This window comes from Pantherophis guttatus, chromosome 4 (assembly GCF_059756535.1).
Source record: "Pantherophis guttatus breed Tessera chromosome 4, ASM5975653v1, whole genome shotgun sequence".
Classification (NCBI taxonomy): Eukaryota; Metazoa; Chordata; class Lepidosauria; order Squamata; family Colubridae; genus Pantherophis; species Pantherophis guttatus.
This window is the reverse complement of record NC_142066.1, coordinates 17,075,828-17,147,916: the sequence shown is the minus strand read 5'-3', so window position 1 is coordinate 17,147,916 and position 72,089 is coordinate 17,075,828. Positions and strand designations below refer to the sequence as shown.

The following is a 72,089-nucleotide window of genomic DNA, read 5'->3' as shown; positions in this document are numbered from 1 at the left end:
TATAGTCTTCTTGCTGCTCTCCTGCTCTCTTTCCTTTGCACTTTGCTCTTCATTGGGCAACCTGACCAAGTCAAATGTCTCTTGCGACAAACTGCTTTTGGCATCATCTTCTCTGTAGCCCTTTCTTGTATATTGGGGAAAACAATCATAGTGGTCCTTGCTTTCATGGCCACCAAGCCCAGTTCCAAAATGAGAAAATGGGTGGGAAAAGGGCTGGCTATCTCTATTGTCCTATCTTGCTCATTGACACAATTCTGCATTTGTGTGGTGTGGCTCACAATTTCTCCTCCATTCCCAGATTCTGACAGGCACTCCATGGCTGAAGAAATTATCCAGCAATGTAATGAAGGTTCAACCACTATGTTTTATATAGTCCTTGGCTTTTTGGGGTTCTTGACTGCTGTCAGTTTCACCGTGGCTTTCCTAGCTAGGAATTTGCCTGACAGCTTTAATGAAGCCAAATTTATCACTTTCAGCATGTTGGTCTTCTGCAGTGTTTGGGTGTCATTTGTTCCCACCTATTTGAGTACCAAGGGAAAATACATGGTGGCTGTGGAGATCTTCTCCATTTTGGCTTCAGCAGCTGGATTACTGGGCTGCATATTTTCCCCCAAATGCTATATCATTGTTCTGAGACCTAATCTGAATAAGAAGGAGCAACTAATGAAAAAATGAAAATGATTTTAACACCGTACCCTTTGAAAGAAATCTAATTAGTTGCTTTCAGCATATAGGTCCCACCCACCCCCAATTTGAAGTATGGCCTTTTTCCTTCTGTCGCTACATCAATAGGACATAGAAAGCAATTCTTCTGAGAAGTTCACTTCAACAATCTAAAAAATCACTTTTTAATTGTTAGATAATTGTTGATTGTTAGATAATGATTCTCAGCCCTAATCAGAGTAGTAGGCAATAGCTTTTTTAACAGATGAACAAAGTTGGAAGGGATGTTGTAGGTCATCTAGTCCAACTCCCTGCCCACGCAGGAGACCCAACAACATTTCTGACCGATGGCAGTCTCTTCTTGAAAGCTTCCAGTGATGAAGCTCTCACAACTTCTGAAGGCAAGCTGTTCCATTGGTTAATTGCTCTCACTGTCAGAAAGTGTTTCCTTATTTCCAGGTTCAATCTCTCCTTGTTCAGTTTCTATACATTGTTTCAGGTACTTCTGGTGCCTTGGAAAATAAGTTGATCCCCTCCTGTCTGTGGCAACCACTCAAATATTGGAACACTGCTATCATGTCTCCCCTGGTCCTTCTCTTCACTAGACTAGTCATGCCCATTACCTGAAATCATTCATCGTACGTTTTAACTTCCAGTCCCCTAATCATCTTGGTTGCTCTTCTCTGCACTCTTTCTAGAGTCTCAAAAACTTTTTTATAGTGTGGTGACAAAAACTGGATGCAGTATTCTAAGTGTGGTCCTACTAAGACTTTATAGAGTGGTTTTACTACGTCGCTTGATCTTGATTATGATCCCTCTGTTAATGCAATTTAGAATTTTTGGCTCCCACCACACACTGTTGCTTCATATTTAATTGGTTGCCCACTAAGACCCCAAGATCCCTCTCACATTACTGCCAGTTACACCCAGTCTATATGTCTACTTTTGGTTTTTCTTGCCTTTTCTCTACATTGAATTTCATTTCAATCAAGAAGATATAATTTGCTTGAATGTAAAAATCAATGGATTTAAATCCTGCATTCCAAGAGCTTCACAACATCCCTATCAAAAGAAAGAAAATGCCTATTTTATATCACTTATAAAACTAAAAAGCATCCCTGGTATGTGTGTGAAGGAAAAGGTTTGTCATCTTTTTGGGTGTTTTGAGATGCTGTTAATACAAAATTAGGGATATTATGTGCCTTATTTGCCACTTAAAGCATCTTAATATTTCCCCTAATTCTTTTTTAAGGTAGAGGAAAATCCAAATTAAAATCCTTTTCCACAATTTTGAAAGTTTGAGAGTCACTTTGGTATAGCAGGTAAGGTGTTGGGTCAAAAACAGGGGGACAATGTGTTCTTGTCCTCCTTTAGTCATGAAAGCCTAAAAGAAATTTTGTTATGGAACAGAGGAGATATGTTTGAAGAAGATGGCATTGGAGAACTGCTTCTCAGCTTCCCTGAATAATTAATCGTATTCATAATGACTACTGTCCAGTGGTGAGTTGCCCCCGGTTCTCACCAGTTTTATAGTACCGGTAGTAAAACTGGCAGGAGGCTCTGCCCACTGACCCCGATGTCAACAAAACGCTTCTCCTGTGCATGCGCAGAAGAGCGAAGCACGCACGCGCGCAGCCCCACTGCAACCCAATAGTAAAGATAAGTAGAACCCACCCTCCTACTGCCCCACCTTTGTCTTCTTATTTAATTATGTCACTATTATTCCTGTGCCTTGGATGAGATCTAATCCTGCCCTACTTAGATTAATGCATAAGGGGAGCATTGATTATTTTGGGTTAAGCTTGAAGGTGAAGGCAATTATTGTAGACATCCAGTTCATTGTTTCATTCAGCTGGATGTATCTTTTTAAAAACACATTTGAGATTTGGTGTGATCTGCAATGATATATTGTTCTGGAATCTATTAGGTTCATCTCAGCTGAGTGTATTCCTGGATGGGTTCACAATATTGGGGCAAGAGGGGGAAGGAGGATCCTGTGGAATCCTACCATTATGGATATCATTATTTAGTTTATGATGAGAACATGGCATTAGAGCAGTAAACATATACAGTCAAGCCAAGTAACTAGATACAAAACATATATGGGGTATCACAGTGGCTTCATAATTGGATGTCCAATTCAGCTATCGAGGCAATCAACTCTGCCGTTGCTTTGTGCAGGTCTTCTAGGAATTAGAAAATGCACATTGTGGGTAATCTTACACAATATGTTTAATAGGTTGCATTAAAGTTTGCAATACCTTACATCTTCTAGTATCACTCCTATTCTGGTGAATAGATATCTATAGTTTTTACTGAATGAGATGAGTTCTGCATTGTAAGTTCATTGTCTGCTCCTGGCAAAATCCTGATGTAATTGAGATTCCAGGGACAGGATGGTATGGTGGTATATATGTTAATAATAGACAACCTATTAAGACAATTACAAGCATTACATATTTAAAGGACATGCCAAAGAAATAGAACTAAAGATCAGAATGTGCAAAGGGAATCTTAGCAAAGTGTAGGTAAATAGAGGAAAAAGACTTTTACAGTAGATATTCCTCAGGAAAGGGAAGGCAGGGCATAAGAAAGAGATTCAGAATACCTTTTCCTCAATTATGCCAGAAATAAGTTAATATTTAGAATAGCTTTGCCAGATTTTCAAGGTTTTTTACCATTTACTTCACTAAAAATAAATGCCATTCTAAAAACCAAGGTATTCCAATTTTTCAACCTGCTAAGTTTGAAAGCATGGCTAGAATGCAATAGTACAGCTATATATGTCATCATCTTCTCTGCTTCTCCAGAGAAGCCGAAGAACTTATCTCAACAGAATATCAGAATCCATCTCTTATCAGCCAGACAAGGTACAAAAGAAATCAGCCAATCAACGTCTTGAACACATACAGCCCCAATCTCAGGATATTTTGTCCCATTTGGAGAGCCAAACTGACACATGGTACTCTCTCCTGAAAAAGAATGGGGTCATCAATTTAAATGAGCCTTCCCCCATGTTGCCACTAGCTGCACCTTCTCAGAAAATTTACACCAACCTCAGATTCAGGGGTGAAATGCTACCAGTTCAGACCGGTTCAGGTGAACCAGTAGTGGAGATTGGGGCTGGTTCGCTGAACTGGTAGCAATGGCTGAGGGAGCCTGAGTGGCACAGCAGACTAATGCTACTGTTAAAGGTAGTATTTATTTATTTATTTATTTATTTATTTATTTATTTATTTATTATTTATTTATTATATTTCTATACCGCCTTTCTCCCGTAGGACTCAAGGCGGTGTACAGTCAAGAAAAATATAGACACACAAACATCATAAAATTGCTAATTAATATTGTTACTTAGTTTGGTCAATTAAATAAAACCCAGAATTAGATAACATTTAAAAAATCATTCGCATGTTTGTATGTTTAGCCCTGCCTGTTGGAACATCAGGGTCTTGAGGGCACGGCGGAAAGCACGGAGATCAGGGATATTCCGTATCTCCGGGGGCAGTTCATTCCAAAGGGTTGGAGCCCCCACAGAGAAGGCCCTCCCCCTCGGAGTTGCCAGTCGACATAATTTGACTGACGGTACCCTGAGTAGTCCCTCCCTGTGAGAACGAACTGGTCGGTGGGAGGCTATTGGTGGCAAAAGACGGTCTCGTAGGTATCCAGGTCCTAAGCCATGGAGCACTTTAAAGGTGATAACTAACACCTTGAATTGCACCCGGAAGACCACCGGGAGCCAGTGCAGCTCGCGTAGGAGAGGTGTTACATGGGCGTAACGAGCTGCGCCCATAATCACCCGCACGGCTACGTTCTGGACCAGTTGGAGCCTCCGGGTGCTTTTCAAGGGGAGCCCCATGTAGAGAGCATTACAGTAGTCCATACGGGAGGTAACTAGGGCATGAGTGACCGTGCGCAAGGCGTCTCAATCCAGAAAGGGACGCAACTGGCAGATCAGGCGAACCTGATAAAAGGCACCCCTGGCCACGGCCGTCAAATGATCTTCTAAAGATAACCGTGAATCCAGGAGGACACCAAAGTTGCGGGCCCTCTCTGTGGGGAGCAAGATCTCATCCCCTATTGTTAGTGATGGTACCAGCTGACTATACTGGGTCTCCAGAAGCTACAGCCACTTGGTCTTGGAGGGGTTGAGTCTGAGCTTGTTTCTCCCCATCCAGATCCGCACGGCCTCCAGGCAATGGGACATCACAGCAAGGGCATCATTGGGGTGGTCTGGGGTGGAGATGTATAGCTGTGTGTCATCGGCATACTGATAAACACTCACCCCAAAACCACGGATGATCTCACCTAGCGGTTTTACATAAATGTTGAACAGAAGGGGTGAGAGGACTGACCCTTGCGGCACCCCACAAATAAGGTGCCTCAAGGTCGACCTCTGCCCCCCTGCCAACACAAACTGCGAACGGTCAGAGAGGAAGGAGGAGAACCACCGAAGCACGGTGCCCCCTATTCCTAACCCCTCCAGCCGGTGCAGTAAGATACCATGGTCGATGGTATCAAAAGCCGCTGAGAGATCTAATTGGACCAGGATAGAGGAGCAACCTCTGTCCCGAGCCCTCCAGAGATCATCCACCAATGCGACCAATGCCGTTTCTGTGCTGTATCGTGACCTGAAGCCCGACTGGAACGGATCCAGATAGACAACTTCATCCAGGTATCGGGGTAGTTGTCGCGCCACCACACTCTCAACAACCTTCGCAACAAAATGAAAATTGGAGACTGGACGATAATTTGATAATATAGCCGGGTCCAGGGAAGGCTTCTTGAGGAGGGGCTTCACAACCGCATCTTTCAAGGCGGCGGGAAAGACACCCTCACTCAGAGAAGCATTTATAATCCCCTGGAGCCAGCCTCGTGTAACCTCCCGGGAGGCCAGTACCAACCAGGAGGGACATGGGTCCAATAAACATGTGGCAGCGTTAAGCTTGCCCAGAATCCTGTCCATGTCCTCAGGAGCCACAGAGTCAAACTCTTCCCAGATAACGCTCTCAAGACCTGCCCCCGTCTCCTCCCCTGGATCTACCCAATCGGAGTCCAGACCTTCCCGAATCTGAGCGACTTTATCATGCAGGAATTGTACAAAATCCTCAGCTCGACCCTTTAAGGGATCTTCCCGTACCCCCACCTGAAGTAGGGAGCGGGTCACCCTAAACAGCGCAGCTGGGCGGTTCTCTGCAGATGCAATAAGAGCGGAGAAGTAGCTAGACTTCGCCGCTCTTATTGCCACTAGGTAGGTCTTAATATAAGATCTCATCTGTGTTCGGTCAGATTCAGATCGGCTTGTCCTCCAATCACTCTCCAGGCGTCTTTTCCGATGCTTCATTCATATTTAGCTTCCAGCTACCTGCAATTACTGCGAGTTCAATTCTCACCAGGCGCAAGTTTGACTCAGCCTTCCATCCTTTCTAAGGTAGGTAAAATGAGGACCCAGTTTGTGGGGGCAATAAGCTGACTTTGTATAAAATATACAAAAATATGAAGGCTATTGCTTAATGCCTTGTAAGCTGCCCTGAGTCTCCAGAGAAGGGCGGCATATAAATAATAATAATTTAAAAATGTCTGGCTGGCCATGCCCCTGAACCAGTTCATGGCCCGCAGTCCTGCCATGCTTCCCTGCCTCCCACGTGGCCTTCCTTGCATCCCTGTGCTAGTTTGCGAAGGCAGGCAAACGGAAAGCTACGTGGAAGGCAGGCAAGCATGGCAAGGCTGCGAGGAAGGAGCTAGCAGCTTACTCCCTTCCCTGAAGCCCTGCCATGCTTGCCTGCCTTCCAGGCTGCCTTCCCAATGGTCCCGCACACTGCTTGCCTTCCGAGGTCAGTGTCTGGCTAACCCCAATCCCACACCCTTGGATAAAAAACACAGCGGCTGCTACCTTTGCCCCATGGGGGAGGGGAGAATGCAGGCATCATTCCAAGCAGCCCTCCTCATCCTCCTCTTCTCCTCCACCAGCTTCAAGGCTGGGCAGGGCTCAAGTGGCAAGAGGGAAGGCAAGATGACCACAACTTTCTCCTCCTCCTCCTTGCAGGGTTCATTGAGTTTGTTTTGCAAGCTTGCCCGAGATTTGCAACTTTGCACAGCCTTTGTGGCTTTTGTGCAGCAAGCCCCCGTTTTCCTTCTTCTCCTCCGCAGTTCTAATGTGGGTTTTTAATTCACAAGGAAGGAAGAGAAACCCTACACATCCAGCCTGAGGACTGATTAGTTTTTCTTGTCACTCGCGGTAGGAATCCAGCCTTTGCATGGGAGAGAGTTGCTTCCCGCTGACCGGGCAGCCCTTGGGGGAGACACAACCATTGCGCTGGGGCTGAGAGGGGTAGTGGATGAGGCACTGAGAGAGGCGACTCACTTTCTTCCTTTTCTGGAAGCTACTGCTGGAGCCGAAACTGCTGCTCTGCTGGGGTGTGCATGGGGAGCTCCGGGAGAGCGGGCAGATGTAAGGCTGATGCTGGCGGTAGGGAAGGGAGACCCACTGTGCTCAGCCGAAGAGCCACCACTGTGCTCAGCCGAAGAGAACATGGCGAGGCTCGCTCACCTTTTGGGCTTGGCACACTCGGCTTCTGTGGGGCCTTTGGGTGACTGCCACCTGCCCTCCCAGAGTACTTTCTTCCTTCTCCCACAGCAGCTGCTCAGACCAGGTGTGCATATGTTTGTGTGTGTGTGTGTGTGAGAGAGAGAGAGAGAGAGACAGAGAGAGAGACAGAGACAGAGACAGAGACAGAGAGAGACAGAGAGAGACAGAGACAGAGAGAGAGAAGAAAGGAAAATAAGAAAGCAAGAGTGACATGAGTGATGTCATGTTGGCCACGCCCTCCAAGCCATGCCCACAGAACCAGTGGCTAAAATTTTTAGATTTCACCACTGCTCAGATTCATTCTTCAGTATGGGTGAATCAATGTGCTTCTGGAACCTCAGCTTTTGAACCTCAATCCTTGGTTTATTGTAGGGTTCACTAACTCAGTTTTCCACTACTCTCTGTCTGGGAAGATTTTTCTTTCGCATAACTGCTGCTGGAGTGTGGGTACATTGGGTCTCTGTCTGCCATTTCTTTTAAAAGTTCAAAAGACACTTTTTAATATTTATTTGTTGAAGTTCAATCTTTATCTACTTCCACCATGATCTGCACTTGACATTTATCATTACAGCTAAAATAATTTTAAATTGCAGCAACAGACATGAACAATTCTTAAACATATATCCTAAGAACCATTTCTTATATTAATCAGACAGTATTACAAGAGGAAATAGCATCCCAACCTCAAAAGTCTATGGGAACAGCCAAGAATTCATGGCTTTCCTGAATTCCAAAAGGGTAGGGGCCATAAAATCTAGGTGACGAGCTCATGAGTGACTGTGCGTAGGGAGTCCTGATCTAGAAAGGGACGCAACTGGCGTATCAGGCGAACCTGATGAAAAATCCTCCCGGTCAAGTGCTCTTCTAAAGACAGCCATGAATCCAGGAGGACACCCAAGTTGGAAGCCCTTTCCATGGAGGCCAAAGATTCGCCCCCAATAGTCAGCGATGGCACCAGCTGACTATATCGGGACATCGGAAACCACAGCCACTCGGTTTTGGATGGGTTGAGCCTGAGCCTGTTTCTCCCCATCCAGATCCGTACGGCCTCCAGGCACCGGAACATCACTTCAAGGGCATCGTTGGGGTGGTCCGGGGTGGAGATGTACAGCGGGTAGAGATAATATTGAAGTCAGATAGAGACATAAGAAACTGATGGCATAATTTTTTGTCTGGTGTCATATATTTATCCCGAGGGAGTTTTAACTCAGTTACTGATGACTGATCCACTATCTCCTCTGGAAGCTGGTTATGGTTCCACTACTCTTTCTGTGAAATAATAAAATTAGTTTAGAACTTCCCTCCTGTCACTGTGAGATTATGCCCTCATGTACTTATGTTTTAATTAATAATGAGAATACTTCCTTCTAGAACTTTATTCACACCCTTTAATTCATTTAAAGGTTTCAGTCATGTACCCCCTTTCTTTCTGCCTTCTAGGCTGAATATATTCACTTCCTCTAATATTTCCTGATACGTTTTCTCTCTGCTCTTGTACAATTTTTGTTGCCCATCTCTGGACTCACTCAATCTTATCGATACATTTTTTATGTGAGGTCTCCAGAACTCACTTGTTAGTGATCAAATTGCAAGTGTTCAGAACAAAGAATAAGCACTAATGAATATCTTTATGAATACATATGTATAAATTAAAACACCTGTCCAATTCTAAAACAGAAATGTATTGACAGATCCTAACTCTCACTGAAGGTTCTTCACTCATAATTACCAGCACACTTTGGCTCTGGCATTTGCTGAAAAGGAGATCAATGAACATTCTGAGATTTTACCCAATGTTAGCCTTGGTTTCCATATCGCTACTCACTATTCTGTGGCAATTATAATTTATCATTTAGCAATGGAATTCCTATCTACAAAAGATAAATTTATCTTTTGCAAATGCAATGACCAGACCAACACAGTAGCTGTCATTTGAAGACCCCATATTAACACCTGTCTCAACATGGCAATCACTCTATACAACTACAAAGTACCCCAGGTGAGACAAAAAATGGATCAATATGAGTGGCTCACCATCTATTTATTATATTCAAAAGGTGAGTCACTGAAATGAAAATTTGAGCAAAACCATGAATAAGAACATCTTGAAAGGGCTGTCCCTTTTTGCTTGATGAGCAGATTTGCAGATGTCATGTAAAACTAATTTTTAAGCACCACATTTTTATATCCCACTCAAACCCAGAGATTGGATTAAATAAACATGCATGCATTGGTTTATTGTTATTGTTGTTGTTTATTATTATTTACTTTATTCATTAAACATGAAACTCAGTCAACTGAACATTCAAAAATGCATCACAAATACCATTGACAGGTTCTAATCCGTATCTAATGATACGGCTTGCTGCCAGCGGCCTAGGTATCAACCAAGTACCTTCTTAAGACGTACGATGTTCCAAGTAGCACACTTTTTTGCACTTCCGCTGATGTTATTGGAGGAAGCTGCAATTTGTTGATGAAGAGACTTTCTATGTTTTCAGAGAAAGGAATCTGCTTTGACTTCATAGAATGTCTTCCCCAGATAATATATGGTAATGCAGCTGCTGAGTGGATAGAAAATGCAGGTAAAATATTCAAAGTGATCATGGAAAGTACGGTCATTACAGTTGTCTTAAGTGCTGAAATTTCAGGCTGGGTGTCTTTGAGACTAATGATCTATTTTTTCAATTATGATAATATTCCAAAGGAGAGAACAGCCAAAGTTTGGATCATGAAAGCCCAGATGGAATTCACATCCATTCAAATGCAAAGACGTTGCCCATTGATTTTCTCCATGGTGCATTTTCTTTTACAATTCACTCAAAGCAGCTGACTGGATTCCAACAATTTATGAAGAAGAGAAACCCAAACTTAGAAAAAGATGATGGGTTTATTAGGGATTTCTGGAAAGATGCATTTGAATGCTCCTTCTCCAGTGATATTACAGGTGGGAATGCTGAAAGGATCTGCACTGGAGAAGAGAAGCTGGAGACTCTTCCTAATTCTGTCTTTGAGACCAATATGAATGCACATATGAATGACCTAGAATTGTCTGTCACAGAGAATTCTACCTTGCCTACACTGTCTCTTTTTATGACCCTGTAATCCCTTAATTCAGAGTAGAGTTGGGGCAAGTGAATAGAGCTGAGTGTTTACTGGCCGGATGCCCTTCCTGACTCCACACAGAGTTCATAGCAGATATTTTCTCTTTGTGCCCTCATGGAGAAACAGTTTTCACTGTTTAGGATTGAACTCTTAACCTTCTAAATGGGATGCAAGGGTCTTCACCACTCAGTCACCACGTCACTCTCTATCTTGCCTATTATATGGCAGAACACTGAATTCCCCATTTCTGAAATGCTCAATCAAAGCAAAGTGATTTCTCAGCTCGGCCCCTTTCTTGATTTTCTGTTAGAATTCTCATCTGACAATTTTTCAGCTGAGAGTTAAAAATGCATTTGATAAAAATATATTTTGTTTACCAGTTTGAAATAGTTTGACTGAGGCAAAATGGAAGTGCTTACTTTTCTTTAAGCCTAAACCAAATTGAAAGAAACAAATTGAAATGTTCCCATCCCCTTCAAAGAGTCCTGATAACTTTCCTGTTTCTTTCCTCTGTTTTGTCATCTTCCTCTAGCTCAACCTTTTTTTTAAAAAAAAGTCTCCTTTAACAACAGTGCTGGAGAACACATTTCTTTTGGCCCCATTGGGGAAATAGAAACGGGACTTGATATTTTAAATTGGGTCACATTTCCAAATAAGTCCTTTCTGAAAAAACAAATTGGAAAGATTGATCCCCTGGCTTCCTCAGAAAAGTTCCTCACCATTTCTGACAAGGAAGCCATTTGGCCTCTCATCTTTAACCAGGTATGTCTCATTTTTCCCTTCTCCTGAAATTATTAGCCACAGATTGATGCACTAAATCAGGGTTGTCAAACTGGCAGCCACAGGCCAGGTGCGCCACATGCAGGCCATGTTGACCCCAGCTCCATGACGGGGAAAAATGTCATGATAGGTTATATGATAGCAATAGGACAACACAAGTTTGATGCCGGTGGAGTAAATAATTAAACAATCACAATCACAGCAACTTTTGGAGTAAGCAAGCATTGAGCAGTCCATATGCTATTCATTGAAGTTACAATGACACTGAAAAAAAAATATGTATGACCACTGTTCACACTTACAACCATAGGAGCATCTTCATGGTCATGTGAGTGAGTATTTTTTCTTTTGAATGTGATCTGAAGACAAACTTCTAAAATCAAAGAGATGTGTATGTGTGTGTGGAGGGGTGTCATTGGTGCTTCTTGAGTTTGTTTGTTTTCTTGCAGACATATCATTACCCAAATTAGATGACATCATCATTGTGGTACCAAGTTCAGAGAGCATTAAGCACCCCTCATTTCAGTCCAGAGCTACAAATGTTCTTCTTTACTGGATCAAAGAGGTAGTTTAGGATTTGACTATACAAAATATTTCTCTAATTTCAATGATAAGCTATCTTAGTATACAGGATGTCTTTCTAAGTGCATTTGCAAAATACTTTGGAGGTGTATGTACTTTAAGATAAACAAAATTTATTAAAATAGAATGATTTCTTTTAAAAAAAGTAATTTCATGATTTCAATACTTTAGAATTAACTTTTTAATAACCTCCTCTGAAATAGGGGATGGTTGATCAAATTCTTTGATTAGAGAAAATTTAATATTGACATATATAGCTATCTGGAAACCCCTGACAACACTTTTTGCATGAAAAAAGAAAAAAAAATGCATTTATGATATGTAGTTTCATTGATTTAAAAAATTATTTAAAAATAATCCTAGAATAAGAGATGACTTTGCAATAAATCTTGTCCTGATGAAAAAAATAAATAAATTGGGAGCTGCTTCTTTCTCTTTTTTAACCATTTTTAAAAACTTTTGTTGTTTCTTTCTTTCAGATTTTCATCATATTTTTTATTCTGTATTGCTTCATTAGTTTCTACATTCCATTTAAAGCTTTTAATAAAATGTTTTCAAAAAAAAAGAGGAAGACAAAAATAGAAAATTTTTGCAGAAGACTTTAATTGTCTATCTAGCTACATAGTTATTTTGCTAATCCAAGTAGAGTAATATCATGGCATATCATCCAGAATTTAAATCACTTTTGTCTGACAATTGAAATAGCCTGCAGAAACTCTGTTTTTGGAATATATTTCAAAAAATTTTTAAATTTTATTTAATTTTGGTTTTTTTTAATTTTTAATTTGTTTCCCACTCATCTTGCCTCCATGCACCTCTGGGTAGCTTAAACCATAAATATACATATAAATATGCACAATCACATTAAATATATTGACTCCATATCAAAATGTATTCTAATGAATGATTTTTAAAAAAATGCTATTTATCTTACTATCTTTCATCTATCTATCCATCCATCCATCCATCCATCCATCCATCCATCCGTCTACTTAAAATGCAGCACCATTCCCACTAAGATTGCACATTACCTATAAAATTCATTAAAGAGGAAGCGTGTGCACGCATTTTTTCTAAAAATAAAATATGAACTAATCAGTGAAAGAAAGGATATGATGGAAAAATTCTTTCTTATCTGTTTCTACATTTGTAACACATTCATTTATCTATAATTCTATACAGATAAATTTCATGTTTATTATTTTTTAAGGGATAGTAACTCCAATAGTGAGGAGAAGAAAACAGGAAAATGCAACATCAATGCTTGGACTAAATATGAATAGTTTGTATATGTATAATTGATGAACACAATAATCTGCCAAAAATAAATTCTTTGTGTGAATTCTGCTTTTATTTACGAACAGGCATTACCTCTTTCCATCTGTAACAAGGAATGTCCTCTTGGCCATAGCAAGATAAAAGTGGAAGGGAAATTATCATGCTGCTATGACTGTAAATTATGTCCAGAAGGGAAGATAGCTGACCAATTGGGTAAGCAAAGGAATATATTAAATGCATCAATGATATAATAAATATAAACAGGGGCTGAATTTTAATAAATATTAGATTCAGAATACAGCTGGAAGGGACCTTGGATGTCTTCCAGTCCAATTCCCTGATCAAGCAGGAGACCTTATACCACTTTGTTGATTGCCATGCTGAAGCCTATACTATATATACTATAGTCTCTACTATAGGTATCTCCACAGCATTTCACTGGTCTACTAATTTAGTCACTTTGTCAAAGAATGAAATAAGATTGGTTTGGCATGATCTGTTTTTAACAAACCCGTGCTGGCTTTTAGTCATAACTTTATTTGTTTCTAGATGTTTGCAGATATATTTTTTTTAATTATCTTTTCCAGTATCTTCCCAGGTATTGATGTTAGGCTGATTGGACTATAGTTTCCTGGGACAGTCCCCCCACCTTTTTTTAAGATGGGAACCCCATCAGCTCTTTTCCAGTTCTAAGTTAATTCCCCAGTGTTCCAGGATTTTTGAAAGACATGGCACAATGTTTCTGAGATAACATCTGCCAGATCCTTCAGAACTCTGGGGTATAAACTATCAGGTCCCAGTGATTTGTCAAGATCAGATAATTCTTCTCTAACCATTTTCTTACTTATTTTAATTTTTATTTCTAGTCTATCTTTTACAGTTAGGTTTCCGGTAGGTTGAGCTATAGTTTATTTTTGCTTAAAAACTGATGCAAAGAATGAGTTAAGCATTGCCTGTTACTTCCTTGCCAGGTCCTCTCTTTAGTGGACCTACTGTTTCCTTGACTTTTTTCTTGTTATTTAGAAACTTTTTAAAAAATTATCTTTGACTTTTCTTGCAATCTTTGTTCATTCTGAGCCTTAGCTTTCCTGACTTCATCTTTACAGATTCCGGCTATACTCTATGCTGCTATTCTACCTTAGTTATGTTCCCCTCTTTCCATTTTTTTATTATTGTTCTTGTCCTTTTTGTCTTTCAGTTTATCTGAGAGCTGTTATTTTTCTTCTTCACTGGGATTGTGCTAGACTGGGAGATATAGTGATCTGTAGAAACGTAGTGATCTCTTATATATAAAATGCATTTCAGTCCTTTATGGATCTGGGTATCTTTCTTATATCTATTACTGTGTATCTGGGTTTTCCATTCTTTCCATCACTCTCTACTTCACTACTTCTTCTTCTTCTTCTTCTTCTTCTTCTTCTTCTTCTTCTTCTTCTTCTTCTTCTTCTTCTTCTTCTTCTTCTTCTTCTTCTTCTTCTTCTTCTTCTTCTTCTTCTTCTTCTTCTTCTTTTATTCCTCTCTCAAATTTAGTTTAAAACCCTTCTAATAAGATGAGTCAGTCATTTTTTGGAATATATTCTTTTCAGTTCTTGTGAGGCTCAGTCCATCCCTTTCCGGTAGCCCTTTATATAGGTAATGGAAACCATGGTCTAGGAAACTGAAGTTCTCTTGATGATACCAGTTTTTAAGCCAGTGGTTCATTTCTAAAATCCTTTGTTCCCTCATTGTATGTTGGAAGTATAGATGAAAACTGCACTTGAGCTCCTAATTCTTCAACTTTCTTATTATTTTTATTTTATTTTTTTATTCAATTTATATCCCGCCCTTCTCCAAGTGGACTCAGGGCAGTGCACAGCCAGTCTAAAACATATATCAATACAAAATTTAAAATTATTAAAAGAATTAAATAACTGTGGCCCAAAAATTTAAAACATTGAAACTAAAACCCCTTTGACAATTTAAAAAGCTAAAAACTAAAAAGGGGAGGGGGTTTCATGCCAGCCCTGCTTGATGGAAAAGAAAAGTTTTTAGGGCACGGCAAAAAACCCGGAGATCCGATATCCTTCGTATCTCAGGGGACAAATCTTCCAGAGGGCAGGAGCTGCCACAGAGAAGGCCCTCCCCTGGGGGTCGACATTGCCTGGCTGATGGCAACCTGAGGAGTCCCTCTCTGTGGGAGCGCACTGGTCGGTGGGAGGCTATTGGTGGCAGAAGGCGGTCCCACAAATACCCAGGTCCCATGCCATGGAGCGCTTTAAAGGTGGTCGCCAACACCTTGAAGCGCACCCAGAAGACCACTGGAAGCCAATGCAGCTCACGCAGGAGAGGTGTCACATGGGAGCGGCCTCTCGCTCCCATAAACCCCCGTGCGGCCACATTCTGCACCAGTTGGAGCCTCCAGGTGCTCCTCAAGGGGAACCCCATGTAGAGAGCATTGCAGTAGTCCAGGCGGGAAGTGACGAGTGCCTGAGTGACTGTGCGTAGGGAGTCCCGATCCAGAAAGGGACACAACTGGTGATTCAGTCAGACCTGATAAAAAGCCCCCTGGCCACGGCCGCCATATGCTCTTCTAAAGACAGCCGTGCATCCAGGAGGACACCCAAGTTGCGAGCCCTATCCGTGTGGGCCAATAATTCGCCCCCAATAGCCAGCGATGGCACCAGCTGGCTATATCGAGATGCCGGAAGCCACAGCCACTCGGTCTTGGAAGGGTTGAGTCGAAGCCTGTTACTCCCCATCCAGGTCTGCATGGCCTGCAGGCACCGGGACATCACTTCAAGGGCATCGTTGGGATGGCCTGGAGTGGAGATGTACAGCTGAGTATCATCAGCGTACTGATGGAACTTCACCCCAAAGCCACAGATGATCTCACCCAGCGGCTTCACATAAATGTTGAACAGAAGGGGCGAGAGGACCGACCCCTGCGGCACCCCGCAAGCAAGGTGCCTTGGGGTCTACGTCTGCCCCCCTGCCAACACCAACTGCGACCGGTCGGAGAGATAGGAGGAGAACCACTGCAAAACGGTGCCCCCCACTCCCAACCCCTCCAACTGGCGCAGCATGATACCATGGTCGATGGTATCAAAACCTGCTGAGAGATCTAACAGGACCAGGATAGAGGAGCAACCCCAATCTCCACTCCTGTGCTTGCAACAGAATACCTTATACCACCAGGCTTGAAATTTTAGGCTTAGACAATTTAGAACTACGCTGCCTTCGGTCTGACCTAAGTGTAGTACATCAAATTATCTATTGCAATGTCCTACCTGTCAATGACTACTTCAGCTTCAGCCACAACAATACACAAGCACACAATTGATACAAACTTAGGGTAAATCGCACCAAACTTGATTGCAGGAAATATGACTTCAGCAACAGAGTGGTCAATGCCTGGAATGCACTACCTGACTCTAGTTTTTTCCCCAAACCCCCAAAACTTTAACCTTAGAGGTCTGTTAGGGGTGTGCATAAGCACACCAATGTACCTACTTTTCTAATGTCCCCTTTAATTCATATCCATTTCATGTATTAATAATCATCTTTTATACTTATAGTTGTTATCTAAGACATGCTTGACAAAATAAATAAATAAAAATGAATAAATAAAAAATAAAAACTCCAAACCCCCATATGACAACATTTAACGTAAAAGATCTGGGGCATGCCCATCAATCTGAGAACTGAGAAAGATAAATACCATTGAATGTGGTCTCACATATAAATTGGCCCACTGACATTCAGAGATATAATGCTGATTACCAGCAATTTGAATTGCACGTGGCAAGCAACTAGGGGCTACTATAGCTCATGCAGGAGTAGTAGAACAAATGAGTTATAGAGCACACATACTGTAAGCCCATGTGACATTACATTGCAGACCAGTTATTGCTTTGAAATAGTCCTTATGGGCAGCACCATATAAAAGTCAATGTAATAATTGAGAAAGCTGTAAAATCAGGGCATACTGAAAATGAAATGACACTTCAAAATAATAATGTTTCTATGAATTGTTTCTTTTTCAGACTTAGATGATTGTTTCCCATGTCCATAGGATCAATATCCAAACAAGGAACAGGATAGTTGCCTTTAAAAATGTATAATTTATTTAACTTATCAAGAATCTTTGGGGATTTCTTTGGCGGTGATTGCAGTCTCCTTTTCTGTCATCTCAGCTCTTCTGCTCTGGCTCTTCATTAAACATCAGGATACACCTATCGTTAAAGCCAATAACAGGAACCTCACCTATAGCCTTCTCACTGCTCTCCTCCTCTCTTTCCTTTGCACTTTGCTCTTCATTGGGCAACCTACCCAAGTGAAATGTCTCTTGCAACAAACTGCTTTTGGCATCCTCTTCTCTGTAGCCCTTTCTTGTGTATTGGGAAAAACAATCATAGTGGTCCTTGCTTTCATGGCCACCAAGCCTGGCTCCAAAATAAAGAAATGGGTGGGGAAAAGGCTGGCCACCAATATTGTCCTATCCTGCTTCATGACTCAATTCATCATTGTATAGTGTGGCTGGCAATTTTTCTCCCCTTCCCAGATTCTGCAATGTAATGAAAGTTCAACAGCAATGTTTTATACAGTCCTTTGCTTTTTTGGGTTCTTGACTGCTGTCAGTTTCACTGTGACCTTCCTAGCTAGAAATTTACCTGACAGCTTTAACGAAGCCAAATTTATCACCTTCAGCAGGTTGGTCTTCTGCAGTGTTTGCATGTCATTTGTTCCCACCTATTTGAATACCAAGGGAAAATACATGGTGGCTGTGGAGATCTTTTCCATTTTGGCTTCAGCAGCTGGATTACTGGGCTGTAACTTTTTCCCGAAATGCTATATCATTATTTTTTGACCTGATCTAAACATGAAGAAGCAATTAATGAAAAATGAAAACAATTTCAACATCAGACCCTTTGCATAAAGCTGAATTGGTCACTTTTAGCACATAGGTTTTTCCCCCAGTTTCTGATTTTGTATTCTTCCCTCCATCATCACATCAATATGACATGCAAACCTATTGCACTTGAAGTTCATTCTATAACCTAGATAACTGCCCTGCATCTTTTCTTTGAATAGTCTTCTTAGATTATTATTCTGAGTCTTAATCAGAATAGTAAGGGATAGCTATCAAGAAGAAGATATTCAAAGTATTTTAGTGATATCATGTGCATTAATGTTAAAATGAAATGAATTAAATCCTGCATCTCATGAGTTTCACAGCATCCCTGTTAAAAGGAAAAAAAATGCCTATTTTATATCACTCATAACATCAAACACATTCCTGGTACATGCGTAGACAAAAGTTTATCATCTTTGTAGATGTTTTGCGATGCTGTTAATAAAAAACTAAAGGATAACATGTGTGCCTTATTTGCCACTTCGTCCAATATTCTCCCTCATCATACAGGAAAAGTCAAATTAAAATCCCTTTCACAATTCTGAAAGTTTGAGAGCCAATATTGTGCAGCAGGAAAGGTGTACAGCCAGAAACAATGGAGCCATCTTTTTTCTCTCCTTTAGTCATGAAAGCCTGGAAGATATGTTGTTCTGGAAACTGGGGAGACATGTTTGAAATTGGTGATATTGGAGATCTTCTTCTCAGCTTCCTTGAGAATAATGTAGTCTTATTCATGATGACCACTGTCTCAGCATTGGTGGCTTCTTTAATTAAGAATTATTCTTAATTATTATTCTTGAGCTTTAGATGACATCTAATACTTTCCTTGTTACTAGTTTGGTTATCCTGGTTAGGCCCAATATAAGAGACTGTAGACTTTCTTGTAATAATAATATTTATTTTCTTCCTCAGGAACACATTTAGACAGCCATCAATCTGAGGGGAGCGAGAGCTTATATACAGAGGAGGCGGGGCTAATGGTAAGTAGTGACCAATGATAAGTGACACAATGACATCACACAATGACATATACACAAGCAAACATATTTACATATTTACAGATATCAGGTTAGGTATTTTCAACTGTAACAAATCCCCCTCTAAAATACCTAACTAATGGTGGGTTATTAAGATTATACATGTATGTTGAGTTTGGAAGTCAAATACACATGTTGTTTGGTTGGTAATGGCTTAGTGAGGATATCAGCAATTTGTTCACTAGTATCGCAATGAACAGCTTTAATGAATCCTATACTTGACAGTTGTCTCACATGTTTATATTTGATATCGATATGTCGAGATCGTTGACCTATTGCTTCGGAAGCTGATATATCTATTGCTGCCCTGTTGTCCTCATTGATAATAATTGGATAAACAGGTTCATCCCACACATTAGATAACAAATCATCGAACCAAGTTGGATTATTGACCGCTTTGGATAAGCAAACGTATTCGGCTTCCGCTGTAGAAGTGGCAATTAAGTTCTGTTTGCCAGTGTACCAGTGCACCGCACAACCATTTATAAGAAAAACATATCCAGAAGTGCTTTTTCTGCTTTTTGAATCAGTAGCCCAATCAGCATCGGCATAGCAGGTCAAAGTTGGTTTTTCAGAAATGAATGGTTCTAAGAATAGGCACACATCAATGCTAGATTTCAGATACTTTAAAATCCTCTTAATTCCCTCCCAATGGTATAAATTAGGATTGCTTACATGTCTTGACAACAAATTTACGGCAAGGGTGATATCAGGCCTGGTCCAATTAGATATGTATAATAAGGACCCAATAATTGATCGATATAAAGTGTTATCCTTGAATGGTTCGTACTCATTGTACACATTCCTATAAAAATCAGTTGACATAGGAGTATCACAAATTTTTGAGTTAATCATGTTACATTTTTGTATGAGTTCCATAATCTTGTCTTTCTGAGATAATTTGAACCCCTTGTCTGTTTTGTCAATTTGGACTGCTAAATACTTATTTACCTTTCCTAATATTTTTAAGTTGAAATTTTTGCCTAGTTGTTCAGCGAAATTATCACATTTAATCTTGTCATGTCCAAAATATAATATATCATCAACATAAATCAAAACATATTCAATAGAATCATTATTTCTTTTCGTAAAAAAGCAAAAATCAGATGAAGTAGCTACAAAGCCTATATCTTTAAGTATCTTTGATAAACACTCATACCACCACTTACCAGACTGTTTTAGTCCATAAAGGCTCTTATTCAATAGCCAAATTTCTCCCTTTTTTGTATCTTTTCCTGGGGGTGCTTTCACATAAATTTCTTTATCTAGATCAGCGTGCAGATAGGCTGTCTGCACGTCAAATTGATATACTTCCAGATTTAAAATGGAAGTAACACTAGTGCTGTTTTCACACTTTCTGATCTAACGGTTGGGGAGTATGTGTCTTCATAGTCATCCGGAAATCTTTGGGCAAAGCCTTGAGCCACTAATCTGGCTTTGTATAGGAATTTACCATCCTCTAGCTCTTTGATTTTATAGATCCACCTAGTGCCAATGGGGGATTTCTCAGTGGGTAGGTCTGTTGGTGTATATACATTTAGTTCTCTCAAACTGTCCATCTCTTTTTTCATTGCTTCCTCCCACTTACTTTTTTCTTCTAGGGGTAACTTAAGTATGTCATCATATGTGTTGGGAGTCAGGTGTTTGGCTTGAATAGACAGTACGTAATCATCTAATCTTTTAGGGATTACGCCTCTATTGGATCTAATGGGCCTATTCTGGGGATGTTCATCGCTATGCATATATTTAGCTTCTTTTTCGGTTAATTGATCTACCTTCAAAGTGGGGTATCCTTTTTTCCATTCATCATTAACTATTTTTGGGCATTTGACTCTGTTTGTGGATGTGGATTTGGGGTTCGTATCTGATGTATGATGTTCTGCGTGCATGTGCGTAATATTTTTTGATTCTGGGTAAATTTCATTGAGATGTAATTTTGACCAGTTCATGTGTTCATGAAACACGGCAGATCTGGATACAATGAAGTGGTTATTTTTATCAATGAAGCGATATCCCTTGGTTCCTGATTCGTACCCCATAAATATCAGTCTCTTGGATACTTTCTCTCCTTTGTGTCTTAATTGTGAGAGGACATATACATCAGCAGATACACCAAATACGTGTAAATGCCCAATTTTTGGTTTCCTTCCATACATGAGTTCGTATGGGGTCTTGTTGATTGTACTGGACCATAAGCGATTTATAGTGTAATTGGAATAAGTGAGGGCTTCAGCCCAGAATGATTGGTTTAAGCCAGCATCATCTAACACACATTTAACCATGGTTTGTAGCAAACCATTTTTTCTTTCAGAAACTCCGTTTTGAAATGGGGAAAACGGACAAGATTTAAAGTGCAATATTCCTTGTGATCTTAGCCAATTTGAAAATTCGTTGGATAGGAATTCCGACCCCCTGTCAGTCATTATTTGTTTAATTTTAGTATTGTGTTGTGTTTCTACCATTTTAAAGAACTCCTTAAATTTTTTGAAAACCTCACTTTTGTGATTAAGGGTGTATACAAAACCGAATCTACTGTAGTCATCAACTATGGTTAGAAAATATCTTTTTTTATATTTAATTGAAGGTTTTAATGGGCCTACTACATCCATATGAATTAGTTGAAAAATTGATTGTGTGGTGCGAGTGGCTTTTTTGGGTTTTGGTTTGTTTTTAATTTTGGATGAATTGCACACAGAGCATTCTAAGTAATTTTTACAGTTCTTTATTTTTAAATCTTCGGAACATTCTAACATTTTTCGTATGACGGGAAAGCTCGCGTGTCCTAGCTTTCTGTGGAGTAAGTGACTACAATTATCATGAATAGGTCTTCCATTGTTTAAATTTTCAGACATATTAGTATCAGTGGTCGATGCGTTATCATTATTACTTTCATCATGGCTATCTGAATTTGGCTTTTCGTTTCTTAATTGATAGTTTGCATAGACTAGTTCGTTATCTTGTGGCAGTAGGTATGTTAGTCCATCATTTGTAAATAGTTTACCTAAGTTTCTGTTGTTTTTAGTCATAAATACCTTTCCACCTCTGAAAGTGGTTTCCATTCCATTCTCTATACTTAATTTTAGGGTTGCCAATATGTTATTTGTAATTTCGGGCACAAATAGTACCCCCTCTATTTTTCCTATACCCTTTATATGCGTGTCTCCCATTCCCCTCACTAGGACTTTATTTTGGTTTGCTACTTTAATGTAATATTTCTTTTCAGTGAAGTTGCTTAATTGTCAGCCTCAGCTTTCCTGCTTTAGCTGCCATAAGAAACGGGGAGGGATTAGGTATGGAGCAAAGGGGGGGAAGAGAGCAGGAGAGGGTTTGTCTTTGTAGGAGGGGACTTCGTGGGAATCGAAACTGGAGTTCAGAAGGGGATGGCTGACCAACTGTCTCGACATTCCTGATGGATGACGCTGCCAGACGTGTTGCCACCTGACCTTTGGAAGACCTTTAGATTGGCTGAGAAAATATAAACACGAGGGGGGGAAGAAGCTTAGTAGATGCATTTCGCGCGTTTTGGTCACTTCCAGCTTTTCACTGGGGTGTTAATCTTTTCATATTCAGTAAAAGTACCAAATTCTTCAAAATGCTTGAGTTTGGGGTTTTCTTTCCTGGATACTGAAGGAAGCATACCTGACATTAAGCTGGAAGTCATCTCAGTCATCCCGGACAAAACCCGAGGGGACTGAAAATCCAAAGTATGTCAGATCGAGGGAGTGATGAAGAAGGGAAGATGGGGGCAGCGAGTTCAACCGCCCTCCAGTCGGAAAGAGAAACTGCAGAATGGCTGGAAAAACTCCGTTTGGAACCGGAGGAGGCCAGATGGTCAAAAGGTGTGGGGAGACTGCCGGACTGGGGGGAGAACCCCCGGGGAGTGACGACTTCCAGACCCCGAAAAAGGGAGGCAGTGTGGATGCAACAGCAGAAGGAACGTCTCATGATAGATCAAGCCTTGCAGCTTATCCGTGATGTGGAAGAAAGCAGAAAAAACCGTGAGTCTTTTGAAACTCCTGTGGAGAAGGGGGAAGCAGACCCCAGGGGGGAGGCCGAAGAGACAGCCTGCGGGGGAGAGGAAGAGTTTGAGGAGGGAACATCCCAGGCTTCGGCAGCTCGAGGAAGAGATGCAGCCGGCCAGAGAACCCCAGCCCTGCAGGGCCCCCCCCCCGCAGACGTAAAAAGCCAAAAATCCCCCCCCTTCCTGGGAAGTTTGATGGAAATCCTAAAACCTTGGGATTTTTCCTGACCCAAGTGTGGAACCACATGCAGGATTGGGGGGAGGACTACGAAACGGATGCGGCTAAAGTCAGAAGCGTTGCGAATGCCCTAGAGGGAGTGGCGGCTGAGTAGATGGTAGTTCTCCACAATAACAACTCCCTCCTGCTGAGAAATTACAACCAGTTCATGAGGGCCCTTAGAAGACGTTTTGAAGACCATTTAGCTGAACGAAAGGCGAGACTCAGAATGAAGAGCATTCAGCAGGGTCGGAGGCCGGTGGCAGAGTATATCCAAGAGTTTCGTGAACTGGCACCTTATATGACAGGCTGGTCAGAAATGGCGCTTTTGGAGAGAATTTTTAAGATTGATAGGCTCCGCACAGGGGTTGAGTTCCAGTCACCACCCTCAGACAAATGGTGCTTGTGAAAGAACCAATGGGGTGCTCGAACAATACCTTAGGTGTTACGTGAATTACCAACAGGACAATTGGGTAGACTTGTTGCCATTTGCAGAAGTGGCGTATAACAATTCTGTGCATAGTAGCACCGGATTCACCCCTTTTAAGGTTGCATCGGGCCAGGATTTTGTACCCATTCCCGAGTTACCTCAAGATGATCCCCAAAATCCCTCCTTGATAGATTGGATGGAACAATTAAGGAGCACCTGGACAGTGACTCGGAAGGCATTAGATGAGGCACACCGAGCTCATAAGGCACAAGCCGATAAGAAAAGGTCCCCAGCTCACATTTACAAAGTGGGGGATAAAGTCTATTTGTCTACCAAATACTTACAAACCACCCAGAGGTCTAAAAAGCTGGGGCCTAAGTATGTAGGACCATTCCGTGTGATTAGACTGATAAATCCAGTGACAGTTGAATTAGAATTACCAAAAACCTTGAGACGGATACATCCTGTATTTCATGTTAGTTTATTGAAACCTGAACACTCATCTCCCCTAAGGGTTGATCATAGCAACCCTCCAATTCCCATCCTCATAGAAGGGAAGCAACATTTTGAGGTTAAGGAAATCTTGGACTCTAGAAAACACCATGGTAAAGTCCAATATCTAATTGCCTGGAAACATTTTCCACTATCTCAGGCTGAATGGGTAAATAAATGGGATGTCCGAGCTCCCAAGAAAGTGCAACAGTTCTATGCCAAATACCCTGATAAACCTTGATCATTGTATATATTCTGTTTCTCTTTCTCTTTCTTCCTTTTATTTAGGACTAACGTCTCTTCTGCAAGAGGGGCCGAATGTCAGCCTCAGCTTTCCTGCTTTAGCTGCCATAAGAAACGGGGAGGGATTAGGTATGGAGCAAAGGGGGGGAAGAGAGCAGGAGAGGGTTTGTCTTTGTAGGAGGGGACTTCGTGGGAATCGAAACTGGAGTTCAGAAGGGGATGGCTGACCAACTGTCTCGACATTCCTGATGGATGACGCTGCCAGACGTGTTGCCACCTGACCTTTGGAAGACCTTTAGATTGGCTGAGAAAATATAAACACGAGGGGGGGAAGAAGCTTAGTAGATGCATTTCGCGGTTTTGGTCACTTCCAGCTTTTCACTGGGGTGTTAATCTTTTCATATTCAGTAAAAGTACCAAATTCTTCAAAATGCTTGAGTTTGGGGTTTTCTTTCCTGGATACTGAAGGAAGCATACCTGACATTAATATTTCTCTATTATGAGTTGTATGACATGTGGCTCCAGAATCTATGAGCCAAGTGTTGAGTGAATCAGACATCAAAGTGTTATTGTTTCTTATTCCATATAGTGATCCTTTCTTATTTTCTTTAGGGTTATTTCTGTTCATTTGTCTTTCTCTAGGGTGTGGTGATTCTCTTCGCTTATACCTGTAATCTGGGGAAGTTCTGTCTAAGAAATGTATTCTCCTATCCTTGTGTTGATATGAGTCACTGTATCCTGCATTCTTGGGGCAATCTCTACTCTGATGTCTTTCAGATCCACATATGAGACATTCATGTGGGTACCTATCTCTGACCCTAAAATCAGTTCTTCTTTGATTTCTACCTTCCCTTAGTTGTGTATATCGCTCTCTTTTAAGTCTATCTTCAGTAATAAGCTTATTGGTAAGATTTTCTAAGGTAATTTGCTCTATACTTAGGTTATCTATTAAGGTAATGTAATTATCCCAGCTGTGATCTAATGAATTAATTATAATGCTTTTCATGGTGTTGTCAGAAATGGTTTCCCCCCTTTGGATAAGGTCTGCTCTTACTGCGTTTAGATTCAAGATATGTTCACTCATGGAGGTATCATGTTTTAGTTTGGCAGAATAGAATTCCCTAGAAATTTTTGTGGTGGTGGCTACACTTTTACTATAGAACAAATTGAATAATTTTTGGTATGTTTCAAATACAGTTAAATTATGCTCTATACTGGGAAGTATACTTGGGGAAATAGAGGCAATTAATATATAATATGCTTTGTGATGGAGGCAGTCTATTTCATAGGTCCAAGGCTTATCTGGTGGGTTATCAATAAAAAATAAAACATTCTCTTTCAAATATGTAATCTGTAAACACTAGTTCCATTCCATTAAGTTGCTTCCATCTAATCTTAACTTTATAAAGTCTGAAGGTATTGTCCCTGAGTGTTGTGAAGTGTTATTCATGTTTAGTAGCTGTCCATGATTTAAGACCTTAGCATACTCACAATAAGGCCTGGGTATGGTAGATGTATGTCTGTATTTACTTATCTCTATGTTGCGCTGACTTGTATTTATGTTTCCTTCTTCTTTCTTTGCAGGCTCGTTCTGGGCATGCTCAGTCCTCATTTTTCTCCAGCAGTTGGCGAGGGAGGTTCCTGTGTCTGCAGCTCCTGGGGTGAAGTCCCAGACGGCCTTCTGTTGCTCTGCTTTGTTTCCGGAGGGCCTCTGGTGACTGAAGAATGCCTGGGGTGCTGCTCTGCTTGTCGGGGAGTCTTCTCTGAGGTCGTCAGTAAGTGGCGCTTGAGGCGGGCCGCCATTGCCAATGGAGCCGGGTTGTTCAGGGAGCTGCTCTTCGGTAGGTAAGTATGATTGCCAGCTTGTTTTTCTTCGGGTGGCTAGGCCTTTCTTTAGACAGTCTATTTCTTTTTGACCTTTGGTAGATGGTAGTTTAGAATTTTCTATTTCATTTTCTCGTTGTTTGTTTGGTATTGTTAGTTTAGTCCCGAGTGCTGCAGTTAGCACCTGTATAGCATTGTCTATTTCTACTTCAGTAGGTTGAGCTTTGTTTTGTTTAAATAATTGTTTTTTATTTGTTTTTGGACTCGGGTAATCATCTTCTTGGTAGGTTTTGTTTTTTATTTCGTAGTTTGAGGTTTGGAATTCTTTTAGTAATTGGTCAGGCATTTTAGAGGTATTAGGTGGGTAAGATGGCTGCCATGAAAAAGGCGGGAAGCTGTCGCCATCTTTGGTGTCATTTTTGAAGTCAGGGGTTGAATTTCTTACCTTGCAGTTTTCTTGTTTGTTATTTTCGTTATCTGCTGCTGTTCCGTGGTCGTTTATCATGCTGCGGATTTTCACAAGCAGATTTGATTCAGCTGTAGTTGTTTCTATTAATTCTAGTATTTTTCTTTTTACCTCATCTTCTTTGTTTGGTGTTGAGAAAGTTTGTTCTGCTCCAGCTAGTGGTTGTTCGTTTTGTGTTAGCAGTTCATTTTCTTGTAATTGCGTTTGTTTCTTAATATTTTCAAGTGGTGTATATTTGTCAGGAGTTAGTTGAGCTGCCATTCTTTTCGTTATGTATCTGGTGGCAGGTCTTCTTTTGTCGTTATATGAGTCTTGCATCTTTATGTTCGGTTGGGCCTACCAAACCATCCTCTTGCTACCAATTTGTTACTAGTTTGGTTATCCTGGTTAGGCCCAATATAAGAGACTGTAGACTTTCTTGTAATAATAATAATATTTATTTTCTTCCTCAGGAACACATTTAGACAGCCATCAATCTGAGGGGAGCGAGAGCTTATATACAGAGGAGGCGGGGCTAATGGTAAGTAGTGACCAATGATAAGTGACACAATGACATCACACAATGACATATACACAAGCAAACATATTTACATATTTACAGATATCAGGTTAGCTATTTTCAACTGTAACATTCCTACTGAGATTAGTGCATTGATAATTTTGGCTTTAGTTTGATGGTGAAGGCAATAATTGTAGACATCCTATTAATTGTTGCTTTCATCTGGGTGTATCCATGCACTGTTGTTGTCACTCAGTCATGTCTGACCGTTGGCTACTCTACAGATTAGCACTGCTCAATAAACAAATGAACAAGAATAAAGTTTTTGATTCATTTTTCAACTGGGTTCCCTTTATCTATTTTTAGGGCTTGTGTGGAAAACATACTATACTTTAATCATTGATTTAGGCAGATGAGTGATGTAGAGCTAGGGAATACACAGGGCCTCATCTATCTGCCACTGGAATGGTCATAGCTGGTATGCCATGTAGGGTTCCACATGTACCCTTAGTTTTGTGGCGAAGGTTGTTGAGAGTGTGGTGGCACGACAGCTACCCCGGTACCTGGAGGAAGCTGTCTATCTGGACCCATTGTCGGGCTTCAGGCGGGGGTACAGCACAGAAACGGCATTAGTCGCGTTGGTTGATGATCTCTGGAGGGCTCGGGACAGGGGTTGCTCCTCTGTCCTGGTCCTATTAGATCTCTCAGCAGCTTTTGATACCATCGACCATGGTATCATGCTGCAGCGGTTGAAGGGGTTAGGAATTGGAGACACCATGTTATGATGGTTCTCCTCCTACCTCTCCGACCGCTCACAGTTTCTGTTGGCAGGGGGGCAGAGGTCGACCTCGAGGTGCCTCGCTTGGGGGGTGCTGCAAGGGTCGGTCCTCTCACCATTTCTGTTCAACATTTATGTGAAGCCGTTGGGTGAGATCATCCATGGTTTTGGGGTGAGTCCATCAGTACGCTGATGACACCCAGCTGTACATCTCCACCCCAAACCACCCCAATGATGCCCTTGATGTGATGTCCCGCTGCCTGGAGGCCGTGCGGGTCTGGATGGGGAGAAATAGGCTCAAGCTCAACCCTTCCAAGACTGAGTGGCTGTGGCTTCCGGCATCCCGGTATAGTCAGCTGGTGCCATCGCTGACTAATGGGGGTGAATCTTTGCCCCCCACAGAGAGGGCTCACAATCTGGGTGTCCTCCTGGACTCACGGCTGTCTTTAGAAGAGCATATGACGGCCGTAGCCAGGGGGGCTTTTTATCAGGTTCGCCTGATCTGCCAGTTGCGTTCCTTTCTGGATTGGGACACCTTGCACATGGTCACTCACGCCCTCGTCACTTCCTGTCTGGACTACTGTAATGCTCTCTACATGGGGCTCCCCTTGAAGAGCACTCAGAGGCTCCAACTAGTCCAGAATGTGGCCGCGTGGGTGGTTATGGGCACACCTCATTACACCCATGTAACACCTCTCCTGAGTGAGCTGCATTGGCTCCCAGAGTTCTTCCGGGTGCAATTCAAGGTGTTGGTCACCACCTTTAAAGTGCTCCATGGCATAGGACCAGGATATTTATGGGACTGCCTTCTCCCACAGAGAGGGATTCCTCAGGGTACTGTCGGCCAAGTTATGTCGGCTGGCGATACCTAGGAGGAGAGCCTTCTCTGTCAGAGCTCCTGCCCTTTGGAATGAATTGCCCCCAGATATTCATAACATCTCTGACATCCGGGTCTTTCGCTGTGCCCTCAAGACCCTACTATTCCAACAGGCGGGGCTGTCTAACTGAATGATTTTAAATTGGGTTTTAATATTGGGTTTTAAAATTTGGCCAAAACTATTTAATAATTTTAATTAATTTTAACTATGATATTGTATATTTATGTTTTTAATCTTGGCTGTACACCGCCCCGAGTCCTTCGGGAGAAGGGCGGTATATAAATAAAATTATTATTATTATTATTATTATTATTATTATTATTATTATTATTATTATTATTATTAAATGTTCTGCTGATTGCTGCAAGATCTTGAGATCCATTCTCAACATGTCCATCTGTTAGATGGGAAGCATAACTCCACAATAAGAGGGTAGACTCACGTAGACTCACATTCCAAAGCTCCATTTCCAACTGAATCTATCTTCTAAATTGCAGGATTATGTCCTTCTAGGACTTGAATAAATATTACAGTATTCAAGGGAGATTCTGCGTATGTATGTGAGTATGTATGTATGTGTATTTCATTCTTCTTCACTTCCCATCTCCCTCAGAGAGCCATTCTGGGTGGTATACAATTAAATTAAGCATTAAAAACAGAATAACTTAAGTTATTTTAAAGCAAAGTATTAAATATTTTTTTTAAAAGTAATATGTATGAAGCAAAATTGGTGGGACAAAAGACCTCAATGGGTATGTTTCTAATCTTTTTCTTCCCCTTCTAGTGGTGTATTAATTTTATGAATTCTTACTCCCCTCTTTTTTTGTTTCATGCCTTAATTCTAAAGGTTCATGCAGCAAGGACTATTGCAATACGATAAACATGTTTCCTTCTGATATTTTTGAAAGTACTGCTGCAAAGAATAATACTGATTACTGATTAAAGATAGTTATTGTTCCTTCTTCTTCAAATCATAAGGGAATTCCAGCTGCCACTGTAAAAATGATCACCCCAGATTAAGACATTGCATTTTATTTATATCTGCTTAGAAATACAGACGTGCACGTAGGTAGGATTAGTATTTCATCTGTGACACTTCATTTTTTTAACTTTAAATAAAATTCATTGTCTTAAGTTTAGATAATATTAATGAATGGTCAGCTACTCAGTTGAATGGTAATTTAAGAGTTACTGTTTGAGGTCTACAATGACTACATATTATAGTCAATTGGTTATATTCAGAACATTAGTTTTCCTTTTTTTCCCAACTATGATGTGCATTTCTCCTCCTTACACCTGCAAACTTAGTCGTCCTTTTCCAATTGTTCATAAATACTATCAGTCTGGAGATTTAATCATTGCTGCTATTATTCATCAGGTTCTCTTTCTTTCAAATGAGATCACTTTTCATAGCCTTCCCAGTTATAAAGTCCTTGATCAGTACCTGTAAGTATCTGACTACTTCTCCTCCTCCTCATCCCGCACCTCTTCTTTGCCCTCATTGATACCTAAATGTATTTTCTTTCGCTTTTATGCTTAAAAGTATTGGTTACTAGTCAGTGGATATGACCCGTTCCAGTGACCATATTTAGTCTTTTTTAATTTCAGAACTGTCCTAACATTGATGTTGAAATTGAGATGAATATTATTAGATTTAATCGTAAAGTATATGAATTTCATTCTCCTCAAAAATTTCCTTCCTTCAACAAAGTTCCTTGTTGAAAGTAAAGAAAAGTTTGACTAATCTACATATTGCAGAAGCTCTCTGTTGAATCTTGAGGTGTTTTTTTCCTTTTATTTCATCCAGATATAAAACAGGAAACCCTCTAGTGCATAATTTAGGTTATAATATGTTTAGGGTGTAAAATGAAGCTGGCTTCCTCCCTTAGAAAATACAGATAGGATATAGATAATACTGCATGATTTTTTTTCTCCTCAAGAAACTGACTAATCTAAATATTGCAGATATCCTCTGGTTATTCTTGAGCTTATTTGTCTTTCATTTCATCCAGATATAAAAGAGAAACTGTCTAGTGCATATTTTAGACTATTATACATTTAAGTCTGAGTTGTCTTCCTTCTCTATGAAAATATAGATAAGATATAGATAATACTGAAATCAGATAGAAACATAGAAAACGGATGTGTTTCATGTTTGAACTCAGTAAACTGGTGTTTGATCCATTACCTCCCCTGGAAGTTGTTTCCAAGGTTCTATTACTCTTTCTGTGAAGTTAATACCTTTTAACAATAGTTTTGAACTTCCCTCCTGTCAGTTAGAGATTATGATCCCATGTTCTAATGTTTTAATTAATATTGAGAATACTACCTTAAACAATCTTATTCATACTCCTTAATATATTTAAAGATTTCACTCATGTCCCCCTTTCCTTCTGTCCTCTATGCTGAACATATTCAGTTCCTTTAATATTTCTTTATATGTTTTGTCCCTCAAACTGTGCACCATTTTTCTTGCCTATTTCTTGACTCGCTCAATCTTATCAATATCTTTTTTTTTTAAAGTGAGGTCTCCAGAACCGTACACAGTATTTCAAATGGGGTCTGAGTAAATGCCACCTTAGCTCAATGTTAAGTAGCCACAGGTAGATTGGTGCTTTCTAGTTGATACAATCTAGGGCTATTATTTGATAGTGACCAAATTCCAGGTGTCCAGAATGAACAATAAGCACTAATTTATATCTTTCTGTATATATAATTCTGAAACAGAAATATATTGACAATATCTAACTCTCACTGAAGGTTCATCACTCACAATTACCAGCACACTTTGGCTCTTGCATTTGCTGTAAAGGAGATCAATGAACATTCTGGGATTATACCCAATATTAGCCTTGGTTTCCGTATTGCTACTGACTATCCTGTGGAAAGTACAACTTATCATTTATCAATGGAATTTCTATCTACAAAAGATGAATTTATACCCAACTACAAATGCAATGAGCAGATCAACACAGTAGCTTTCATTGGAGGACCCCAGAGTAACACCTGTCTCAACATGGCAATCTCTCTGTGCAACTACAAATTTCCCCAGGTGAGACAAAAAATGGTTCAATATGAGTTGTTCACCAGCTATTAATTATATTCAAAAGGTGGGTCACTGAAATGAGAATTTGAGCAAAACCATTACTAAGAACATCTTGAAAGGGCTGTCCCTTTTTGTTTGATGAGCAAAATTGCAGACGTCGTGTAAAACTAATTTTTATGCACACTATTTTTCTATCCCACTCAAACCCAGATATTGGATTAAAGAAATAGACATGCATTGGTTATTATTGTTGTTGTTGTTGTTGTGGAAGAGACCCTTTATTCCTATATTCTTCTGACTTTCTCGATTTAGATCACATATGGATCAGCTCCATTGATGAATACTGAAACAGCAACATTTGTCAAATGGATGTTCCTGGATGACAACCACCAATTTAAAGGAATATTGCACTTATTGTTGCATTTTGGATGGACCTGGGTTGGGTTAGTTTCTCTGCTTCAGGAAGATAAAGACAGATTCATTCAGAAGAGACTTTCCATGTTTTCAGAGAGAGGAATCTGCTTTGACTTTATAGAATGTCTTCCCCAGATAATATATGGTAATGCAGCTGCTGAGTGGATAGAAAATACAGGTAAAATATTCAAAGTGATCATGGAGAGTACAGTCATTGCAGTGATCTTAAGTGCTGAAATTTCAGGCTTGGTGCCTTTGAGGCTAATGATCTATTTTTTCAATTATGATAACATTCCAAAGGAGAGAACGGCCAAAGTTTGGATCATGAGAGCCCAGATGGAATTCACATCCATTCTAATGCAAAGACCATTGCCCATTGATTTTCTCCATGGTGCACTTTCTTTTGCAATTCACTCAAAGGAGCTGACCGGATTCCAACAATTTATGAAGAAGAGAAACCCAAACTTAGAAAAAGATGATGGGTTTATTAGGGATTTCTGGAAAGATGCATTTGAATGCTCCTTCTCCAGTGATATTACCGATGAGAATGCTGAAAGGATCTGCACTGGAGAAGAGAAGCTGGAGAGTCTTCCTAATTCTGTCTTTGACACCACCGTGAATGGACAAAGTTACAGCGTCTATAATGCTGTCTATGCTGTGGCACATGCTCTGAAGGCCCTGCGTTCCGCCAAACTCAAAGGGAGACAAAAAATGAATGAGAGGAGATGGAAGCTCTTCCTCCAATCACCCTGGCAAGTAATGTTGGCTAATACAAAATTTGGGGAAATCACCAAGTACCAGAATAGGAGACTGGTTTTGTGTTTTGTGTTGTTTTGTTGCGTTCTGTTGTTTTAACAGTTAGAATTCTTTATAGATAGTTTTGAAAGCTATATAGAAGTAGTTGATATTTTCATATGAAAATATGACACAAAAATATGTAACATATGGACTTCATTTTATGTCTTAAATGGTATGTAGAGGATCTTATTCAATCCATTATATTTAACAATTTTATATGTAGAAAATGAAAACTGCTTTACTACTGAATAGCATTATTATTCCTCACCAACTTAATTTTTGAGTAACTAAGATTCAAAGGTGTCAAAGGTACGGATTCAAAAGGTAACTATACTTAGTGTTACTTCCAGTGAATGACAATATTGTCAATGAATTGCATGAAGAATAGTTCAAGTTTTTTTTTCCCTCAAAAGTAACACCCGGAATTACCCCCTGATGGAAGTAAAAGCCATCTTGTCCTAGAATAGTCTGCCTCAGAGAATTCTACCTTGCCTACACTAAGTCTTTTTTTATGACCCTGTAATCCCTTAATTCAGGGTAGAGATGGGGCAACTGAATGGACCTGACTGTTTACTGGCCGGTTGCCCTTCCTGACACCACCCAGAGTTCATAGCAGATATTTTCTCTTTGTGCCCTCATGGAGAAACAGTTTTCACTGCTTAGTATTGAACTCTTAATCTTCTAAAAGGGATGCAAGGGTTTTCACCACTAGACAACCATGCCACTCTCTCTCTCTTTTTAAAAAAATAATAATATAGATAAAAAAGACCAATATGTTCAAAATCCATATATACAGTGTGTTGCCTGGTTACAGTTCTTTGGAGTAATATTTGTCATAGTCATAATAATAGTATCCCCTTATGGTAACTTGATAATTAACAGTGCTTTTCCCTCATAACATTAACTAATCAAAATTAATCAAAATTAATAATTTGCAGTAAACAACCCTAGTAGTGAGATTAATCTTTTCCTTGTCATCCTCGAGATTCTAACTCCTGTTTCTCTTATTTAACCATCGATAGAACAGATCCCATACCTCAAAATATTCAGTGTCTTCCTTTTCTTTAATTTGAAATGTTAGTTTATTCATTTCTGCACATTCTAAAATTATCGTTATTATCTTTACTTCTGTGGGGATCTCCTCGCCCTTCCAATGTTGTGCAAACACAATTCTGGCTCCTTTAAACATGCAACTCTCTATCTTGCCTATTATATGGCAGAACACTGAATTCCCCATTTCTGAAATGCTCAATCAAAGCAAAGTAATTTCCTAGATCTGTCCCTTTCTGGATTTTCTGTTGGAATTCTCATCTGACAGTTTTTCAAATGTATTTGATAAAACTATATTTTTTTAAAAGTTTGAAATAGTTTGACCAAGGCAAAATGGAAGAGCTTACTTTTCTTTAAACCTAGGCCAAACTGGAAGAAAAAAATTGAAATGTTCCCATCCCCTTCAAAGATTCCTGATAACATTCATGGTTTTTTCCTCTTTTTTGTCATCTTCCTTTAGCTCCACCTTTTTTTGCAACAAGTCTCCTTTAACAACAGTGCTGGAGAACAGATTTCCTTTGGTCCCAATGGGGAATTAGAAACTGGACTTGATATTTTAAATTGGGTCACATTTCCAAATAAGTCCTTTCTGAAAATCCAAATTGGAAAGATTGACCACCTGGCTCTCTCAGAAAAGCTCCTCACCATTTCTGATAAGGAAGCTGTTTGGCCTCTCATGTTTAACCAGGTATGTCTCATTTTTCCCTTTTCCTGAAATTATTAGCCACAGATTGATGGACTAAATCAAGGGTGTCAAACTGGCAGCCCGCAGGCCAGCTGTGTCACATGCAGGCCACGCTCACCCCAGCTCCATGAAGGGGGAAAATGTCACTATATGTCATGTGACAGCAATGGAATGCCGCAAGTTTGATACCTGTGGAATAAATGATTACACAATAACAATCACAGCAACATTTGGAGTAAGGAAGCATTGAGCAGTCCATATGTTATTTATTGATGTTACAATGACACTGACAAAAGATATGTATGACCACTGTTCATACTTACAACCATAGCAGCATCCTCATGGTCATGTGATCAAAATTCAGATGACTCATACTTATGACAGCTACAGTGTCCAGCGTCGTGTGATCACTTTTTGCTAGTCACTGGGGAAGTCAGATTCATTTAACTACTGTGTTACTAACTGAACACAGAGCCGCAGTGGTGCAGTTGTTAGAGTGCAGTACTGCAGGCTACTTCTGCTGATCACTGGGTGCCAGCAGTTTGGCAGATCGAATGTCACCAGGCTCAAGATTGACTCAGCCTTCCATCCTTCTGAGGTTGGTAAAAGGAGGACCCAGATTGGGGGCAATAGGCTGACTTTGAAAACTGCTTAGAGAGGGCTGTAAAACACTGTGATATAAGTCTAAATGCTATTGCTATTGCTATTAACAACTGCAGTGATTCACTTAACAACTCTGGTGAGAAAGGTCATAAAATGGGCAAAACTCACTTAACAACTGTCTCACTTAGCAGCAGAAATTTTGGGCGCAAATTGGGATCAACTTACATGTATTATTATTTATTATTAAACTTATATGCTGCCCATCTCACCTAGGAATGGGTACCTAGAGGTGACACTAGGTGGCTTGTAATTGTAAAACATTAAAACAATAAATATTGACATTGAAATTGATTTAAGATTGACAAGATGAGAAGGAAGGGAGGAGATAGGATCTTAGCTTAGTCCTTCAACCACCCTCAGAATGATATAACCACTTTGTAGCTCCAAACCAGTTGGCAGGATGTGGTCTTCCAGCCCTTTGCAAGGCCCGAAGGAGTAAGTGGGTAATTCTTTAGAGGTGTATGTACTTTAAGATAAATAAAATTTATTAAAACAGAATGATTTTTTTTAAAAAAAATACAAATTTCATGATTTCAACACTTTAGAATTAACTTTTTAATAACCTCCTCTGAAATAGGGGATGGCTGATCACATTCTTTAATTAAAGAAAATATAACATCTACGTACTGTATTTTTCAGAGCATAAGACGCACTTTCCCTCCCCCCCAAAAGTGGGTGAAAATTTAGGTGCATCTTATAGACTGAATACAGGCATCTTTTCCCTCCTGAACCCTCTGTGCGTTGTGTTTTCGCCCTCCCTGGCCCTCATTACACTCTGCAGGCCAAAAACAGGTGCGTTTTTGGTGAAAACAGGCTGTGCGGAGCATATTCCACATTTTTCCAATGAAGAGTTTGCATATGTGTAATTGATGGAAAGAACAATTCACCAAGATTACATTTTTTCTGTGAATTTTGGTTTATTTTCTGAGCAGGCATTACCTCTTTCCATCTGTAACAAGAAGTGTCCTCTTGGCCACAGCAAGATAAAAGTGGAAGGGAAATTATCCTGTTGCTATAACTGTAAAATATGTCCAGATGGGAAGATAGCTAATCAATTGGGTAAGCAAAGAATTATATTATATGTTTCAATGATATAATAAATATAAATGGGGGTTATTTTTAATAAATAAATATCTTTAATAAATAGTATGATGATTGAAAATATTGAGCGTAGCAACTTATTGAAACAGTGCATCCCCCCTGAGACTCCCCGCCCCTTATATTTCTTATATTTCTTCTTCTATCACAACTAAAAGATATACAATATATGCCAATTGTGCCCTTATCCCCTCCAAAACAACATATATTCTTGAATAGGTTTATTCCCTTTGCCTTCCAACAACACTGTTTTTATAAAATCGCCTCATATTTCATTATAATTGTTTACATGAATCATCCCTTTTTAAAATTTAATTTCTGTTGTTAATTTATCATTTGTTGCCATACTCCAAATTTCATTATACCACTTATTTTCTTTGAATATCCCAATTTTGTCCCCAATATTTAGCCATCACTAATCTAGCTACCATTATCAACTTTACAATCAATTCCTTTTTTGCTTCATTTATATCCTGTTTTTTCAACAGCAACAGTAATGCAATCCTCGGTGACATATCTAAATTTACATTCAAAAGTGCTCTAATTTCTCTAAACACCATGTCCCATAGTTTTTGTGCACTATCACAATCCCACCACATATGTTTATATGTTCCAACCTCTTTCTCGCACATCCAACAAATTTTTGTATATTTAATATCTATTTGATTTAATTTACCTGGTGTTAGATACCACCTCCATATCACTTTATATTCATTTTCCTTAACTCTAACTGACATATTCTTATATATCCTTCTGTTCCAAATATTTTTCAAATCATTATCATTTATTTCTCCTAAATCTGATTCCCAAATTAATTTTAAATCTTTTCCCTGACCTTCTAATTCAGGTAATGTTCTATATACTGTATTTTCCCAGTTCTTCCTTTACCTATATATTCTTCATTCACCTCACATTCTTTTATAATCATTTCAAATTTTTTTAACTGTTTATCTTTCTCTTCAAATCTTTCTTCAATTTTTATCCATTTCTCTGATTGTATTTAATTCAACCAATTTAATTTAATATCTGATAAAACATTCTTTTGTTGTGTTATATTTTTTATCTTGTTCTTCCATTCTTCCCATTTATACATCTGATTTTCTTTTAATTTACTAATCCATTCTTTCAATTTAATCTTAGGTAATTTCTCTATTTCCACCACTGGTGTTAAAGGAGAAATTCCTAGCACAAATTGGTATCTCCATTTATTCCATAGTTCTAGCAATTTTTTTAAAAAAGGGTTTTGAATCATCTTAGCAATTTTTAAAACCAATACGTTTCTATAGGTTCACCTATTTCCCTTAATTGTTTCAACTCTACTATTTTTAATTTATATTTTCCTCCATTTCTTCTTTACTATGGTTATATAACATCATTTCTGTTTTTTTCCAGTTTATTTGTAATTCATTATATTACCAAATTTGTTCAGGTGTAAATATATCCTCCGTATAATAACTACGCAATTTTGAAATGTTAATAATGTATCATCTGCAAATAAATTTATTTTAGTTTTTTATGTACACCAATTCCTTCAATCAATGAATCTTCCCTAATTGCATTTGCCAAAACCTCCATCAATAATGCAAATAAAACTGGGAATAAAGGGCAACCCTGTCTCATTCCCGGCTTAAGGTTAATGTCTCTGTAATACCATCATTTATAATTATTCTTGCTTTATTCTCTGAATTATTCTCTATTTTTTTTTCCAAAACCTAACTTTTCTATAAATATCTTCAACGTAGGCCATTCCACACAATCAAACACCTTAAATACATCTAATGCAAATAAACCCACCTTTAATTTTTGATTCTTTATATAGTAACCTACATTTAATGCCCTTCTTGCTACATTTGACATTTGTTGGCCTCTTATAAATCCACACTGGTCATTTTTAATATAATTCTCTATAAATATATTCAGACTATTTGCCAACATTGCTGTAAAAATCTTAGCGTCCTGATTAATAAGGGATATTAGTATATTCGATCCTGGGTTTGTATGATCTTTATCTGGTTTTGCTATCAATATTATCAAAGATTGCTTCCAGGAATGTGGAATATTTTCCACATCCATTATTTTATTAAGTATTATATATTTAATATTTATATATTCATCTTTGGCACCAATAGTCTTTTAACATTTTTATAATATTCTACGCCTAGTCCATCTAACCCTGGTGTCTTACCTATTTTCAATGTATTAATAACTTCCAATATCTACTTTTCTTCTATTTGTGATTCCATTATTCCTTTATCGCATTCTTGAATTTTACAATTTAGATTCTTAATTTTTTTTTCATACTTCAGTGAGCTACTTGGTGATAAAACCAATCAGTTCATTTTAACGTTAAGCAACAGTAGATTTGAATTATTCCTTCTTATGTTTCCTTGAAAAATTATAAACAGCATTTTTCCAGAAACCTTTGTCATTACTTTTTGGAAATAAAGGTAATTTTTCATTGATAATTTTTCCATGGCTTTTACTAGTTTTTACTTCCTATTCCACCCAAATGATTGATTGATTGATTGATTGATTGATTGATTGATTGATTCTGGAATGTATATGGTTGCCTATCTCATATAATAAACCTCAGTAGCTTACCAAAATCTTTAGAAACACAAATCACCCCTGCCATCAGGTACCAGATAAATCAGGCTCCTGAGTCAACCGACATTCTAGCCTAATACTTTAGAGGAACAATAAGGTTTTCCAAACCTGCTACAAGGTTAAAATGGTAGGAAACTCACATACATGGAAAAGTATTGGAAAAGACTGGACAGTACAGACCAGATACAACTCTGAACTCCAAGAGGCAACATTTAGCACAAAACTCTGTAGCATGCCCATCTATCGGACTTATTGGGAAAGACAGATACCATTGAAGAAGGGTGATCTCACCTATAATTTGGCCCTATGACATTCAGGGATTTAATGGTGATAACCAGAAAATGGAATTGCAGAGACTAAGCAACTTGGAGCCATGTCCATTAAGTGCATGTCCACTGCAATGCAAACCAGTTACACTTTTGAAATGGTCTTCAAGGGCAGCACCATATGAAGGTCATTCTAGTAATCAAACTGAGATCTACTTAAGTCTACAGATGTCTGTAAAATTGGAATATACTGAAAATGAAATGATGAGATAATGTTTCTATGAATGGTTTCTTTTTCAGACTTGGATGACTGTTTCTCTTGTCCAGAGGATCAATATCCAAACAAGGATAAGGATACTTGCCTTCCAAAACGTATAATTTACTTAACTTATGAAGAACCTTTGGGGATTTCTTTGGCAGTTATTGCAGTCTCCTTTTCTGTCATCTCAGCTGTGGTGCTCAGGATATTCATTAAACATCAGGACACACCTATTGTGAAAGCCAATAATAGGAACCTCACTTATAGCCTTCTTGCTGCTCTCCTGCTCTCTTTCCTTTGCACTTTGCTCTTCATTGGGCAACCTGACCAAGTCAAATGTCTCTTGCGACAAACTGCTTTTGGCATCATCTTCTCTGTAGCCCTTTCTTGTATATTGGGGAAAACTATCATAGTGGTCCTTGCTTTCATGGCCACCAAGCCCGGTTCCAAAATGAGAAAATGGGTGGGAAAAGGGCTGGCTATCTCTATTGTCCTATCTTGCTCATTGACACAATTCTGCATTTGTGTGGTGTGGCTCACAATTTCTCCTCCATTCCCAGATTCTGACAGGCACTCCATGGCTGAAGAAATTATCCAGCAATGTAATGAAGGTTCAACCACTATGTTTTATACAGTCCTTGGCTTTTTGGGGTTCTTGACTGCTGTCAGTTTCACCGTGGCTTTCCTAGCTAGGAATTTGCCTGACAGCTTTAATGAAGCCAAATTTATCACTTTCAGCATGTTGGTCTTTTGCAGTGTTTGGGTGTCATTTGTTCCCACCTATTTGAGTACCAAGGGAAAATACATGGTGGCTGTGGAGATCTTTTCCATTTTGGCTTCAGCAGCTGGATTACTGGGCTGCATATTTTCCCCCAAATGCTATATCATTGTTCTAAGACCTAATCTGAATAAGAAGGAGCAACTAATGAAAAAATGAAAATGATTTTAACACCGTACCCTTTGAAGGAAATCTAATTAGTTGCTTTCAGCATATAGGTCCCACCCACCCCCAATTTGAAGTATGGCCTTTTTCCTTCTATCGCTACATCAATAGGACATAGAAAGCAATTCTTCTGAGAAGTTCACTTCACAATCTGAAAAAAAGTCCCCTAATCACTTTTTAATTGTTAGATAATTGTTGATTGTTAGATAATGATTCTCAGCCCTAATCAGAGTAGTAGGCAATAGCTTTTTTAACTGATGAACAGAGTTGGAAGGGATGTTGTAGGTCATCTAGTCAACTCCCTGCCGAAGCAGGAGACCCTACAACATTTCTGACCGATGGTAGTCTCTTCTTGAAAGCTTCCAGTGTTGAAGCTCTCACAACTTCTGAAGGCAAGCTGTTCCATTGGTTAATTGTTCTCACTGTCACAAAGTGTTTCCATATTTCCAGGTTCAATCTCTCCTTGTTCAGTTTCTATACATTGTTTCATGGACTTCTGGTGCCTTGGAAAATAAGTTGATCCCCTCCTGTCTGTGGCAACCACTCAAATATTGGAACACTGCTATCATGTCTCTCCTGGTCCTTCTCTTCACTAGACTAGTCATGCCCAGTTCCTGAAATCATTCATCGTATGTTTTAGCCTCCAATCCCCTAATCATCTTGGTTGCTCTTCTCTGCACTCTTTCTAGTGTCTCAAAAACTTTTTTATAGTGTGGTGACAAAAACTGGATGCAGTATTCTAGGTGTGGTCCTACTAAGACTTTATAGAATGATTTTACTACATCGCTTGATCTTGATTGTGATCCCTCTGTTAACGCAATTTAGAATTGCATTGGCTTTTTTGGCTGCCACCACACACTGTTGGCTCATATTTAATTGGTTGTCCACTAAGACCCCAAGATCCCTCTCATATTATTAAACCTGGTTTCACCCAGTCTATATGTCTACTTTTGGTTTTTCTTGCCTAAGTGTAAGACTTTACTTTTCTCTAAGTTGAATTTCATTTCAATCAAGAAGAAGATAATAAATAATAATAATAATAAATTTATTTACGGTCACAGACCAAAATGCAAGCATAGCTACAGAAAAACATAGGGAAAAGAACATCACGAACAGCCGGCCACCGGAAGCCCCGGCTGAGAGGGACCACAGCGCTCTCCTCTAATGGTTACGGCTCTTAGAAAAAATTTTGAGACCTGAGAGGTAGTGTATGAGGAGCCATCCCCTAGACAATACAAGGCCAAATCACTATCATTGGGCCCACAGAAATCTGTCTCTAAGAGAGACATCAAATTAGTCCTGGCTACGTTGTACATGGGGCAGTGTAAAAGGACATGCTCCACAGTCTCAACCTCCGCTCTACCACAGGGACATAGCCGCTCGCCCCTCGGAAGCCTCTTGAATCGTCCGTCCAGCAATGCTGAAGGCAAGACGTTAAAACGAGCAAGGGAGAAGACTCTTCTATACTTAGGGATGGTTAGAGTATAGAAATATGAGGCCATCCTCAGTCCAAAATTATTAAGTTGGCTGAAGACCAGAGGGGAGCAGGTTTTATTGGCTCTAGCTCTCAGATATTGTAAGTCTATGTCCACAAGCCGTTGGACTACCCTACATTGGGCATCTTTAAGGCCATAGTCTCCCATGGCATCCCCCGAAAAACCTAACAGGTGGAGTTTCTTCGTCAGATCCCTCTCCCATCGAGACGTATAGGGGTCAGCTAACACCAGGGAGAGGTAGCTGCCAGGGGCTGCCAAAAAGAGTGCCCGAAACCACCATTTAAAGGTGTTGATCCACGCCATGCATTCAACTGATCGAATGCCCAGTTCCAGATACATCGGAGCAAAGCCAACACAGGGAGGGAGACCCAAAAGTTTCCTTAAAAAAGCAGCCTGCGTTCTTTCAATACACTCCTTGAAGCCCTGTATCCATATCGGAATTCCATAAAGAGTTTGGGCCAAGGTTTTGGCTTTGTAAATACGCAGAGCAGAAGGAATAAATTGGCCACCTTGGGTATAGAAAAATCTTAAAATCTGCTGATGGCTACAAAAAGCTGAATTCAGCACCTGGGTTCGGTGTCTAGTCCAAGCACCAGTGTTCTGAAAATGTATACCTAAATACTTAAAATGGGAAACCTGCTTAACAGCATTACCCTTAATAGCCCAGTTGTGTAACTTCCGGGCACTAGAGAACACCAAGACTTTTGATTTGTCGTAGTTAATGGACAAGTGATTCTCAGCACAGTAGGACCCAAATGCAGAGAGAAGCCTTTTCAGGCCAAGCCTCGTCAGTGATAGGAGGACCGCGTCATCAGCATAAAGGAGAAGCGGGATCTTCGTTGTTGACAGCTTTGGGGCGTGAGACTCAATACATCCAATATAAGAGGCCAAATCAGATAAAAATAGGTTAAACAAAAGAGGAGCCAGGAGACAGCCCTGCCTTACTCCACTCTTTATCGGGATAGGGTTAGAGAGTTCTCCCTGCAAACTACACCTGACCTGACTAGAAGTCTGATTGTATAGGGATCTAATTAGGAACAACAGACGTCTGTCGATGGAGCTTTTGAACAATTTTGTCCACAACAATTCCCTTGGGATTGAATCAAATGCTGCCTTTAGATCGATAAAAGCAGTAAAAAGTTTACCACCTGGTATGGTGGCATATTTGTCAACCAGGTGCGCTAGGACAAAGCAGTGGTCCAATGTGGCACAGCCTGCTTTAAACCCAATCTGTTCAGCACCAATAATGTTGGACTCCTCGACCCAGGTGAGGAGTCTGCGTTGGAGATATTTAGCGTACAATTTCCCAATGATGGAGAGCAGACTTATAGGACGATAATCGGCTGGGTTGTTCCTATTTCCTCGTTTAAAAATAGGGACAATAATTGCTTGGTTCCAGGAGGTAGGAATCCTGCCAGAGGTATTGATATGGGTAAAGAGTGTTGCTAAAAGAGGAGACCACCACTTGGGATTAGATTTTAACAGATCAGGGGGTATAGCATCAGGGCCAGGAGCTTTGCCTGACTTAAGTTCAGAGATAAGCTCGTTGATCTCAGCATGAGTCACGGGGTGCCAGTCCGGAATTGCAGGGGGCAGTTGTTGTCCGAGTCCGGTCGTGACTATTGAAGCCTGGAAGATTGATCCAAAATGACTTTCCCAATCTCTGTTGGAAATGCAACAGAGAGGGAGTTCTTGATGACCAGGCAGCGAACAGGCGACCATTTGCCAAAATAGTCGGGTGTTCTTCTGCTGAATAGAGAGGAGAAGTAGGTCCCACTTCTCTTTTTCTTTAGCCCTCTTTTTCTTAACAATTAGTCCTTTATACTCCCGCTTCAGGCGGTAATAGTCCTCAGGTAGGCGTTTATCCCCTCGATTACGATAGAGCAGGTAAACCTGTCTGATCTTGTTCCTGAGCAGCACACATTCTTCATCGAACCAGGGATTGCTTCTTGGGCGATATGGGCCACTTGGCCTACGATCAGCTCCTAGTTCCCTTTGAATACTGTTAATTAATGATTCGAAGGTCAAGATTGCCGCTGAGTCACTGCATGTTAAGGCCTGATTGTATAGGCTAAGACACTCCGGTGATGATAAAAGAGAGTGGAACTTTCTTTCAGTCTTGGGAGACCATTTGATCCTCCTTGCATAAGAGGTCACATAAGGATCCAGTATTTGGGGGCCCTTAGGCAGATGTATATTTGTAAAGAGCCCAATGATTGTGACCAGGGGGTAGTGGTCGCTCTCCGTGAGGCAGTCCACAAAAAAAACATGGACTGCCTGTCTTAGTGGCTGGGAAACCATCACAAAATCAATAACACTACTCCCCCGTGAAGAGCTAAAAGTAAATTCACCCGCTAGATCGCCTGGGGTACTCCCGTTAAGGATTGTCATATTGTGTTGGGATGCTAAGAGGGCTAATTGAACGCCGGCAAAATTTGTTAGCTCATCCTTAGAATGCCTGGCTGAGATCTGGTGTCCTATGGCCTGGCAGATTTCTTGGGAGTAGAGTGCCTCAATTGGTGGGGGAATTTGGCCTCCCAATCGGGCATTAAAGTCACCCCCTATAAAGATGTACGGCACTGGAAATTTAGTTTCTGTATGGGTAATATAGCTCTCCAGTTCGCCCCATTGAGCCTTAGTGTCGGCTTGGCTCACCGTCGGGGGAAGGTAAACGTTGAACACTAGCATTTTACTGTGTCCTCTCTTAATTAGGAGCGCCATAGCTAAGGACCCACTGGGGGGGAGCTCCACTGTCTCCACTTTCAGGGAGGTAGAGACCAAACAAGCTAAACCACCCTTAGGTCTTCCCGACTTGAATTGTTTGGTAGCAGCCAAAGAAATGGCCGTAAACCCTGTAAGGGATATCTTATCGCATGCCCAGGTCTCCTGAAGCAGGACCACATCAAATGACTGAATATAGTTAATAAAATCGGTGGTGCCGCACCTTCTCCCCCAACCTGCTATATTCCATGAAAGGCATCTAAGTGTGCAAGGGGGGGATGCCGGGTTTGCTAGTCATTCTGTATAATTAATTTTTTCCAGAGAGCCCTTCAAATCCGAAAAAATATAGCCGTTATTCGATGGAAGTGTCACCCTTTTGGGAGATAAAGGCAAAGAAAAGTGGAAGGGAGGCGAGCCTTGTTCATGAGGCTGTAGGGCTCTACACGCAGTCCAGTTTATGCTTCTATCATTCATTGGTTGCTTACCTGGCAAGCATTCGGTGACATCAACAGACGGGGTTTGGAGTAGCCCTGGATCTTCAAGTTTACAAGTTGGACATTCTGGAGGGAGGGCCGAGGGAACTGCCTCTGATAAATTGATGTGGACTCCCTGGGGTCCAGGGGGATCCTTATCAGGTAGTGAAAGACTCCAGAGCTTGGATTTAACTGCAGACAGGCGCTTTATAATTTGGGCCCTTTCTGGTTGTGGAAGTGCGCGAAAGGAGTCGAAAAGCTGTATCTCCTCCAGATTCCAAAAATTGTCTTGAGATGGAATGGTTTCATAGATGGGTGGAATCCCAGAGGCACTAGCCTGAGGCTTATTCACTAAGGAACTTTGGAGGCCCTGGGCTGGTGTCGCTTCCTTTGGGGCCATTTCTTCCCAGCTGATCAGATCGTGACAAACTTCCTGATGAGATGGGCCTCGCTGAGGGGAGAAGATTTGACCAGCTGTAGGAGGAACAGACAAGGTACCATCTGAGAAGATGCCATCGGGAAGTATTGCAGTAATGGATCTGTGTTTGATAAATGGTCTAGTATTAGGGATGGCATTCAAAATTGGCACATTAGTATGTGCTGCTAAGGGTCTTTTTGGGGCTGTAAGTCTCCTGCTGGTCACAGATTGTCGGATTCTTAAGAGTGGCTTAATCGATATATCTTTGAAGACTCTGCTTGGCATGATGCCGAAAGATCTTAGCAGAGAACTTCTCCTGAAGAATAATTTCGGGGTGCTGGGGTTATCAAAATTAAGTAACACTCTGGAGCAGTATGCAGGGGAGGGTAAAAGTTCAATCTTCTTCAGATCATCAGCAGTCAACCCCAGTAGCTGTAGTATATGACCCCTTGCCAGCTGAATTGAGCCCCAGTAAGGCAAATTGCCGTTAATGGGATTAATATTAAGGGCCACCTGTCTTGGCTGTAAAACCAGGTGGCTTCTTGCACCCGGAGGTGTAGAGTTCAACCCACTGGCAGAGCCACCCCAACCGGTACTTTTGCTGGGGCCCGACAGGGAGGGCCCTGTCACTGAACCAGGCTGCCGAGCAGTCCGTCCAGGGCAGCCGGCGGTAATCGAGGAAACTAGACAATCTAAAGTACTTATTATTTTATCAAGCTGTGACTGTATACTCGCAGTTGTTTCTGCAACTAGAAAACATTGCTGGGCCAAGAGTTCTATAAGAGTAGGTTCATTTGAAGGTTGAGTGGGGGCCATAGTTTTTGAAGAGCCTTTGTTCTCAACTCGGGGGACGACATCCTCGACCAACGGAAGATCACGACGACCAGCAGCAGTCAGATGAAAGGGAGCTAGAGTTTCCAGGCAGGGAGGTCGAATTAAAGCAAAGTCCTCAATCTTAGATTGCTTCAAAGAAGGTTGGGGAGCCAAGTCAGTAAGGGATCTGGTCCTTTTCCTTGACTTCATTATATAATATGGTGAAAAATCTAGTTTCTGGGACGAGTCCAGGTCCAGAGGCAGAGGGATCAAGAGGAAACAAGCCCTGATGCAAATAACAACAAAACTCCTCACGAGTAAGGCAAGGATCCTACCCTCCCGGCAGAGCAAGGAGCAGGGAGTAGATAAAAATAATAAGATAAATGCAGTAACAAAATGATAGTTAAAAATAATTGTCAGATAGAAGAAGAAGTCAGATCAAAGCTTGGCAGTACTCGGCTTCCAAGCTAAAGCAATAAATCGTAGATAGCAGCAACAAAAGCGGCAGCAAAAACACTCCCAAAACTGAGGCCAGCTCAGGTAGTTAAAAGTTGTTAAAAATACAGCTACTATAGCCGGGGTATAGCTAAAGGTAAATTGAGAAATATAAAAATATAAATATAGAAATATTTAAAATTTAAAAATTAAAAATTTAAAAATTAAAACAGAAACCTTAAAACAGTTAGAAGATAAAATAAGTCAGTTTAAGCTTGGATAGGAGCCGTTGTAGTTGCCTGCAGCTCTGCCCAAGAAGAAGATATAATATGCATGAATGTAAAAATCAATGGATTTAAATCCTGCATCCCAAGAGCTTCACAACATCCCTATCAAAAGAAAGAAAATGCCTATTTTATATCACTCATAAAACTGAAAATCATCCCTGGTATGTGTGTGAAGGCAAAGGTTTGTCATCTTTTTGGGTGTTTTGAGATGCTGTTAATACAAAATTAGGGCTATTATGTGCCTTATTTGCCACTTAAAGCATCTTAATATTTCCCCTAATCCTTTTTTAAGGTGCAGGACAATCCAAATTAACATCCTTTTCCACAATTTTGCAAGTTTGAGATATTTTGATATAGCAGGTAAGGTGTTGGGTCAAAAACAGGGGGACAATGTGTTCTTGTCCTCCTTTAGTCATGAAAGCCTAAAAGAAATGTTGTTGTGGAACAGAGGAGATATGTTTGAAGAAGATGGCATTGGAGAACTGCTTCTCAGCTTCCCTGACTAATTAATCATATTCGTAATGACTACTGTCCAGTGGTGAGTTGCCCCCGGTTCGCACCGGTTCTATAGTACTGGTAGTAAAACTGGCAGAGGCTCCGCTCACCGACCCCGATGTCACCAAAACGCTTCTGCACATGCGCAGAAGCTGCTGCACATGCGCAGAAGAGCGGAGCACGCACACGCGTAGCCCCACTGCAAACCAATAGTAAAGATAAGTAGAACCCACCCTGCTACTGTCCCACCTTTGTCTTCTTATTTAATTATGTCATTGTTATTCCTGTGCCTTGGATGAGATCTAATTCTGCCCTACTTAGATTAATGCATAAGGGGAGCATTGATTATTTTGGGTTAAGCTTGAAGGTGAAGGCAATTATTGTAGACATCCAGTTCATTGTTTCATTCAGCTCGATGTATCTTTTTAAAAATGCATTTGAGATTTGGTGTGATCTGCAATGATATATTGTCCTGGAATCTATTAGGTTCATCTCAGCTGAGTGTGTTCCTGGATGGGTTCACAATATTGGGGCCAGAGAGGGAAGGAGGATCCTGTGGAATCCTACCATTATGGCTATCATTATTTAGTTTATGATGAGAACATGGCATTAGAGCAGTAAACATATACAGTCAAGCCACGTAATTAGATACAATATATATATGGGGTATCACAGTGGCTTCATAATTGGATATCCAATTCATCTATCCAGGCAATCAACTCTGTTGTTTCTTTGTGCAGGTCTTCTAGGAATTAGAAAATACACATTGTGGGTAATCTTACACAATATGTTTAATAGGTTGCATTAAAGTTTGCAATACCTTACATCTTCTAGTATCACTCCTATTCTGGTGAATAGATATCTATAGTGTTTACTGAATGAAGTTAATACCTTTTAACAATAGTTTTGAACTTCCCTCCTGTCAGTTAGAGATTATGATCCCATGTTCTAATGTTTTAATTAATATTGAGAATACTACCTTAAACAATCTTATTCATACTCCTTAATATATTTAACGGTTTCACTCATGTCCCCCTTTCCTTCTGTCCTCTATGCTGAACATATTCAGTTCCTTTAATATTTCTTCATATGTTTTGTCCCTCAAACTGTGCACCATTTTTCTTGCCTATTTCTTGACTCGCTCAATCTTATCAATATCTTTTTTTTTTAAAAGTGAGGTCTCCAGAACTGTACACAGTATTTCAAATGGGGTCTGAGTAAATGCCACCTTAGCTCAATGTTAAGTAGCCACAGGTAGATTAGTGCTTTCTAGTTGATACAATCTAGGGCTATTATTTGATAGTGACCAAATTCCAGGTGTCCAGAACGAACAATAAGCACTAATTTATATCTTTCTGTATATATAATTCTGAAACAGAAATATATTGACAATATCTAACTCTCACTGAAGGTTCATCACTCATAATTACCAGCACACTTTGGCTCTTGCATTTGCTGTAAAGGAGATCAATGAACATTCTGGGATTATACCGAATATTAGCCTTGGTTTCCATATTGCTACTGACTATCCTGTGGAAAGTACAACTTATCATTTATCAATGGAATTTCTATCTACAAAAGATGAATTTATACCCAACTACAAATGCAATGAGCAGACCAACACAGTAGTTGTCATTGGAGGACCCCAGAGTAACACCTGTCTCAACATGGCAATCTCTCTGTGCAACTACAAATTTCCCCAGGTGAGACAAAAAAATGGTTCAATATGAGTTGTTCACCAACTATTAATTATATTCAAAAGGTGAGTCACTGAAATGAGAATTTGAGCAAAACCATTACTAAGAACATCTTGAAAGGGCTGTCCCTTTTTGCCTGATGAGCAAAATTGCAGATGTCATATAAAACTAATTTTTAAGCACCCGATTTTTGTATCCCACTCAAACCCAGAGATTTGATTAAATATACATGCATGCATTGGTTTATTGTTATAGTTGTTGTTATTATTATTATTTACTTTATTCATTAAACATGAAACTCAGTCAACTGAACATTCAAAAATGCATCACAAATACCATTGACTGGTGCTAATGGTTGATACGGGTTGCTGCCAGCATCCTAGGTATCAACCAAGTACCTTCTTAAGCCATATGATGTTCCAAGTAGTACAGTTTTTTGCAGTTCCGCTGGTGTTATTGCAGGAAGCTGCAATTTGTTGATTTATCTTATAAAATTTTTGGACATGGTACCAAGTGCTCCGATAACAATGGGTATCACTGTTACATATTTCATCCATAGCCGTGTATTTTCAATGGCCAGGTCACGATATTTTATTATTTTTTCCAGTTCTTTTTCTTCGACTCTGGCATCTCCTGGTACTGGAGATAAATTGTACATGTACCAATAAATTGGACACTTCGGTTTTCAACAACTGTGATATCTGGCATGTTGTGTTCCAAGTGTCGATCAGTCTGTATTCGAAAGTCCCACAAGATCTTCACCTTCTCATTTTCTATAACTTTTTCCACTTATTTTTTACATAATGATCAGTGGATTAATTTAGCAACTCAGTAGTGTCTAGCTTTGTAATCAGTTTGTGTGATTTTGCTGCATTCACATATTAAATGTGAAACAGTTTCGACTTTGTTATTGCAAAGTCGGCAGTTTGGATTGTTATTATCTTTGTTTTCATGGCATTAGTTTGTAGTGCTTGTTCTTGAACAGTGAGTATTAAACCTTCCGTTTGTTTCTTGATGGTTCCCATCTTAAGCCATGCCTATGTAAAGTTGTCATCACATTTTCCTTCAATGTTTTTCAAGTGCTGTCCATGCAAAACTTTGGTTTTCCATCTATTTAATCTGTCATCCAGCTGTTTTTCCTTATATTCTGCTTTTGTTTCTGTTCTTTTTATAATCTTCTCTTGTTTTCACAGCCTGCAGCAATTTTCCTGTACTTTGGTTCACATAATCATTCAAACTTCGTTTTTCTTCTTCTACAGTTTAATGGATTTGCAATAGCCTTCTGCCTCCTATTTTTCTTGGCAGGTATAACCTGTCAATGTCACTTTGTGGATGTAAAGCATGGTACATATTGAAAAGTTTGCGTGTTTTCTGGTACAAGTTTTCCAGTTCAGCCAAAGTCCAGTTGATTATTCCAGCTGAATAGCGTATCACCGGAACTCCCCATGTATTAATGCCTCTAATTATGTTTCCAGCATTCAGCTTTGATTTTAATATTTTGAGGACCCTCCTGATGTATTCCTTTTGCGTTGACTCTTTGACTTTTCCATTCAAGATGTTATCTGCTTCCAATATGCCTAGGTATTTGTAATCATCCTTTGCTAATGCTTTTACTGTGTTTCCATTTCCCAGTTCTATTCCTTCTATTTATTTTTCATTTTTCCTTGCTGTATGGATAATACAGCATATTTTTCAAGTCCAAAGTTCATTTTGATGTCGCTGCTGAACAGTTGAACTGTGTTGAGTATTGATTTAAGTTCAGTGGGGCTTTTCGCATACATTTTTAAGTCATCCATGTATAGTAGATGGTTTATCTTGCCATGTTGGCTTGAGATTTGGTATCCCAGTTTTGTGTTTCGTAGGATTATTGTCAATGGAATTAATGTGCAAGGTAAGAAACCAAAGATAAAATTGAAAATAATACAGGATATACGAGAAAGAGGGGGGCTGAAAATGCCCAATTTAAAATTATATTATGAAGCAGCTGTCTTATCAGCAATTAGTGATTGGATTAATTTAACAAATGGAAGGATTCTGAACATTGAAGGGCATGAGTTGGTATACAGTTGGCATGCTTATTTAGTGTATGATAAAATGTGGATAGAGCATTTAAGAGCCATATATTGAGGAATGCTTTACTGCGTGTCTGGAAGAAATATCAATATAAGTTAAATGAAAAGATACCTATATGGACAGTACCCAGGCACACAATAGAGAATACGAGTATAGAAAGCAGACAGGATGTAATTACATATATAGATATTCTTAATATGGAGGGAGGTATACTAAAATTAAAACCTTTGAATGTGTTGAAAGAGGAGAAAATAATTCAAACTTGGTTTCAGTATGTACAACTACAAGCCAGATGGAGAAAAGATCAGAAAATTGGTATTATACAAAGTGGTGAAAATTTAATAAAACAAACTAGAGACCAAAGTTCAATGCATATAAAAAGATTGTATGATATATTGATAGAGATAGACTCGGAAACAGAGCTAGTTAAAGATTGTATGATAAAATGGGCTCAGAATTTTGAACAACCAATGATGATGGAAATATGGGAAAAAATATGGGTAAGAAATGTGAAATTTACAGAAGCGCAAAACTTAAGGGAGAACTTTTATAAAATGTTTTATAGATGGCATCTAGATCCAAAAAAACTATCTTGTATGTATCCGAATGTACAACCAAAATGTTGGAGATGTGATTGTGAGGATGCTACATACTTTCATATTTGGTGGACATGTAAAAAGGTTAAAGTGTGCTGGATAAAAATTTGGTGGATTTTACAAAATATTCTTAAAAAGAGGTTAAAATTTACACCACAGTTGTTTCTGCTGGGTATAGTTACGGATTGTACGGTTATAGAAACTAATTTGATTTTGAATTTAATAACTGCAGCAAGATTGTTGGTGGCACAATATTGGAAGAAGCAAGTTTTACCTACAATCCAAGAATGGACAATGAAAGTAACAAACCTAGCGGAGATGGCAAAAATTTCGGCATACTTGAAGGAACATTCAAATGAAAGATATTTAAGGGACTGGAGAAGATGGATAGATTATATCCAAAGTAAATACCGGAATAAGAAGTTGCAGATAGGTTATGAATAAATATGTAGATATTTGGTGTGTTTTTAGGTAATTAAGTTAGCAGGGTAATTAGGGAATTGAAGGAATAAGAGATGCTGAATGTTATAATTATTTAGATTAGGATGGATTATGATTGTTGAATGTTATACCCTGTAATTTGTTCTGGGAAGAGAGGGGGAGGTGGGCGGATGGAAGGGAAAGTGGTGGGGGGAGGGATGGTGTGGGTAAGGGAGGGGAGGGTGTGGGGGTGGTAGGGAAGGGGGGAATAAACATGTAAACCTTCTGTAAAACTTTTTAATAAAAAAAATGTACAAATATTTTTGCTGATTCCAAAGTTTTCCAGATAGGTGTTAATCCAGCTTTGGGATAATGAGTCTAATGCCTTCTTGTAATTAATCCATGCCATATTTAAATTTTTTCTTCGTTTTGCATTTTTTAGTACCATTTTGTCAATGAGCAGTTGATCTTTTGTTCCTCTTGATTTTTTATAATTTCCTTTTTGTTCTACTGGATACAAATTGTTTTCCGTCAGAGGATTGAATACTGAATTTGCCAGTATTCTTGTAAAAAGTTTGAATGTTGTTGGGCGATAGTTGCTTGGCTCTGTCTCCTTTTCTGGATCTTTCATTATCAAATATATTCAACCAGCTGTTAACCATTCTTCACTTGTTGCATTTTGAAGCATTTGATCAAATTGAGTGGCCATGCGATAATGGAGGCTGGTCAGGTGTTTTCGCCAATATCCATACAGTTCGTCCAGGCCAGGTGCACTCCAGTTCTTGACTTTCTTTGCTTGTTTTGCAACCATATCAGTTGTTATTGCAATATTTTCCATTTTGTTTCGTGTTGTTTGCTGTTGAATATCTTTGATCCAGGAGGCAATTTTGTTGTGTTCCACTGGGTTTTCCCATAGTTCTTTCCAAAAGTTCAAAGTTTTTTCTTTACATGGGTGAACATTAGTTTGGACTCGGTTTTCGTCAAGGGACTGGTAGAAGAGGTGTTGGTTTTTTCTGAACTGGACATTTTCATGATATTGTTTAATTCGTTCTTCGTATCTTTCAATGTTCTTTGCTGTTGCTATTACAAGTTGTTTTAGTTCTTCCATGATTTCAGTTATTGTTTTTTCCTCCAGGTTGTATTTATTGTGTAAACTATTTTTCAGCTTTTTGTTATTTAGTTTTCCTTCTTTCAAGTAGTTCAGATTGGTGTCATCCCCTGGTAGTTTTTTAATTTTATTTTCAAGTCGAATTTTCCACATTGGTGTTCCAGTGTTGTTGTTGTTGTTGTTGTTGTTGTTGTTGTTGTTGTTGTTGTTGTTGTTGTGGTTTGGCATTTTATAACCCAGTTCTGCAGTTATAATGGCGGCTGTGCTATACATTAGTTGGTTGGTTTCATATGGTGTGCTGGATAGGATGGATGTTAAAATGCTGTTCACGGCTGTTAGTAGATCTTTCACTCGTTTGCTATGCACTTCGCAAATGGTAGGTAGTCTTTTTCTTTCTGTGTTTTCTTTGATGTGGTTTTCAATCTTTTCTTTCAGCATTTTTGCTAGATCACTTAGCTCTACACTTTCAAGCTGTTGCACAGGAGGATTTTCATCCTGTATGTTGGTTATTATTATTATTATTATTATTATTATTATTATTATTATTATTATTATTATTATTAAGATCTTTCATTCCTATGTTCTTCTGACTTTCTCCATTTAGATCACACATGGATCAGCTCCTTTGGTAAATACTGAAACAGCAATGTTTGTCAAATGGATGTTCCCAGAAGAAACCCATCAATTTAAAGCAATACTTCACTTATTGTTGCATTTTGGATGGACCTGGGTTGGGTTAGTTTCTAAGTATGAAGAAGATAGGGACAGGGTCATTCAAAAGAGACTTCCCACGTTTTCAGAGAGAGGAATCTGCTTTGACTTTATAGAATGTCTTCCCCAGATGATATATGGTAATGCAGCTGCTGAGTGGATAGAAAATACAGGTAAAAAATTCAAAGTGATCATGGAAAGTACAGTCATTGCAGTTGTCTTAAGTGCTGAAATTTCAGGCTTGGTGCCTTTGAGACTAATGATCTATTTTTTCAATTATGATAATATTCCAAAGGAGAGAATGGCGAAAGTTTGGATCATGTCAGCCCAGATGGAATTCACATCCATTCTAATGCAAAGACCATTGCCCATTGATTTTCTCCATGGTGCACTTTCTTTTGCAATTCTTTCGCAATTTGTTGGAGATCTTCTTCTCAACTTCCCTGAGAATAATGTAGTCTTATTCATGATGACCACTGTCTCAGCATTGCTGGCTTCTTTAATTAAGAATTATTCTTAATTATTATTCTTGAGCTTTAGATGACATCTAATACTTTCCTACTGAGATTAGTATATTGATAATTTTGGCTTTAGTCTGATGGTGAAGGCAATAATTGTAGACATCCTATTCATTGTTGCTTTCATCTGGGTGCATTTTATCCATGCATTGTTGTTATCATAGTTAGCCACTCAGTCATGTCTGACCTTCGGCTACTCTACGCATCAGCACTGCTCAATAAATAAATGAACAAGAATAAAGTTTTTGATTCATTTGTTCAACTGGGTTCCCTTTATCTATTTTTAGGAAAACATACTACACTTTATTCATTGATTTAGGCAGATGAGTGATGTAGAGCTAGGGAATACACAGGGCCTCATCAATGTGCCACTGGAATGGTCATAGCTGGTGTGCCATGTAGGGTACCACAGATGTTCTGCTGATTGCTGCAGGAACTTGAGATCCAGAGAGAGCAGAAGGAACATTCTGAAAATGTCCATCTGTTAGTTGGGGAAGCATAACTCCACCATGACAGGGTAGACTCACATTCCAAAGCTCCATTTCCAACTGAATCTATCTTCTACATTCCAGGATGATGTCCTTCTAGGACTTGAATAAATATTAAAGTATTCAAGGGAGATTCTACGTATGTATGTAAGAATGTAAGTATGTATGTATGTATGTATGTATGTATGTATGTATGTATGTATGTATATTTCATTCTTCTTCACTTCCCATCTCCCTCAGAGAGCCGTTTTGGGTGGTATACAATTTAATCAATTAAATTAAGCTTTAAAAACAGAATAACTTAAGTTATTTTTAAAACAAAGTATTCAATATTTTTTTTAAAAAAGTAATATGTATGAAGCAAAATTGCTGGGCCAGACAACCTCAACGGGTGTGTTTCTATTATTTTTTCCCCTCTAGAGGTGTTTTCATTTGTATTCCTCTGGGCATATGAACTCTTACTCCCTTATTTTTTTTACTTCACGCCTTACTTCCAAAGGTTCATAACCATGCAGCAAGGACTATTGCAATACAATAAACATGCTTCCTTCTGATATTTTTCAAAGTACCACTGCAAAGAATAATACTGATTACTGATTAAGGATAGTTATTGCTCCTTCTTCTCCAAATCTTAAGGGAATTTCAGCAGGCACTGTAAAAATGATCACCCCAGATTAAGACATTGCATCCTATTGATATTGGCATAGAAATACAGACGTGCACATAGGTAGGATTAGTATTTTATCTGTGACACTTCATTTTTTTAACTTTAAATAAAATTCATTGTCTTAAGTTTAGATAATATTAATGAATGGTCAGCTACTCAGTTGAATGGTAACATAGGACTTACTGTTTGAGGTCTACAATGACTACATGCTATAGTCAGTTGGTTATATTCAGAACATTACTTTTACTTTTTTCCCCAAATATGATGAGCATTTCTCCTCCTTACACCTGCAAACTTAGTAGTCCTCTGCCAATTGTTCATAAATACTATCAATCTGGAGATTTAATCATTGCTGCTATTATTTATCAGGTTCTCTTTCTTTCAAATGAGATCACTTTTCATAGTCTTCCTAAGTATGATGTCCTTGATCAGTACATGTAAGTATCTGACGACTTCTCCTCCTCCTCATACTGCATTTCTTCTTGGTCTCATTGACACCTAAATGTATTTTCTTTCACATTTATGCTTTAAAGTATTGGTTGCTAGTCAGGGGATATGACCAGTTCCAGTGACCATATTTAGTCATTTTTAATTTCAGAGCTGTCCTAATACTGATCATGAAATTGAGATGAATATTATTAATTTTAATCATAAAGTAAATGAATTTCATTCTCCTCAAGAAACGTCTCTCCTTCAACAAAGCACCTTGTTGAAAGTAAAGGAAAGTTTGACTAACCTACATATTGCAGAAGCCCTCCAGTGAATCTTGAGGTGTTTTTTTTTTATTTTATTTCATCCAGATATAAAACAGGAAACCCTGTAGTGCATAATTTAGGTTATAATAGGTTTAGGGTATAAAATGGAGCTGGCTTTCTCCCCTTAGAAAATACAGATACAATATACTGTAGATAATACTGAATGAATTTTTTTCTTCTCAAGAAACTGACTAATCTAAATATTGCAGATATCCTCTGGTTAACCGTGAGCTTATTTGTCTTTCATTTCATAAAGATATAAAAAAGAAAACCTATAGCGCATATTTTAGGCTATTATACATTTAGGTGTGAGTTGTCTTCCTTCTCTCTGAAAATATAGATAAGATATAGATAATACTGAAATCAGATAGAAACATAGAAAACAGATGTGTTTCATGTTTAAACTCAGTAAACTGGTGTGTGATCCACTACCTCCTCTGGAAGTTGTTTCCAAGGTTCTGTTACTCTTTCTGTGATGTTAATACTTTTTAACAATGGTTTTGAACTTCCCTCCTGTCAGTTAGAAATTATGTCCACATGTCCTTATGTTTTAATTAATATTGAGAATACTATCTTCTAGAACCTTATTCATACTCTTTAATATATTTAAAGATTTCAATCATGTCCCTCTTTCCTTCTGTCCTCTGGGCTGAACATATTCAGTTCCTCTAATAGTTCATTATATGTTTTGTCCCTCAAACCATTCACCATTTTTCTTGCCTATTTCTTGACTCTCTCAATCTTATCAATATCTTTTTTCAAAAGTGAGGTCTCCAGAACTGTACTTTCAAATGGGGTCTGAGTAAATGCCACCTTAGCTCAATGTTAAGTAGCTACATCAAGATTAGCTGTCTAGTTGATACAATCTAGGGATATTATTTGATAGTGACAAAATTCCAGCTATCCAGAACAAACAATAAGCACCAATTTATATCTTCATGAATACATATGTAAAAAACAGCTGTCCAACTTTGAAACAGAAATATATTGCCATAGTTTATTTCTTTCTCTGAAGGTTTGTCACGCATAATTACCAGCATACTTTGGCTCTTGCATTTGCTGTAAAGGAGATCAATGAATATTCTGGGATTTTACCCAATGTTAGCCTTGGTTTATATATTGGTACTGACTACAATATGGAAAGTACAACTTATCATTTAGCAATGGAATTTCTATCTACAAAAGACAAATTTATACCCAACTACAAATGCAATGACCAGACCAACACAGTAGTTGTCATTGGAGGACCCCAGAGTAACACCTGTCTCAACATGGCAATCTCTCTGTGCAACTACAAATTTCCCCAGGTGAGACAAAAAAGGGATCAATATGAAAAATTCACCACCTATTTATTATATTCAAAAAGTGGGTCACTGAAATGAAAATTTGAACAAAACCAAGAGTAAGAATATCTTGAAAGGGCTGTCCCTTTTTGTTTGATGAGCAAAATTGCAGACGTCATGTAAAACTAATTTTTATGCACACTATTTTTCTATCCCACTCAAACCCAGATATTGGATTAAATAAATAGACATGCATTGGTTATTATTATTGTTGTTGTTGTGGTGGTGGAAGAGACCCTTTATTCCTATATTCTTCTCACTTTCTCGATTTAGATCACATATGGATCAGCTCCATTGATGAATACTGAAACAGCAACATTTGTCAAATGGATGTTCCTGGATGACAACCACCAATTTAATGGAATACTTCACTTATTGTTGCATTTTGGATGGACCTGGGTTGGGTTAGTTTCTCTGTATGAGGAAGATAGAGACACATTTATTCAAAAGAGACTTTCCATGTTTTCAGAGAGAGGAATCTGCTTTGACTTTATAGAATGTCTTCCCCAGATAATATATGGTAATGCAGCTGCTGAATATATAGAAAATGCAGGTAAAATATTCAAAGTGATCATGGAGAGTACAGTCATTGCAGTTATCTTAAGTGCTGAAATTGTAGGCTTGGTGCCTTTGAGAGTAATGATCTATTTTTTCAATTATGATAACATTCCAAAGGAGAGAACGGCCAAAGTTTGGATCATGACAGCCCAGATGGAATTCACATCCATTCTAATGCAAAGACCATTGCCCATTGATTTTCTCCATGGTGCACTTTCTTTTGCAATTCACTCAAAGGAGCTGACCGGATTCCAACAATTTATGCAGAAGAGAAACCCAAACTTAGAAAAAGATGATGGGTTTATTAGGGATTTCTGGAAAGATGCATTTGAATGCTCCTTCTCCAGTGATATTACCGATGAGAATGCTGAAAGGATCTGCACTGGAGAAGAGAAGCTGGAGAGTCTTCCTAATTCTGTCTTTGACACCACCGTGAATGGACAAAGTTACAGCGTCTATAATGCTGTCTATGCTGTGGCACATGCTCTGAAGGCCATGTGTTCCGCCAAACTCAAAGGGAGACAAAAAATGAATGAGAGGAGATGGAAGCTCTTCCTCCAATCACCCTGGCAAGTAATGTTGGCTAATACAAAATTTGGGGAAATCACCAAGTACCAGAATAGGAGACTGGTTTTGTGTTTTGTGTTGTTTTGTTGCGTTCTGTTGTTTTAACAGTTAGAATTCTTTATAGATAGTTTTGAAAGCTATATAGAAGTAGTTGATATTTTCATATGAAAAAAGTAAAAAAAAAGGAATATAAATCTAAGGCTAAGATAAAGACACAAAAATATGTAACATATGAACTTCATTTTATGTCTTAAATGGTATGTAGAGGATCTTATTTAATCCATTATATTTAACAATTTTATATGTAGAAAATGAAAACTGCTTTACTACTGAATAGCATTATTATTCCTCACCAACTTAATTTTTGAGTAACTAAGATTCAAAGGTGTCAAAGGTATGGATTCAAAAGGTAACTATACTTAGTGTTACTTCCAGTGAATAACAAAACTGTCAATGAATTGCATGAAGAATAGTTCCAGTTTTTTTCTTTTTCCTCAAAAGTAACACCCAGAATTACCCCCTGATGGAAGTAAAAGCCATCTTGTCCTAGAATAGTCTACCTCAGAGAATTCTACCTTGCCTACACTAAGTCTCTTTTTATGACCCTGTAATCCCTTAATTCAGGGTAGAGATGGGGCAACTGAATGGACCTGACTGTTTACTGGCCGGTTGCCCTTCCTGACACCACCCAGAGTTCATAGCAGATATTTTCTCTTTGTACCCTCATGGAGAAACAGTTTTCACTGCTTAGTACTGAACTCTTAATCTTCTAAAAGGGATGCAAGGGTTTTCACCACTAGACAACCATGCCACTCTCTCTCTCTTTTTTAAAAAATAATAATATAGATAAAAAAGACCAATATGTTCAAAATCCATATATACAGTGTGTTGCCTGGTTACAGTTCTTTGGAGTAGTATTCGTCATAGTCATAATAATAGTATCCTCTAATGGTAACTTGATAATTAACAGTGCTTTTCCCTCATAACATTAACTAATCAAAATTAATCAAAATTAATAATTTGCAGTAAACAACCCTAGTAGTGAGATTAATCTTTTTCTTGTCATCCTCAAGATTCTAACTCCTGTTTCTCTTATTTAACCATCGATAGAACAGATCCCATACCTCAAAATATTCAGTGTCTTCCTTTTCTTTAATTTGAAATATTAGTTTATTCATTTCTGCACATTCTAAAATTTTCGTTATTATCTTTACTTCTGTGGGGATCTCCTCGCCCTTCCAATGTTGTGCAAACACAATTCTGGCTCCTTTAAACATGCAACTCTCTATCTTGCCTATTATATGGCAGAACACTGAATTCCCCATTTCTGAAATGCTCAATCAAAGCAAAGTAATTTCCTAGATCTGTCCCTTTCTGGATTTTCTGTTGGAATTCTCATCTGACAGTTTTTCAAATGTATTTGATAAAACTATATTTTTTTTACCAGTTTGAAATAATTTGACCAAGGCAAAATGGAAGAGCTTACTTTTCTTTAAACCTAGGCCAAATTGGAAGAAAAAAATTGAAATGTTCCCATCCCCTTCAAAGATGCCTGATAACATTCCTGGTTTTTTCCTCTTTTTTGTCATCTTCCTTTAGCTCCACCTTTTTTTGCAACAAGTCTCCTTTAACAACAGTGCTGGAGAACAGATTTCCTTTGGTCCCAATGGGGAATTAGAAACTGGACTTGATATTTTAAATTGGGTCACATTTCCAAATAAGTCCTTTCTGAAAATCCAAATTGGAAAGATTGACCACCTGGCTCTCTCAGAAAATCTCCTCACCATTTCTGACAAGGAAGCTGTTTGGCCTCTCATGTTTAACCAGGTATGTCTCATTTTTCCCTTTTCCTGAAATTATTAGCCACAGATTGATGGACTAAATCAAGGGTGTCAAACTGGCAGCCCGCAGGCCAGCTGTGTCACATGCAGGCCACGCTCACCCCAGCTCCATGAAGGGGGAAAATGTCACTATATGTCATGTGACAGCAATGGAATGCCGCAAGTTTGATACCTGTGGAATAAATGATTACACAATAACAATCACAGCAACATTTGGAGTAAGGAAGCATTGAGCAGTCCATATGTTATTCATTGAAGTTACAATGACACTGACAAAAGATATGTATGACCACTGTTCATACTTACAACCATAGCAGCATCCTCATGGTCATGTGATCAAAATTCAGATGACTCATACTTATGACAGCTACAGTGTCCAGCGTCGTGTGATCACTTTTTGCTAGTCACTGGGGAAGTCAGATTCATTTAACTACTGTGTTACTAACTGAACACAGAGCCACAGTGGTGCAGTTGTTAGAGTGCAGTACTGCAGGCTACTTCTGCTGATCACTGGATGCCAGCAGTTTGGCAGATCGAATGTCACCAGGCTCAAGATTGACTCAGCCTTCCATCCTTCTGAGGTTGGTAAAAGGAGGACCCAGATTGGGGGCAATAGGCTGACTTTGTAAACTGCTTAGAGAGGGCTGTAAAACACTGTGATATAAGTCTAAATGCTATTGCTATTGCTATTAACAACTGCAGTGATTCACTTAACAACTCTGGTGAGAAAGGTCATAAAATGGGCAAAACTCACTTAACAACTGTCTCACTTAGCAGCAGAAATTTTGGGCGCAAATTGGGATCAACTTACATGTATTATTATTTATTATTAAACTTATATGCTGCCCATCTCACCTAGGAATGGGTACCTAGAGGTGACACTAGGTGGCTTGTAATTGTAAAACATTAAAACAATAAATATTGACATTGAAATTGATTTAAGATTGACAAGATGAGAAGGAAGGGAGGAGATAGGATCTTAGCTTAGTCCTTCAACCACCCTCAGAATGATATAACCACTTTGTAGCTCCAAACCAGTTGGCAGGATGTGGTCTTCCAGCCCTTTGCAATGCCCGAAGGAGTAAGTGGGTAATTCTTTAGAGGTGTATGTACTTTAAGATAAATAAAATTTATTAAAACAGAATGATTTTTTTTAAAAAAAAATACAAATTTCATGATTTCAACACTTTAGAATTAACTTTTTAATAACCTCCTCTGAAATAGGGGATGGTTGATCACATTCTTTAATTAAAGAAAACATACCATCTACATACTGTATTTTTCAGACCATAAGACGCACTTTCCCTCCCCCCCAAAAGTGGGTGAAAATTTAGGTGCATCTTATAGACTGAATACAGGCATTTTTTCCCTCCAGAACCCTCTGTGCGTTGTGTTTTCGCCCTCCCTGGCCCTCATTACACTCTGCAGGCCAAAAACGGGTGCGTTTTAGGTGAAAACAGGCTGTGCGGAACATATTCCACATTTTTCCAATGAAGAGTTTGCATATGTGTAATTGATGGAAAAAACAATCCACCAAGATTACATTCTTTCTGTGAATTTTGGTTTATTTTCTGAGCAGGCATTACCTCTTTCCATCTGTAACAAGAAGTGTCCTCTTGGCCACAGCAAGATAAAAGTGGAAGGGAAATTATCCTGTTGCTATAACTGTAAAATATGTCCAGATGGGGAGATAGCTAATCAATTGGGTAAGCAAAGAATTATTTATTATTTATTTTATTTATTAGATTTTTTTATTAGAACATATAATTATATTATATGTTTCAATGATATAATAAATATAAATGGGGGTTATTTTTAATAAATAAATATCTTTAATAAATAGTATGATGATTGAAAATATTGAGCGTAGCAACTTATTGAAACAGTGCATCCCCCCTGAGACTCCCCCCCTTATATTTCTTATATTTCTTCTTCTATAACAACTAAAAGATATACAATATATGCCAATTGTGCCCTTATCCCCTCCAAAACAACATATATTCTTGAATAGGTTTATTCCCTTTGCCTTCCAACAACACTGTTTTTATAAAATCGCCTCATATTTCATTATAATTGTTTACATGAATCATCCCTTTTTAAAATTTAATTTCTGTTGTTAATTTATCATTTGTTGCCATACTCCAAATTTCATTATACCACTTATTTTCTTTGAATATCCCAATTTTGTCCCCAATATTTAGCCATCACTAATCTAGCTACCATTATCAACTTTATCCCACCACATATGTTTATATGTTCCAACCTCTTTCTCTCACATCCAACAAATTTTTGTATATTTAATATCTATTTGATTTAATTTACCTGGTGTTAGATACCACCTCCATATCACTTTATATTCATTTTCCTTAACTCTAACTGACATATTCTTATATATCCTTCTGTTCCAAATATTTTTCCAATCATTATCATTTATTTCTCCTAAATCTGATTCCCAAATTAATTTTAAATCTTTTGCCTGACCTAATTCAGGTAATGTTCTATATTTTCCCAGTTCTTCCTTTACCTATATATTCTTCATTCACCTGACATTCTTTTATAATCATTTCAAATTTTTTTTTTTTATTGCAAAAGTTTTACAATTACATTTTCACCCCTTTTTTTTTTCACCCCCCCACCTCCCTCCCCAAACTTCCCGTCCTCCCTAGCCCTCCCTAACCCTCCCCCCCAGACTTCCCTATTATATACTCATAACTAATAATACTGATATATATACCTGAACCCATCCCTCCCCCTATATAATTTTCCCTCTTTATCTCTTTACATTAAAATATTTCTAATACATTGTTTTCAAATAAAAGCTATTTGGTACTTTCTAGTTTGGTATTTGTTCTGAACATATTCTATCCACCTTTTCCATTCCCATTCATAAGTCTCTTGTGAGCAATCTTTTAAATATGCTGAGATCTTCGCCATCTCTGCAAAACTGGCCATCTTCAAAGTCCATTCCTCGATAGTAGGCAAAGCTTCATTCTTCCAATATTTACCTATCAACAATCTTGCTGCTGTTATCATATACAATATTAATTTTATTTCACCCCGTGTAAAACCCTTAACTATACCCAATAAAAACAATTGTGGAGAAAATTGAATTTTTTTCTTCAAAACATTCTGCATGACCCACCATATTTTTATCCAAAAAGCCTTAACTTTCCTACAGGTCCACCAAACATGATAATACGTAGCATCCAAACATTCACATCTCCAACATTTTGGCTGAACATTAGGGTACATACATGACAACTTTTTAGGATCTAGATGCCATCTATAAAACATTTTATAAAAATTTTCCCTCAAATTCTGCGACTGTGTAAATTTAACATTCTGAACCCAAATTTTTTCCCATGTTTCCAACATCACTGGTTCTTCAAAATTTTGTGCCCACTTAATCATACAATCTTTAACTAATTCCGTTTCTGAATCCCTTTCTAGCAAAACATTGTAAAGCCTTTTAATATGCATTGGACCTTTCTCTCTTATATGTCTAACCAATTCTTCCTCATGCAACATAATACCAGTTTTTTGGTCCTCTTTCCATCTCAATTGTAATTGATTATATTGTAACCAGGTTAAATTAATCCCTTCGTCCAACAGTGTCTGCAATGTCTTCAACTGCCATCTGCCCGCATCTGTAAAAAGAACCTCTTTGTATAAAAACCCCCCGAGTGACATTATATTTGTATTCCACAAGGTATGACCAAGATCCAGCCATAGCGGTATTTTATAATCCCATTTGAGTCGGTGCTTCTTCCAAACTCTCATCAAAGAATCTCTAAGTATATGACTTTTAAATACTTTATCAACTTTATCATCATAAAATAGGTAAGCATGCCATCCAAATTCAAGATCAAAACTTTCTGCATTCAATATTCCAGCCTTTTTACTTCCAAACCAATCACTTGTTAAAGTTAAAGCTGCTGCATCATAATATAACTGTAGGTTTGGAAGTTTAAGGCCTCCTCTTTCTGGAACATCTTGCATAATTTTCAATTTCACTCTCGGCTTTTTCTCGTTCCAGACAAATTTATTAAGTCCAGTTTGCCAAACTTTCAGTTGTTTATCACTTTTAAGCACCGGAATCATTTGAAACAAAAACAGAAATCTTGGCAAAATGTTCATCTTAACTGCTGCTATTCTTCCAAGTAAAGACAGTTGCAGCTTTTTCCAAGTCTCCATGTCTTTCTGAACCTCTCGCCACAACACCTCATAGTTATTTTGAAACAATTTCATGTTTGATTCTGCAACCTGAACTCCAAGATATTTTACCTTAGGTACAATTTCAAAACCTGCCCTCCTTTCAAACTCATGTTTACGATCTTGTGTCATATTTTTGACTATCATTTTAGTCTTTTTTGAGTTCACTCTAAAACCTGAAACTCTACCATAGTCTTGTATAATGTCGTTCATCAAGATTATTGATTCCATTGGTTGTGATAGGGTAACCACCAGATCATCTGCAAATGCCTTTATTCTATAATCCTCTTGCCTTATCATTATGCCTTTCAAAATTTTTGAGTCCCGTATTATATTTAGCAAGACTTCCAATGTTAAAATAAATAAAAGTGGGGACAACGGACATCCCTGTCTTGTTCCTTTTTCAATTTTAAACTCTGTCGTCAAACTTCCATTAATAATAATCTGTGCTTTTTGCTCTTGATAAATTGCTGAGATCGCCTGTATAAATTGGTCCCCAAAGCCCATCTTTTTTAAAGTCTTTAGTAAAAAATTCCAATCCACTCTATCAAAGGCCTTCTCCGCATCCAAAAAAACCAGCACTGCAGAAATCTGTTTATTCTTATCAAGATATTCCAATAAGTCGGACTTCCGGTTTCCTTGTCTTCGGCGACGGCGGCGCTCTTTGAAGCTCCGCCAGCCCCGCCGCCTGTAGAGCCGCTTCGCGATCGAGAAGCGGCTCGAAAACTTCAAAATCCTGAGGATTGTTGGAGGAGAGATAGCAGGGCACAGGTCGAGCCCCTGTAACCCCCCAGGGAATCGTTTCTGGGGAGGAAACAGGCGTGGCTCCCTTCCAACCTGCTGAGACTCCGGGCGGCGTGGGACGATTCTGCTTCTGCAGAACAAGCCGGCTGCAGGAAACTTAAAGCGAAAGAATCAGCTTTAATAAACAGCGAAACTACCTGAATCCTGAAATTTGGAAACGCAAGTATTAGCACTTTGTTGACTTTTCAATCTGAGAAAATGCAAATGAGTGAAAGTGCTTTGAAAAAACATGGCGCCTAGCTTCAGAGTTAACGAGCCAGCGAGTGTGGATTGGTGAAGTTACTTTGTTTTGCTACAAAGTTTCCAAGTTGCTACTAAGCTGCCTTGCTTGTTATAAGAGAAATAACTGGGAAATTTTTTCCCTTTTCAATATTGGACTTTGCTTTATTTTAACCCTTGCTTGATCAAATCTGGTGGACTTTTTTAGAAGTCTTTGTGCAGGAGGGAAAGGAAAAGGAACCTCCCTCTTTAGAAAAACTAGATCACGAGCCAGGATGGCTTCAAAGAAGCAGGAAGGGAAGGCATTAGGGGGGGGATCCCACACACACAAACAGCAAACGCAACTTCCCCCTGCTCAACAGTTACAAACTCAGAAAAAAGAATTTGATGTGGGAGATTTAAAAGAATTTATTTCTAAAACTCTGGATGACAAATTTCAAAAATGTCAACAGGAGATAGATGATAAACTTCAAAAATCACACCAGGAATTTATGCAGGAAATTAATGAAGTTAAAGACATGGTGAAACAGAATCAAAATAAGGTGACCAAAAAAATATCAGAAGTGGCGTCTGGCCTGGCAGAATTTATTGGGAAAGTTGATTTTAAAGTTGAAGAATTCAAATCAGAAGTTAATGTTAAGATGAAAGACAATGATTATAAAATTGATGAAGTTGACAATAAAATGCAGAGAATGGAAGATGAGATTGTTATGATACAATTCCGGGCGATGGAATTTGCCATACGGCTTCGGGGAATTCGAGAGGAGGAGAGACAGGATTTGAGACAGGTTTGCTCTGAAGCCTTGGCTAAGATTTTACAAGCTAATCCTGATTTGGTATTTCATAAAATAGATAAAATTTACAGAGTGAACTCTTGGGTGGCCAGACAAAGACAATTGCCTAGAGATGTGGTCATATACTTTACTGAGAGAGAAATTAGAAATGATATCCTGCAAAAATCTTTTCACACTTCTGTACAAGTGGGGGGCTCACGACTTGAAATTTTTAAAGAATTACCTCCTAAAATGCTGAAAGCTAGAAAAGAATTTGGTTTTCTTGTTAAGGAATTGAGAAATTTACAGATACCCTTCCGGTGGGACGCACCAGCTGGGATAATTTTTAGATATAAGGGAGAAGGATATCGGTTGAATACCGTGGAGAAGGCACAACACTTTTACAGTACTATTCTTAAGGAAAGAACACCATCTCCACGTACATCTACAGTTTTGGAGATTAAGGAGAGTGAAGAGAGGCAATTGAAAGAACAGTCTAAGCAGGAATTAGAAAATGTGCAAGGTGCAGAAGGAGGTTTTCTGAGTGAGCCCTTGTTGGATTCTTCTCCAATTTTGGATTTGATTCAGTTGACAGAAGTTAAAGATCAACGTATAACTAGAGCCCAATCCAAGCTACTTAAACAAAAGCAACAACAACAACAGGAAAGACAAGACAAGAAGGCAGTTAAGAGTACCGTACAAGAGAGTGGAGCTATGGGAGGAGCGAGATCGAAGCTCTCGGATGAACTTCAAATATTTTGCTCTGTGCTCCAGAAAGAGGCTGATGACCTTTAAGTGTCTATCTTGGAATGTCAATGGGTTGAATTCAGCACAGAAAAGGAAGAAATTATTTACATATTTGAAACAATTTAATAATGATATAATATGTTTACAAGAAACGCATATCACAACTCAAGATCAAAAATATTTGATAAACTCAAAACTAGGAGCACATTATATATCTTCAACTTCGCAGAAAAAGAATGGTGTGGTTATTTATGTAAATAAAAAATTAACAGCGAAAGTTATAGAAGCAGATCAAGATGGTAGGTTTGTAGCAATTGAATTGCTCACAGCAAATGGTCAAATTCTTTTGATTGGAATTTATGCTCCCAACCAACAACAGGATTATTTTTATAAGATGTTACATACTAAAATATTGCAATGGGACTATAGATCTATTTTAATTATGGGAGACTGGAATGGAGTAATTGATTCTAAACTAGATAAAAAGAGCTTGGCAAAGTCTAGAATTAGAGTACCACAGACTTTTTTTGATATGAAAGAAGATATGGAATTAAAAGATGTTTGGAGAATACATAATCCAAATGAATTGGACTATACTTTTTTTTCGGATAGACATAGATCTTTTTCTAGGATTGATTTTATCCTGTTGTCAAATGATCTACTTGTTAAGACAAAAAGAACAAAGATTTGTCCAAGAACTCTGACTGACCATAGCCCTGTATGGATAGAAATTGAGATGGATAAGGTTGAGAGACGTTCTTGGAGATTAAATGAGAACTTGTTTAGATATGAAAAAAATACAATAGAACTTAAAAAGCATTTGAAAGAATTTTTTGAAATAAATTTGAATAAAGGTACCCCAATTGAAATTGTTTGGGATGCAAGTAAAGCTTATATGAGAGGGGTACTCATCTACATGAATTCTAAACATAGACTGCTCCGACAAAAGAAAAGATTTGAGTTGGAAATGGAAATAAAGAATAAAGAACAGTTACTTATTAAAAACCCAACAGATGAAAGAATACGAAGTGCTATAAAACTTTTGAAAGACCAATTTCAAATGCTTATGGCGGAACAAGTTGCAACAAGTTTACAATACGCGAAGCATAATACATTTTGCAACGCTAACAAACCGGGCAGATGGTTGGCTTACACATTGAGGAAAAAACAAAGTATACGGACTATTGATAGTATTGATATTGGAGGGAAAGAAATCTTTCAACAAAAACTAATTAAAGAAGCTTTTGTGGATTATTATACTAAACTATATGCCAAAGAAGAGGTGCAGAATGGACTTATAGAAAAATATTTAAAGGATAAGAGAGTTACAAAAATTACTGATCAACAAAAGGAAAGAATGAATTATCCTATAACAGAGGAGGAGATAACAGCAGCAATTAAACAGCTAAAAACAGCCAAAGCTCCTGGCACGGATGGTTTGACCGCAGTGTATTACAAAACTTTACAAGCTGAAATGGTGGGACAACTTAGAGATTTATTTTGCAATATTCAACAAGGGGGCAAAATACCCCCATCTTGGACAACTGCTTATATATCTTTGATACCAAAAGAACAAGTTGGTCCTAAAAAACCAGAGAACTATAGACCAATATCTCTTTTGAACACAGACTATAAAATTTATGCGAAGGTATTAGCCAACAGGTTGATGCCAGTAATCCAAAAGGTGATTCATGCGGACCAAGCGGGATTTATTGAGGGCAGATATATGAAGGACAATGTAAGGCAAGTAATAGACTTATTGGAATATCTTGACAAGAATAAACAGATTTCTGCAGTGCTGGTTTTTTTGGATGCGGAGAAGGCCTTTGATAGAGTGGATTGGAATTTTCTACTAAAGACTTTAAAAAAGATGGGCTTTGGGGACCAATTTATACAGGCGATCTCAGCAATTTATCAAGAGCAAAAAGCACAGATTATTATTAATGGAAGTTTGACGACAGAGTTTAAAATTGAAAAAGGAACAAGACAGGGATGTCCGTTGTCCCCACTTTTATTTATTTTAACATTGGAAGTCTTGTTAAATACAATACGGGACTCAAAAATTTTGAAAGGCATAATGATAAGGCAAGAGGATTATAGAATAAAGGCATTTGCAGATGATCTGGTGGTTACCCTATCACAACCAATGGAATCAACAATCCTGATGAACGACATTATACAAGACTATGGTAGAGTTTCAGGTTTTAGAGTGAATTCAAAAAAGACTAAAATGATAGTCAAAAATATGACACAAGATCGTAAACATGAGCTTGAAAGGAGGGCAGGTTTTGAAATTGTACCTAAGGTAAAATATCTTGGAGTTCAGGTTGCAGAATCAAACATGAAATTGTTTCAAAATAACTATGAGGTGTTGTGGCGAGAGGTTCAGAAAGACATGGAGACTTGGAAAAAGCTGCAACTGTCTTTACTTGGAAGAATAGCAGCAGTTAAGATGAACATTTTGCCAAGATTTCTGTTTTTGTTTCAAATGATTCCGGTGCTTAAAAGTGATAAACAACTGAAAGTTTGGCAAACTGGACTTAATAAGTTTGTCTGGAACGACAAAAAGCCGAGAGTGAAATTGAAAATTATGTAAGATGTTCCAGAAAGAGGTGGCCTTAAACTTCCAAACCTACAGTTATATTATGATGCAGCAGCTTTAACTTTAACAAGTGATTGGTTTGGAAGTAAAAAGGCTGGAATATTGAATGCAGAAAGTTTTGATCTTGAATTTGGATGGCATGCTTACCTATTTTATGATGACAAAGTTGATAAAGTATTTAAAAGTCATATACTTAGAGACTCTTTGATGAGAGTTTGGAAGAAGCACCGACTCAAATGGGATTATAAAATACCGCTATGGCTGGATCTTGGTCATACCTTGTGGAATACAAATATAATGTCACTCGGGGGGTTTTTATACAAAGAGGTTCTTTTTACAGATGCGGGTAGATGGCAGCTGAAGACCTTGCAGACACTGTTGGACGAAGGGATTAATTTAACTTGGTTACAATATAATCAATTACAACTGAGATGGAAAGAGGACCAAAAAACTGGTATTATGTTGCATGAGGAAGAATTGGTTAGACATATAAGACAGAAAGGTCCAATGCATATTAAAAGGCTTTATAATGTTTTGCTAGAAAGGGATTCAGAAACGGAATTAGTTAAAGATTGTATGATTAAGTGGGCACAAAATTTTGAGGAACCAGTGATGTTGGAAACATGGGAAAAAATTTGGGTTCAGAATGTTAAATTTACACAGTCGCAGAATCTGAGGGAAAATTTTTATAAAATGTTTTATAGATGGCATTTAGATCCTAAAAAGCTGTCATGTATGTACCCTAATGTTCAGCCAAAATGTTGGAGATGCGAATGTTTGGATGCTACGTATTATCATGTTTGGTGGACCTGTAGGAAAGTTAAGGCTTTTTGGATAAAAATATGGTGGGTCATGCAGAATGTTTTGAAGAAAAAAATTCAATTTTCTCCACAATTGTTTTTATTGGGTATAGTTAAGGGTTTTACACGGGGTGAAATAAAATTAATATTGTATATGATAACAGCAGCAAGATTGTTGATGGTAAATATTGGAAGAATGAAGCTTTGCCTACTATCGAGGAATGGACTTTGAAGATGGCCAGTTTTGCAGAGATGGCGAAGATTTCAGCATATTTAAAAGATTGTTCACAAGAGACTTATGAATGGGAATGGAAAAGGTGGATAGAATATGTTCAGAACAAATACCAAACTAGAAAGTACCAAATAGCTTTTATTTGAAAATAATGTATTAGAAATATCTTAATGTAAAGAGATAAAGAGGGAAGATAATATAGGGGGAGGGAGGGGTTCAGGTATATATATCAGTATTATTAGTTATGAGTACATAATAGGGAAGTCTGGGGGGGAGGGTTAGGGAGGGTTAGGGAGGATGGGAAGTTTGGGGAGGGAGGTGGGGGGGTGAAAAAAGGGGTGAAAATGTAATTGTAAAACTTTTGCAATAAAAAAAAAAAAAAAAGATATTCCAATAAGTCTATTACTTGCCTTACATTGTCCTTCATATATCTGCCCTCAATAAATCCCGCTTGGTCCGCATGAATCACCTTTTGGATTACTGGCATCAACCTGTTGGCTAATACCTTCGCATAAATTTTATAGTCTGTGTTCAAAAGAGATATTGGTCTGTAGTTCTCTGGTTTTTTAGGACCAACTTGTTCTTTTGGTATCAAAGATATATAAGCAGTTGTCCAGG

The 72,089-nt window shown here is 38.6% G+C and overlaps 3 protein-coding genes and 1 pseudogene across 3 annotated transcripts in view; all 4 read left to right on the top strand.

Moving 5' to 3' along the window:
* Positions 1-729, top strand: part of LOC148113797 (vomeronasal type-2 receptor 26-like) — a 969-nt gene extending 240 nt beyond the window's left edge. The window contains exon 1 of the mRNA XM_087894445.1: positions 1-729. This exon is cut by the window's left edge and continues 240 nt beyond it. Coding sequence (XP_087750571.1) covers positions 1-675 — 675 coding nt within the window. The 3' untranslated portion in view covers positions 676-729.
* A 29,317-nt stretch (positions 730-30,046) lies between these two features.
* On the top strand, positions 30,047-37,024 carry LOC148113796 (vomeronasal type-2 receptor 26-like). The gene is made up of 5 exons (XM_087893393.1): positions 30,047-30,219; positions 31,534-31,825; positions 32,132-32,989; positions 34,542-34,769; positions 37,016-37,024. The coding sequence occupies exons 1-5, from the start codon at positions 30,047-30,049 to the stop codon at positions 37,022-37,024; spliced, it is 1,560 nt and encodes a 519-aa protein (XP_087749519.1).
* Positions 37,025-39,672: 2,648 nt separating this feature from the next.
* Positions 39,673-40,596, top strand: LOC148113795 (vomeronasal type-2 receptor 26-like; annotated as a pseudogene).
* A 13,291-nt stretch (positions 40,597-53,887) lies between these two features.
* Positions 53,888-62,595, top strand: LOC148113794 (vomeronasal type-2 receptor 1-like). Its single transcript, XM_087893392.1, has 5 exons — positions 53,888-54,010; positions 57,841-58,080; positions 58,390-59,247; positions 60,841-61,068; positions 62,533-62,595. The coding sequence occupies exons 1-5, from the start codon at positions 53,888-53,890 to the stop codon at positions 62,593-62,595; spliced, it is 1,512 nt and encodes a 503-aa protein (XP_087749518.1).
* Positions 62,596-72,089: the final 9,494 nt, after the last annotated feature.

What these genes read in the sequence shown, in the direction of transcription:
- LOC148113796 (XM_087893393.1), top strand. Translation starts at nt 30,047, where the DNA reads ATGTGCATTTCTCCTCCTTACACCTGCAAACTTAGTCGTCCTTTTCCA. An exon ending in AAAGTCCTTGATCAGTACCT is followed by an intron (nt 30,220 to 31,533) that starts GTAAGTATCTGA and finishes CTCTCACTGAAG; the next exon opens with GTTCATCACTCACAATTACC. An exon ending in GCAACTACAAATTTCCCCAG is followed by an intron (nt 31,826 to 32,131) that starts GTGAGACAAAAA and finishes TTCTCGATTTAG; the next exon opens with ATCACATATGGATCAGCTCC.
- LOC148113794 (XM_087893392.1), top strand. Translation starts at nt 53,888, where the DNA reads ATGGCGGCTGTGCTATACATTAGTTGGTTGGTTTCATATGGTGTGCTG. An exon ending in GCAACTACAAATTTCCCCAG is followed by an intron (nt 58,081 to 58,389) that starts GTGAGACAAAAA and finishes TTCTCGATTTAG; the next exon opens with ATCACATATGGATCAGCTCC. An exon ending in TCCTCCAATCACCCTGGCAA is followed by an intron (nt 59,248 to 60,840) that starts GTAATGTTGGCT and finishes ATCTTCCTTTAG; the next exon opens with CTCCACCTTTTTTTGCAACA.